Source organism: Zosterops lateralis (assembly GCF_965231275.1).
Source record: "Zosterops lateralis genome assembly, chromosome: 5".
Classification (NCBI taxonomy): Eukaryota; Metazoa; Chordata; class Aves; order Passeriformes; family Zosteropidae; genus Zosterops; species Zosterops lateralis.
The window spans coordinates 40,471,492-40,543,580 of NC_139766.1; the positions used below are offsets into that span (position 1 = coordinate 40,471,492).

Sequence of the window (72,089 nt, forward strand, 5' to 3'; positions counted from 1 at the left end):
GGCACTGTCTTGTTCTGCTGTTTGATGTTGTAGCATCCCAAGTCCAATGTTTTTTTTCTGTGGCAGTAATTGTCCTTTCAGTCTTTTCTTTATTTCAATCATTTTAGGTAGAAGATACAAGGAAGCAAGTGAGGAAATGGCTTCATTTATAAACTTCCCATTCTGAAGTTTCTCTTCCTTATCATCTGCAACTGAAATTCCTCCCTCTACTCTGACACTGAGCAAACAGGATGGTTACCTAAGAGAGCTAAAGAGCAGGGACACACAGCTGCCTTTCCTTTGTGTATGTCCATATATTTGGTATATTCCCTTTGTGAGAATAAGGAGCTAAATCATTTGCAATATAGAGGTAGACCCAGATGACTGGCAAACAAGTGAGCACCTCTAGAGTGTATTTCCTTTACTCATATTATATTTATGACTGCATATCATGGTATATTTTTTTATCTATACATATAATATATAAGGGATATTAATATCAATTGAGCTATCCAGTAGGCAAATCCAGTCTTCTCTTCTACCAGAAACAGCCATGACTGATGAAGGTTCTAGAGTGTCACTTTCTGGCCACAAGCTGAAGAAAGTCGTTCTCCCTGGTGCAATTAAGTTTGTATTATTTATCATTATAAATAGATGTATTATTATAATATTTATCATATCATTATATGTCATTATTGCTTTTATTATAATCACAGGGTTTGAAACCATATGTCCTATCTCTCTAATGTTTTGCTAATATTTTCTTCCTCTACTCCAACTTTTTTTTTTTTTTTTAATAATAGTATGGTTTTGAATCACCTTTTTCCTCACTTCTTTTTCTTCCTGCCCCCAAGGGAAACAGGGCAAAGTGGTCTAGTTTCTAACATCTGTCAAAGGATAATCTTGGAGAGGGGCAGTACACATTGGTTTGCAGTGAACACATTGCTTTTGAGTGGGAAGGACTGAATGTCTAGTGAAGTTTTGCTTCCTTTTCCACACTCACCCAGGATTATGTTTCTGATGGAAGTATGCTGGCTCATACAGAGGATTTTGTCCATAAAATAAGGTAATGATAGTACTGACATCTATGTGGAAGACAAAGTCTTAAACCCCCTACATTCACAACAGCAGCTTGATAGCAAACAGAATCTGAAGAAAAAATTGATGGCCCAACCTTCCTGCTGTAGAATTATTGCATGGTAAATGAGGATAAATCTGTTCAGTTGCAACTTTTGCAGCATATGACCTTTTTTGTTAGCTTAATCAATAAAGCAATCAATACTCCAGCTTTCTCTAATCCATTTTTTAACAGCAAAATCAATTTTCTATGGCATATCTCCAAAATTCAGAAAGCTTATCTCAGATACTAACTGACAACTGGAATTTTGAGGTAATTTAATCTAAGCAATAATTATAAAATTATTATTAAAGGATATACAATAATTCCTGAAATAAACTTAAATTCAATCTGAATGTACTGGATGATATGTCTTGTAGCACACTTTTTTTTTTCTTTCTTTTTTGGTGAGAATTATCCACTAATTATCATCATTAAAATACAATAGGGAATGAAAATGCTATATTCCTTTTATCAATAAAATTGTTTAGGGCTTTAAGTGCCATACTGTCATTGAAATTAGCCTTTTGACTAAGAAAAGTAAACCATTTCTTAAAAGGATTAATTTATTTTTATTGTTGTATAAGATTCTTGTAGGTCTCTCAGGAAAATTCTGCGCATAAAAAAGAGTAAGTACACCATGCAGCCACATGTATTATGTCTGTCTCTTAGGCAATGTCAAGCCAATTGTATACATATTAAGCTGACTAAGAAGTCTCTAATTGTGTACAATAACTCAGAGCATCCCTTCTGTATGTCACTTAGTGAAGCCAAGAAGATCACAAAGAGAATTCCTTTGCACTAGCCATGGCTTCAGGAGTCCTGTATGTCTCAGGAGAATCAGGGACTACTGCTCTGAGAGAACAAAAAAAATATCTGTTTAGACAAAAGATGCATCTAGGTGAATATCCTGTCTGCAGGAAAAGATGGCAGAACTCATCTGAAAGAAAAGCATAATTAACATTGACGCTCCTAGTCTGCCACAATCTGTGGGCCAGAAAATTTCTGCAGGCAGCAATATTATCTTTATAATTATTAAAACACTTCTGTGGGGAGAAGTTCCATAACTCAATCTTATATGCTGTGTGAAGGACCAACATCCTTTTTTTTTTTTTTTTAAATTTATTTTGACCTGCCACATGAAGGTTTTAATGCTTTAATATCATTGTTTTAAGCCTCTTGTCATTGCCAAGCGTTGCCTCTTATATTTCTCTGAAATCTCTCTGACATCTGGATTGTCTTTTTGCAGACTGAAGAAGGCTGTCTGTTTAGTACAGAATCTTCCCTGCATTTGTTTCAGTTCTACTGTACCCATTCTGACATAAGGAATTGCATACGGTATTCACGATACAGAAGCACAGTCAATTTATTCTGCAGCACAATATTTTTTTCTGTTTTGTTCTGTGTTTGTTTTTTCTCTATTTCTTTCTCCTCCTATCTTTGTCCTTCTCTTTTTCCTTTTTTTTTTTTTTTGGATTCTTACTGAGTGTTCAGCAAATGCTTTCACAGACCTATTTATTATAATTGTAAGGCATTTTTCAAGATTTGTAGTAAACATCTAAGAATCTATTTTAGTATCTGTAAAGTTAGGACTGTTGTCTCATATGTTTGATTTTATAAATTTTGTTTCTGAAATTTTCCTGCCTTCTATCACGCAACCACTCAATCTTTCAACGTTCATCTGCAATTCTTCACAGTCACCCATATGTTTACTACTTTTATTTGTGTAAAGGTTAGCAAATTTTGCCACCTTACTGCTTTCCAGATCTCTAGTGACAATAGATAAAGTTTTCATATAAAATTAGTCCATGTTCATATATGTCCTCATTCAAGCCAAGAAGCATCACAGGCAGATTAAACATGTCAGCTCTTCTACATATTCAAAATTCACTTTTAAAAATTAATCAGCAGACCAGAGATCTGACTTCAGAAGCTCTCATAGAGTTTCTGGACTCATGGTTCAGGATGAAAATAATAATTACATTGGCAATATGGATTAATTTTCACCAGCTTACATAAGTGGAGACACAATACTGGCACTGTTGATCCCACTTGCACGGTACCTCTCCTGTTGACTGGTCAAAACTGAGGCAATTTCTGTAACAAATGGCCACTCAGTGCTACAAGGAGTAAGGTTTTGATCATTCCATGAGGTCTGTTTTACTTTCTTTCTGAGGCACTGTAGTAGCATTGCTTTTCATCTTATTGTACGGTTCATCAAGCAAAAAGAAATATTTTTCCATTTTGCAATGTTGAGAGTAGATATTTTTCTAGTCCTTCTGGACCAACCATGATTCACATGATTGTCTGAGATTGCAGGAGACTGAATATAATGAGCCATATCTCTTCCACGGTTGTGTTCCTTGGTTCTCAAAAAGCCAGTCAACAACAACAAATTACTACAAAAAAAGGATTAAGAAGGAAAGGGAAGGGAAGGAACATGGCATGATAACAGAACTCATGGGACAGATGAAGAGGCAGCACGAAACGCTAATTCCCTGAATGGGAAACCAGAATGTAGGAAGAAAAGCAGAGGCAAAAAATTTAGGAAAGTCCTGTGCAATATATATTCATTTTAGTTTCTCTTTCCACTTTCTTCAGATCATTTTGGCACTTTGGGCACAACTTGTGTATGTGAAAAGTTCTTGCTTTTTCTGGTGACTGCTTTCAGAATAATCACTGAATAAGTGATCTCAACTGTGTTTGTACCTTATTGGTGATGTTATGAAAAGATTCCATCTACAAGATTGTCTGATTTTGTCTGAAGACTTTGAGCTCATAGGGACCATACTTTCTCTCCAGAATAAGATAATTTTTCATCAGGTTTTCAGAATTACTTTTTTCTACAGATACAGTTTTACTTTTGGGGTCTGGAACTGACTTGCAGCTCTCATGAGGGACAGTGTGATGTAGACCTTAGTAATCAGTGAGGAATCAGTAACAAGAGTTGAGCACCAAGGCAATGTGCTTTCAGTAGCCATTTTTGCTAGGCAGATATGCTTGCATTTCCTGAAATATTTTTTATTTCTTCTAAGTTTTAGGTGTTGGGGACTTTTTTGTTTGATTTTTTTAAGAGTACAGAGAATTATAATTAAGCCAAAAGCTTAATTGATTCTCTGTGGTTCAATCTGAATGCAATGGAAAGATGAAATAGTGTATTTTGTGGAAGGAACTCCCTGAGTACCAAATGAAATATGAAGGCCAAATGAGCATACATAAAAATCTTGAGGACATAATGATTTCCCAAAAGCCATTAAATGAGTCTAGATGTGCAACTTTCTCACCTGTTGATCTCCTGTATCTTCTTCTTACCCTATACTAGACTGCTTTGTTCAAACTCCAAAGAAGTGTCTGCTTATGGTTTTCCATGCGAACCAATTTTTGTTTCAAAGGGACTTTTTGAAATTTTAATTTTCCTTCTGTTATCCTGTTTCTTAGCACTTATCTTTTGGGAAAAAAAAATCCAATACAAACAAACTAATTCTTGCTCTTGAGTATGAGCAGGTAAAACTTTCAGTTTTACTCATGTCTGCAAGGACACAAATGCTGGCACAATGGAAGAGACAGAAAATGAGAATTGAAGAAAAGGTAAAACCACCTGTTTTACTGGCAGCGCCAGTTTATGATGCACTGAAGTTATCCAAATACAATGCAAAAAACTATAGTCTGAGATGTGAAGTGTGCAGAAATCTACAGCAAAACATCTGAATAAAGTGAGAAATATTTTAGATTCAATTATGACATAAGTGGATTAAAAATTACAATCTTTAACTTGTTTGCTGATTTCGTGCTCGGTGCCTGTCATATATGGACACTTTAATGAGTGCCTGTCTACCCAAAACATTATTGCAAGCATGGAAAGGCTGCTAGGCTGTACAGAGAAGATGAGATGGATTGGTTGAGAGCATATATCAGAACAGAAAGAGGGATCTTCCTGGCTCCGGACAGTTGGTAAAGTCCTCTGAGAGCAACAAAAACTTCACCCAGGGTTGTAGAAGACATGTCTGAACCACGATAATCAGATAAAAACCCAGGTCAGTAAAACTTCTTCTATTTCTTATCTAGAGGTCATTATAGGGAAGCAACACTCAAATTTACTTGAGTTACTCTCACCAAATGTAAGTCCCCACAAAGTCCAATGCACTGACTATGCAGACAGTTGAAATTTCTGAGCTGTTTATACATACCAGAATAAATCGTATTTTTAGATGCAGCTTGGATCCAGTTGGTTTTGTAACTAATCAAATTATGGTTATATTGGTATAATTCAAAATATTGACTGAAATAAACTAGAAAAATAAGGCAGTAGACTCCAATGATAAATAGATGTCATTGATTAATGAACTGTACAAACTCTTAGAATAATAGGAGGTGAACCTGTCCATTGTTCTGTAAAGGGATTTGGAATGCTGCTGTTGAAATTCGCTGTGGGCAGCCCAGTCACGGGAAGATTACTGGCTATACTTGGAAATATAAACTAAAATAAGAATATTGTAAATAAAATTGTACATTTTTTTACATACTTAAAAATGTATGTTTGGGAAAAAATTTCCTTAGAAGTTCTATTTTTTCTTTTCATCTAGTTATAAACTGCCCAACTCTTTATATGAAGAAAGAACTAAGAAAACTATGTAATTTAACTCTGTATAATAATTTTAAGCTTTGAAATGAGTAAAACATTCTGTACTGTAGCTATTTTAATCTCGTTTCTGTACTAGATATCTCAGCTGTGCAAGCTACAATATTGATTCATCTGGATGGAATGAAATATGACTTGCAATAGGGATACAGAAAATTCTGTTGATCTCATTTCCTTTCCCTGCCACTGTTCCTGACCATGAATACCTTAGATTCTAATATTCAGCCAAAGAGTGAAAAAAAGGGCTCTGAGATTAGAGCAATAGCTTCAAAACTGTTGAAATTTAAGCTCATGGTTTCCCTATCGTCATGACACAACTCCCTTTTCTCCTCTATGCCACTCTAAAATCTCGCAGAATCACAAAACAACCTGAGCTGGAAGGAACCCACAATGATCATCAAATCCAGGTCCTGGCCCTGCTCAGGGAAGCCCTAAGAATCCCACATATGCCCAATACCATTGTCTAAATGCTTCTGGAACTTTTTCAGGCTGTGACCACTTCCCTAGGGAGCCTGTTCCAGTGCCCAACCATCCTCTGGGTGAGTAACCTCTCCTTAATATCCAACCCAAACCTCTTCTGACACAGCTTCACGCCATTCCCTTGGGTCCTGTCACTGGTCACCAGAGAGAAGAGATCAGTACTTGCCCCTCTGCCTTCTGCCTGTGAGGAATCTGTAGACCATGATGAAATCTCCCCCTCAGTCTCCTCCAGGATGAACAGACCAAGTGACCTCAGCTGCTCCTCCTACACTTTCACCTCCAGACTCTCCACCATCTTCACTGCCCTCCTTTGTACACCCTCCAGTTGCTTTATATCCTTCCTATATTGTGGTGCCCAAAACTGTCCCCAGCACTTTAGGTGGGGCCACTCCAGTGCAGAGCAGAGTAGGACAATCCCCTCACTTGCCCAGCTGGTGATGCTGTGCCTGATGTCCCCCAGGACATGCTTGGCCTTCCTGGCTGCCAGGGCACTGCTGACTCATGTTCAACTTGCCATCGACCCAGACCACCAGGTTTGTGCCTTTTCTGTTTGTGCCTTTTCCTCCTAAGACACAATAAGCAGCCCACTGAAATCTCCAATCTATTTTCCACATTCAAGCCCAGGGTAGATATCATGATGAAACTATTTCTTTCAACAGACTCCTTTATTGCATCCAAAGAAATTCAATAAAGCATTGTAATAATAGTTTGAGTGCCATCACTATAGCTCTAAAAGTATGATGGGAACAATTATGCACACCTGTCTTAGCAGCAAGGATGAAGAAATAAATGTAGGAAACAACACCTCCAAAGAGCTTCATCAAAGACTTGGAGGCAGAAAACAGGGTTTGACAGATGATGTCAGATTCCAGTCCCAGCAGTGACATTTCTTAACTGCTCAGACCTTGAAAACATGTGTTGGAACTACTGTGATTCAAGTGTTCATCTCTGAACTGTTCCTTTTCCTAGAACATCTTTTTGCTCATACTGTTGCGTTGCAGATTATTTACCGCATGCCTTTGCTGAGTGGATGACGATGTTTACTCTGCATCAAGCCTTTCAATATCCTCATTCCAAGAGCAATGCTATCTTACATGTTAAGGGTTTAAGTGGCAGCATTCAGATGAAATAAAGTATCTTTTTTGTTTGAAAGATGCTGCCAGTTCTGCACAAACACAGAGGAAACTGTCATAACACAATCTATGTGCCAGAGTAAAGCTATAAAACACTTACTAAAATACTTTAAAAAGCAGGAAAGATATAGTTCATGAGACAGTTGAAGAATTTTACTTACATAAATGCAATATAGAGACCTTGATATCTTTTTATCAAAATAGAGATTATGAATATCTTTTTACATTTATAAAAGATGTGTGTTTAGCAAATAAAATTAATTTTCATTCAACCAATTCCACCCTACAATATGGCATTAATTATATTTTATTAGGAAAGATTTGTGCTGATACAAGGGCTTTGTCTGCTTTGGGGAAAATATTCCCTTCCAGTCACACTGATCAACTTTTTCACATAAGCTCACAGATCTTGTATTATAGTCTATTTCAGATACATCTGACAAAACATATGAAGAAATTTTTTTAAAAATCTAAAAACCCCAGACTAATAATAAACCATTCTTGCTTTGTTTTAAAATGAAACCTGGTTTTGCAGAATTGAATTTTAGCAGGATTCTGCCTCTATTCATTGTTTAATTGATACATATTGCATTTCTGTCACTTCCTTAGGGATTAAAATATATTTGCCAGTGAGATTCAATAGCCATTTTTATAATTGTTCAATATTTAATCTCCAAGCAAATGACAACTAATTGTTGTTGACATTTAATTGCATGATTTTCTAAAGATCTATTTTGTTAAAGAGCTTGCAGTACAGGTCAGTAATATTCAGAGTATGCTTCCCACGTACACTCATCTCAGAATCCCAATGCTGTCACTAAAGGTGGAGATGATTCCCACTCTAGGTGTTCTGAGTAATTGTTCAGTGAGAGTTTGCTGCTGCTGTTTACACATACAGCCTATACACGGTCCTTGCTTTTGCCAGTGCAAAACTATCAAATGCCTGTAATGTACCTGTTCTGCTTGACCTATACATAATTGTAGACAAGTGAAAAAGTACTGATGAATTAGATTATCTACAAATTTGGACATGTATGACTTTCCTACTAAATAAAGTTCCGCTGGTTGCATCTGCTGTGTCATAATGGAGAGTGGAACTACCAGAGAATGAATCTTCCGCCTTCAGATGCTCCCTTCAGCCTGTGAGGGGTGAAGCACTCTTGTGACAATGGGTTCAATGTAGCTTGGACATTCTGGAAAAGAAATGTTTTGGGTGCCATTTGAGCTGTGGGGCACACAGTTCTCTCAGAGCTGGAGGGGAAGGTTATTATACGGAAAACATAATACTCTGCTCTGCATCAGATATTCAAGTCCCAATCCTCTCTGGCACTTCCAGCATTATCACAGGCAAATTTTTCAAGTATTTATGTATTTTTATGTATTCATCTTCCTCAGACCTATGCTGTACTCTGTTGCCTGGTGATGAAGATCATTTGGAATCCTGTCCAAGGGACAGTGTGATGTGGTCAGGGACACAGTGTTGGCCCAGAACACAGGTGTCGAACTACACTTCGGAGGCTGGGTTAAAGGGATTTGTCACCCTAACAGTGACTTCCTAATGTTGTGTGGTTTTGGCACATTTTTTGGCATTTCCCACAGATAAATTGTGCTAAAGATAAAACATGGTGCTTTTTCTGCTAGTTATCCTTGTGAGGAAAAGCTTTATCTGTGTGGCACCAATCACAGAGAGGGTGGTCAGGGGGAACTTGAGTCTGTTGTCTCTCATGGGTCAGGGACAGGACGTGTACCAGATCCTGGGATCCAAGAGTCCTTCCCCCACATGCACTGAGCTGTGTGAGACAGACACCACCCCAGGCTCCAAAATCTTAAGTATTTACGGTGAACCCAAAACAAAGACATTCACATTTTGGAGAGTTTGGCATTATTATACATTATTATACAGTCACTACCATTATGGGGCCACTACGTCAGAGCACTACAAATTAGTATATTTGAGTACTAGTAAATCACAGTACCACTATTAGTATAGTAATTTGATATTGTACAGCTTTTTTTTATTATTATTTTTATTTTTAATTACATGATTCTGTGTGTTGTCAGCACATTTATAAAAAAAAAAATTATTCCCAGCAGGTCATCAGCCATGAGCTTTACCTTTGAGCTTCAATCAGGCCCCACAGACACCAAACATTCCCGAAGGGTTTAAATGATGCGAAGCTGCTAAGAGGCTGTGCCGGGCCATGCCTAACCCTAACACAAATGCTAACACTTACCCTAACTCTAAATCTATGCCTAACCCTAACCTTAACCCTAACCTAACCCTAAACCTAACCTTAATCCTAACCCTAATCTGAACACTAATCCGAAGCCTAACCCTAATCCGAACCCTAAACATAACCCTAACCCTAACCCTAACCCTAACCCTAATCCAAACACAAACCCTAACCCGAACCCTGCAATAACCCTAACACTAACATTAACCCTAATCCGAACCCTAATCCGAACCCTAACCTTAATCCAAACCCTAAACCTAACCCTAACCCGAACCATAACCCTAACGCTAACCCTAACACGAACCTTAACCCTAATCCGAAGCCTAACCCTAACTCTAACCCTAACCCTAACCCTAACACTAACCCTAATGCAAACCCTAATCCTAATTCTAAACCTAACCCTAGTCCAAACGCTAAACATAAACCTAAACTTAACCCTATCGTTAACCCTAACCCTAACTCTAACCCTAACCGTAATCCGAACCGTAACCCTAACGTTAACCCTAACACCACCCCTAACCCATAATCCGAACCCTAATCCGAAGCCTAACCCTAACGCTAATCCAAACCCTAAACATAACCCTAAACTTAACCCTATCGTTAACCCTAACCCTAACACTAACCCTAACCGTAATCCGAACCGTAACCCTAACCCTAACGCTAATCCGAAACCTAACCCTAACACTAATCCTAACCCTAATACAAACCATAACCTTAACCCTAAACTTAAGCCTAACCCTAACCCTAATCCACACCTTAAACCTAACCCTAATCCAAACCCTAAACCTAACACTAACCCTAACCCTAATCCAAACACAAACCCTAACCCGAACCCTGCAATAACCCTAACACTAACATTAACCCTAATCCGAACCCTAACCTTAATCCGAACCCTAAACCCTAACCCTAACCCGAACCATAACCCTAAGGCTAACCCTAAGGCTAACCCTAACCCTAACCCTAATCCGAACCCTTAACCCTGATTCAAACCGTAAACCTAACCCTAACACTAACACTAATGCAAACCCTAATCCTAACTCTAAACCTAACCCTAAACATAAACCTAAACCTAACCCTGGGAACATATGGGTTAAAACTAACCCTAACCCTAACCCTATCGTTAACCCTAACCCTAACTCTAACCCTAACCGTAATCCGAACCGTAACCCTAACCCTAACTCTAATCCGAAACCTAAACCTAACACTAATCCTAACCCTAACCCTAACCCTAGCCTTAAGCCTAACCCTAACCCTAATCCAAACCCTAAACCTAACCCTAATCCAAATCCTAAACCTAACCGTAACACTAACCCTAATCCAAACACAAACCCTAACCCGAACCCTGCAATAACCCTAACACTAACATTAACCCTATTCCGAACCCTAATCCGAACCCTAATCTTAATCCGAACCCTAAACCTAAACCAAACCCGAACCGTAACCCTAACGTTAACCCTAACACCAACCCTAACCCATAATCCGAACCCTAATCCGAAGCCTAACCCTAATCGGAACCAAAAACATAACCCTAAACCTAACCCTATCGTTAACCCTAACCCTAATTCTAACCCTAACCGTAATCCGAACCGTAACGCTAACCCTAACACTAATCCAAAATCTAACCCTAACACTAATCCTAACCCTAATACGAACCATAACCTTAACCCTAACCTTAAGCCTAACCCTAACCCTAATCCAAACCCTAAACCTAACCCTAACACTAACCCTAACCCTAATCCAAACACAAACACTAATCCGAACCCTGCAATAACCCTAACACTAACATTAACCCTAATCCGAACCCTAATCGGAACCCTAACCTTAATCCGAACCCTAAACCTAACCCTAACCCGAACCATAACCCTAAGGCTAACCCTAACCCTAACCCTAACCCTAACCCTAATCCGAACCTTAACCCTAATTCAAACCGTAAACCTAACCCTAACACTAACACTAATGCAAACCCTAATCCTAACTCTAAACCTAACCCTAATCCAAACCCTAAACATAAACCTAAACTTAATCCTATTGTTAACCCTAACCCTAACCCTAACCCTAACCGTAATCCGAACCGTAACCCTAACCCTAACATTAATCCGAAACCTAACCCTAACACTAATACGAACCCTAATCCAAACACAAACACTAACCCGAACCCTGGAATAACCCTAACACTAACATTAACCCTAATCTGAACCCTAATCCGAACCCTAACCTTAATCCGAACCCTAAACCTAACCCTAACCCGAACCATAACCCTAATGCTAACCCTAACACTAACCCTAACCCTAACCTGAAGCCTAACCCTAACTCTAACCCTATTCCGAACCTTAACCCTAATTCAAACCGTAACCCTAAACCTAACACTAACCCCAAGGCAAACCCTAATCCTAACTCTAAACCTAACCCTAATCCAAACCCTAAACATAAACCTAAACCTAACCCTATTGTTAACCCTAACCCTAACTCTAACCCTAACCGTAATCCGAACCGTAACCCTAACACTAATCCAAAACCTAACCCTAACACTAATCCTAACCCTAATACGAACCATAACCTTAACCCTAACCTTAAGCCTAACCCTAACCCTAATCCAAACCTTAAACCTATCCCTAACCCTAACCCTAACCCTAACACTAGCCCTAACCCTAATCCAAACACAAAACCTAACCCGAACCCTGCAATAACCCTAACACTAACATTAACCCTAATCCGAACCCTATTCTGAACCCTAACCTTAATCCGAACCCTAAACCTAACCCTAACCCGAACCATAACCCTAACACTAACCCTAACCCTAATCCGAACCTTAACCCTAACACGAACCGTAACCCTAACCCTAACACTAACCCTAATCCGAACCGTAACCCTAACCCTATCCCTACCCCTAACCCCTAACCCTATCCCAAACCCTAACCCTAACCCTAACCCTAACCCTAAACCTAGTCCTATCCCAAAACCAAACCCTAGTCCTATCCCAAACCTAAAACCTAATCCTATCCCAAACCCTAACCCTAACCCTAGTCCTACCCCAAACCCTAACCCTAACCCTAGTCCTACCCCAAACCCTAACCCTAACCCTAACCCTAGTCCTATCCCAAACCCCAACCCTAACCCTAACCTTAACCCTAACCTAACCCTAAACCTAACCTTAATCCTAACCCTAATCTGAACATTAATCCGAAGCCTAACCCTAATCCGAACCCTAAACATAACCCTAACCCTAACCCTAACCCTAACCCTAATCCAAACACAAACCCTAACCCGAACCCTGCAATAACCCTAACACTAACATTGACCCTAATCCGAACCCTAATCCGAACCCTAACCTTAATCCGAACCCTAAACCTAACCCTAACCCGAACCATAACCCTAAGGCTAACCCTAACACTAACCTTAACCCTAACCCTAACCCTAACCCTAACACTAACCCTAATGCAAACCCTAATCCTAACTCTAAACCTAACCCCAATCCAAACCCTAAACATAAACCTAAACCTAACCCTGGGAACATATGGGTTAAACCTAACCCTAACCCTAACCCTATCGTTAACCCTAATCCTAACTCTAATCCTAACCGTAATCCGAACCGTAACCCTAACCCTAACTCTAATCCGAAACATAAGCCTAACACTAATCCTAACCCTAACCCTAACCCTAATCTAAATCCTAAACCTAACCGTAACACTAACCCTAATCCAAACACAAACCCTAACCCTAACCCTAATCCTAGTCCTATCCCAAACCCTAACCCTAACCCTAACCCTAACCCTAACCCTAGTCCTATCCCAAACCCTAACCCTAACCCTAGTCCTATCCCAAACCCTAACCCTAACCCTAACCCTAACCCTAACCCTAACCCTAACCCTAGTCCTATCCCAAACCCTAACCCTAACCCTAACCCTAACCCTAACCCTAACCCTAGTCCTATCCCTAAACCTAACCCTAACCCTAACCCTAGTCCTATCCCAAACCCTATCCCAAACCCTAACCCTAACCCTAACCCTAGTCCTATCCCAAACCCTAACCCTAACCCTAACCCTAACCCTAGTCCTATCCCAAACCCTAACCCTAACCCTAACCCTAACCCTAACCCTAGTCCTATCCCAAACCCTAACCCTAACCCTAACCCTAACCTTAACCCTAACCCTAGTCCTATCCCAAACCCTAACCCTAACCCTAACCCTAACCCTAGTCCTATCCCAAACCCTAACCCTTACCCTAACCCTAACCCTAGTCCTATCCCAAACCCTAACCCTAACCCTAACCCTAACCTTAACCCTAACCCTAGTCCTATCCCAAACCCTAACCCTAACCCTAACCCTAACCCTAGTCCTATCCCAAACCCTAACCCTAACCCTAACCCTAACCCTAGTCCTATCCCAAACCCTAACCCTAACCCTAACCCTAACCCTAACCCTAACCCTAGTCCTATCCCAAACCCTAACCCTAACCCTAACCCTAACCCTAGTCCTATCCCTAACCCTAACCCTAACCCTAGTCCTATCCCAAACCCTAACCCTAACCCTAACCCTAGTCCTATCCCAAACCCTAACCCTATCCCAAACCCTAACCCTAACCCTAACCCTAGTCCTATGCCTAACCCTAACCCTAACCCTAACCCTAGTCCTATCCCAAACCCTAACCCTAACCCTAACCCTAACCCTAGTCCTATCCCTAACCCTAACCCTAACCCTAACCCTAGTCCTATCCCAAACCCTAACCCTAGTCCTATCCCAAACCCTAACCCTAACCCTAACCCTAGTCCTATCCCTAACCCTAACCCTAACCCTAACCCTAACCCTAACCCTAGTCCTATCCCTAACCCTAACCCTAACCCTAACCCTAACCCTAGTCCTATCCCAAAACCTAACCCTAACCCTAACCCTAACCCTAACCCTAACCCTAGTCCTATCCCAAACCCTAACCCTAACCCTAACCCTAACCCTAACCCTAGTCCTATCCCAAACCCTAACCCTAACCCTAACCCTAGTCCTATCCCTAACCCTAACCCTAACCCTAACCCTAACCCTAACCCTAACCCTAGTCCTATCCCAAACCCTAACCCTAGTCCTATCCCAAACCCTAACCCTAACCCTAACCCTAGTCCTATCCCAAACCCTAACCCTAACCCTAACCCTAACCCTAACCCTAACCCTAACCCTAACCCTAACCCTATCCTGTGCCCTACCCTCAGCGGCCGCCCCCCCCACTCCCGGCCCCGCCATATTTCTGCGCATGCGCCCGTGGACGGTTCGCTCCGGCAGGAAGTGGCACGTTCTGGGGGCGGTGCCGCGGGTCGCGTGGCGCGGGAATGGAGGTGCAGGGGGAGGTGGTGGACCCGGGAATAGACGTCCGGGGGAAGGTAGTGGACCCGGGAATGGAGGTGCAGGAGGTGGCGGTGGAGCCGCCGGAGAACCTGGCCGTGGGGCCGGGCGGGCAGCGGGCGGCTGAACCGGAGAGGGTGCCGGCCCCTGCCGAGGGCGGTGGGGATGCCCAGGCCCTTGTGCCCCCGGCCGCGGAACCGCCTGGCGCGGGAATGGAGGTGCAGGTGGAGGTGACGGAGCAGCCGGAGAGCCTGGCCGTGGGGCCGGGCGGGCAGCGGGCGGCTGAACCGGAGAAGGTGCCGGCCCATGCCGAGGGCAGTGGGGAATCGCAGGCCCCTGTGGCCCAAGATGCGGGACCGCCTGGCGCGGGAATGGAGGTGCAGGAGGTGGCGGTGGAGCCGCCGGAGAACCTGGTCATGGAGCCAGGCGTGCAGCCAGTAGCCGACCCGGAGAAGGTGCCGGCCCCTGCCGAGGGCGGTGGGGAAGCGCAGGCCCCTGTGCCCCAAGATGCGGGACCGCCTGGCGCGGGAATGGAGGCGCAGCGGGACGTGGTGGAACAGATGGAGAACCTGGCCGTGGGGCCGGGCGGGCAGCGGGCGGCCGACCAGGAGAAGGTGCCCGGTCATGGGGAAGGCCGGGCCCCTGTGCCCCCAGCCGCGGGAATGGAGGCGCAGCGGGACGTGGTGCAGCAGCTGCAGAACCTGGCCGTGGGGCCGGACAGGCAGCCGGCGGCCGACCAGGAGAAGGTGCCGGCCCCTGCCGAGGGCGGTGGGGAAGCCCAGGCCCCTGTGCTCCCACCCGCGGGACCGCCCCGCTCTCCGCCGCCCGCTTGGCCCGGCTCGCCCGCTACCTCCCTCTCCTCGTCGGACTCGGACTCGGACAGGTGGGTGCAGCGCCGGCGCTCCCCGCGGGTCTCCCCCTGCTCGCCGCCTCCTCCCGCCCCCGTGCTTGATCCTTTGGAGACCGCTCCTTCCCATAAAAGATGTAATTCTCAGTTACATTTTGTTAGGAGTCTGTTAAATTAGGTCTCCAGAACAGGGCCTGTAAGGGTGTAGGAGTTAACGAAAGCATGAGTTCGGTAGTGGCGGTCTGGAGAGCACGTTGGGCCACCCCCCCGGCTGGACGTGTCCTCACAGAGAGCACCTGCGGCTCTTGGGGCAGGACACCCGCGGTGCTACTGCAGAAAAACCCGAATGTAGGGTGTGCAAACTCCACACTGTACCACGTGCCCTGCTCTTGGCATCTCAGTGGAAAAGCTCATTCTGAACTTTTTTTAAAAAATATATATATTAAGGTTCCATCTAATACTTGCTGCATCTGTGCTTTGGTGTTCAGTGTAGTTGGTGAAAGGTAACTAGTTGAATGTGGGCTCTGTTGCAGTGTTAGAAGTCTGTACACTTTGGTTGTTGCAGTGTCTTGTGTTTTCTTATTGGGCCAGTACAGTAAGATGGCCATGTGCTGCTTTTGTCTAGAGGATGCTAAAATAAAGTCTGAGAATCTTCTCTTAAGGATACAAAGCTTCATTAGTTAAGTTAAGTGATTAAAGTTTGACTTTAGAAGTACTTTCATTGGTTCAAAGTTTTCCTTGAGTATCATGAAGTGATGCAGAGTGAAATTCCTGAGTTCCAGGGACTTCACCTGTGTGTAGTATTTTTTACCTCCATAATCTGTTGTGCTGGTGAACCCTAAAGATGAAATTTTAATAACTTCAACTTACCTGTCTTGCATGTATCTCAGTCTTTGAGTTTTGTTTTTTTTTTAACTCCCTCCACTGATTGGCTTTTTAGTCTGATTTTCTTTTTGTCTTTCTGCTATATTGCTGTTGTTCTGAGAAGTTAATATTTCACTTTTTCAAAAGGTTTGTTTGGAGAAGTGCTCTTATTTCTTGTCATTACTATGAGTCTTTGTTGGAATAAAGAAAGGAGTGATAGAAAGCTATCTATTTACTTGGAAAGGAGATTGTGATATTAAAAGAATCTAGAAAGGAGGTTTTCTTTTTTTTTTTTTTTTAAGATCTGAAAGGTTATTTTTTATAAGTTTGCTTGTCTCAGTGTATTTTTTCTGTAAGGTTTGTATTGTGTTTTTTCAGTTACAAGGATCTGTTGCTCCAATTTTTTTCTTCCACCAGCCCTTAAAGAACTTCTACCTTTGCTAAAACTAACATGTTGAAATGCATAAAGACTGGTTTCTTATGCCACTTTTTACTTGAAATATTAAAAATCTAAGACAATAAACATCTCTTACGCACATGACAGTGAGAAATACTGAATTACTCTGTGTGAATATTTACTGGTGGATTTGGACAGGACATGAATTACAAAATGAATCTCTTTTGTTTACAAAAATTAGAAGTTTTCCCCTTCGTTGTGCAAGATGCATTGCTGGGAATAAGTATTTTCTTAACTTTCACTCAGTGTTATGCTAATGTTGGGATTTTACAAGAGGAGTGACTGAGAAGGCAGTATTGTAACTCCTATGTTTGTTTTTTTATTCAGCGATACAGATTCAGATAGTTCATCAACTACACTCTTCTCTTCATCTTCAGCCCTGTCTGATGAGGATGATTTTCCAAATGAGAAGGATAACAGACCTTTCTGTGTTAGGACAAAGGATGAGGTGCCTATTGATGTAAGTACGATGTAGTATTTCTTAAAGCCTTTCCTACTAACCCAAATAAAAATTTATATTTTAACTCAGTCCTCCTGTGTCAAGATGGGGCTAGAATCAGAATAGTAGAAGAGAAACTCCAGGGCTGAGCTGGACACAGTTTAGTAGGTAAAGCCCTGCTTTGCAATAATAAAAACATCTGTATATTATCAGCAATGTTTCCAGCACAGATCCAAAACACAACCCTGTAAGAGCCAACATGAAGAAAATTGACTTTTCTGCAGCAAAACTCACCATAGTTAATAACATAGGAAGTAATGTTTTTCAGGTATATGTATTAAGGAGTGTGAGTGGAACTGTTTTAGAAACCTCTTGCTTTGAAGCAAGGATTGGCAGTGTGACAGATAAGTGTGATTCATGCTGATGAAATTGAAGCAGTAATCAATATTTTAAAATAGTAAAATAATAGTTAAAATGTAACTTTGAGGAGAGAGAGAGGGGGAAGGTTCCCCCCTCATCTCCAGATGTTTAAATGAGGAGCAGGAAGACAAGAAAAAGACTGAGATAAGAAAGCTATATTTGTCTGGAGGTGGGAAAGTTTTGGGGGAAATCCAGAAAAATGTTAATTAAAATAAAATTATAGTCTCTCTCTACCATGAATTTATTTGGATATCCTTATATAGTATAAGATTATATAATTTTAGCCTAATATGCATGTGTAACTCAAGAGGTCAGTATGCAGACACCAAGGAAGACTCTTTTAGCCTTCATCAGTGACCCCTTGAGATGGGGAGACCCCCGAAAAGGCGATGGCAGAGCACGCACAGTAGAGATGGAGATGGGTGGAGATAAGGCCAGTGATGTAAATTTTAAAAATTGCAAATAGGCGGAAAGGGGTATTAACATAGATTCACATAGATTATAAAAATCCAAATGAGCTATTGTTCGCTTTGTACGGGGACAGGAGATCAAGGTCCTGCTCCTTACCCCACGGTAAATATTTTGCTCTTGTATTATAAAGAACCAATATATATTATTTACTGTTTGCAAACTATTGTAACTTTTAAGCTGCTAAAATTAAAATTGCTGCTATAATTAATTTTGTTTGGGTTTTCTTTTTGGATTGGATAATTAGGCAGCACATCTGTTTATAACAGCAGATATTGTATGTGGTGTGGCAGAAGGTACCATTTTGAGATACAGGATCAGAATTTTACTTGCCTGCTGGTCTTTGGCCTTTGAATTGTTCTTCCAAAAGAGACTCAGTTAAGTGCTAGCAATGAACTTGATTTAATGTTGGAAAAATCACTGGCCAGTAGAAGGGTGTGGTGTTTTTATCTGAATTCATGTTTGTGTTTCATGGTATAAGATTTGAGAAGATCTTGGCCTTTTTGATCTTTGCATTGCTCTATAAGCCTTGGCCAAACACTTTTGTTAGAGTGAAGATTATTAAGTGAAGTATGAATGAACCAGGATAAGATTCTTCGGTGTTTGTGTGAGGTATTATTTCTAGTTGTGGCCTTTAAAAGTGCAGTTCAGTGCTAACATTTGAACTCTCAGAATTCACAGGGTGTTGAATTTGAAGATAATGCTTTCTCTAGTTTCCTTGTATTTCACAAAGTCTTTATGGAATTCACAGCAGCTTAGTGTATACATAGAAATATTAGTTTATGAGTAAATTGGAAGTAGATGGTGAACTTGGTGTTAATCAGTCTTTGATAATAGATTTTGATGCTTATATCTGAGGAAAAAGCCTAATTTGAATATTGTGTAGTACTCATTTTTTGTATGTGAAGTTTGGTTTTTTGTGTTGTTCTGGTTTGGGTTGAATTAGGGGAGAACTTCCAAGGAATCCCCTAATAACAAAACCTCTACCACCCCTCCCCCAACCCTGGGTTTGGGAAGGAATCTTTCGAACAAAAAGTGGAAAAAACCGGTTTATTAACAAATAAATAAACACCCCCCGACACAAGGGAAAAAAAAAAAGAAAAGAAAAAGCTCAGGTTACTGTGAGGGGGAGGGCGCAGAGCTTCTTTCACAAGCTCCGGAGATCTTCCTCGGACTCCTCCAGCCAGATCAGCTCCGGGTGCCGGTCCTAAATCTTAAAGGTGGGGGAGGGGAGGGAAGGGGAGAAGAGGGAAAGGAAAAAAACAAACAAACAGAGCACAGAGGCGGCAGAAAGAAAGAAAGAAAAAAAAGAACGAAAGGGCAAGAAAATAGCAGAAATTGCGAGCAGCAATGCAAGCCTAACAGCCAGGAAGCCAAGCAGCAGCGCGGAAAGAGCCAGCAGAAAAGTGCCCGCCCCACTAACAGGGAAGGGACAGCTCTTAGACATAACAAAGGAGTCCACGAAATGGGATAGAGAGCACTGTCAGCCCAGGACAGTGTTCTCTCTGATCTCTAGTTATCCTCTTACACGAAATGACAAAAATAATTGTCTTTGTTTGGGTTGTTCTGATGTTTACATCTTCTGTAATGATCCAAGTCATGATATAAATGGACAGACTCTATTTTGTTAAATCAGATGATACACATATGGTGTATTTTATACTATATTACCTCTTGCTGTGTATATTTTTCTTCTAGCATGCATTCTTGGAAGTGGTCTTATTTTTTGACTTCTGATTGTTTAATTACTGTGTTGTACGTCAGGCTTGGGTCAAATGCCTGTCAGTTGTTGGTTTTCTCCAGTTAAATAAAATCGGCTTCTGCCATAGTTGTGATGGAAATATGTAGAGGGGCATCTCGGTAGGAGAGATGTTCTCAAAGGTGGTGGTCCCACAAGATGAGTTCATTTAGGATGATTCTGAAAGAGGCAAATCAAACTAGATGTTTTTTAAAAAAAAACCTTCAAAATGCTGGGGCATTTTCCCAAATTGTCAAATTTCTGCAGTGACAAAGTGATAAGCGCCATTGTGTGATACTGTATTCTAAACACTGACTTGATGTTTGCAGAAACTGCCTCCTGTTGAAGACTTAACAATAATTCTTCCAGATAATGTTGAACTGAAGCTCTTTGGGACAGTTTCCAGCATCATTGAGCAGTTAGGTAGGCAAAATATGTTTGCTTTGCTTTTAATTATTATAATTTCTGTACATCTCTGCATGAATTGTGTTCTTAGCTGTTTTTTCAAAGTGTCAGTCCTGCAGTGTTATATTTGTGTGGGTAACAGAATTGAATTGGAATTCAAACTAACAGATGACATTTGTGTTGAACTACTTTTCATTTGGCCTATATACATGTGTTTCTATGTAATTTTAATGTTTAATTTTTTAATTAAAACCCTTTTTCTACTGTTTATTATGGTTTTTATATTGATACTGGCCACAGTTATTTTATTTTAAGTGTTTTAAGAAAATCTTCTAGTTGTATGTGCTATTTTTGAATATTTTCTGAAGATTTAGGAGCTGGATAACTGAAAGCACATATGCAGTACAATGCAGTCCCAAGTGCTTGCTTGTTAATATATGAGGATAGGAAAAAGCCTTGTTTCTTTAACAGTGCAAGTTCTTTTATTATTTATTTATTTATATCTGTATTCCTTCCACTTTCGGCACCTTGAGCAAATGAAAGCTGCCCATGTCAGTAATCAGAGGGTGGTGTGTCTAACATGATTTATAGGTGGAGGGTAAACTTAATGGGATTGAGATTTAGAATGGATGTAAGCTTAACTGCAGGCATAGAGATTTAGGGATCTTTTCAGGTCTGTTTGGGACCTCAGTATTTGGTAAATGAAATCAAAGTTTTGCTGAAGCTCATATTACTAAAACATCCCCAGCATGTTTGTATTTAAGCTATTTCAGTTGTTCCGTTCTGCTTGATCTGCATTTGAAGCAAATTGCTTATGAAAATTAAAAATTAAATTCAATTTTGAAGTTAAAGTATTTATGCTGAATGTAGTACAAAAGAAAGTAAAGAACTTTTGCTATTAATTTTTCTTTTAAAAGACTTCAGGTAATGCAGGCAATTGCTTTACATTATTTTATTGGAGTGAGATTTAATTTAATTTGCAGGAAGCTGGGTGGAGGATGTGGGAGGTAGTAATCTGGTTCTTTTCTACTTTGCCCTTTCTTGCTTATTGATAATAGTGGGGGCTTCAAGAAGGCTGCCTTCAGCAAAAAAGGTAGCTTGAAAACAAGGGTTTTTTTAAGAAATTGAGTCATACTTGCTATTATTCTTATTTTTGGTTTAAAATGTGAAGGTAAAACAAAACTGTGTTTAAAGACTGCTGTTTTGAAAACCATTCTTAATTCTAATCTTCAGTGGTGAGTATAATTTTTTCACATACCAGTTTACTGGTAGGCGAATTCTTTAGTCTGCATCCTACTTTATGTAATGTACATGTATAAAGTGTTGAATTAGGTTTGGTGCTGAAAGTTAGAAAACAAGCTAATAATCATAATGAAATAAAACCGTATGAATGGCATAAACCCCCAGGACACCTGTGATTATTTTCTTGTTTTCACTACCTTGCTTTGACTTACCTTTCTCCACATTTTAGTTTCTTTTCGGTTCTTCTGAAAACAGGCTTCAATTTCCATTGAGTTGTGGCTATATTAGGGATGCCAGCTAATTGGGGATTGTTTTTTGATTTTTGAACTAAATTGATACCTCTGTATACTAGGTTTGTGTCTAGTCTGAGGGGAGTTGATTTCTCATTTGGGAGCCACAAATACTGTTCTGACGCAACAATCAGTATTCTTTTCCTGTCCCTTTGATGTCTGTCTCTGCTGTTCTCTGTAGCAAGCTTCTAAGTTCATCAGTCTGCAGTGAGTGAGGGATATTTGTAAGTGGATATTTCATCCTGTGAGGTAAATTTGAGGCTAGAACAGTGTACGTTAATGCTTGCTGTGCAGTAGCTAAAAGCAAAATGACAGTATTTTCTGTGAACTTCTGCTCAGTGTGTATCAGAATTTAACAAAACTTCTGCTGTGTTTTGCTCCAAGGTACTTAAAGAGAAGAGAAAAATTGACTGTGTGGGTTGGGGCCTGGAAACTGAACAGCTTTGGTGTATATGAGAAACTTTCCCTGGGGCTGTACTTTGGGCCCCGCAAAAGTAGAAGCTGATAATTTAGGCTGGGTTGGGGTGGGGGAAGCTGTAAGTCAAATAGGCCGGAGGTGGTAATGTTTCTCCTAAGTTTCATGGGACTAGTGTGTTACACATTTTCAGAATGTATTTTCCTTAGCCTACTGCAGGCTGAGGGCTACATGTGGTGAATCAAGTTGAGACCATCATCTGTGAGCTTTTGGTGTGTTGTTTTTTATAGGGTTTTTTTGTTTTGATGTTTGGGGATTTTTGTCTGGGTTTTTTTTTTTTTTCCTAAGGTATATTTCTCATGAGGTTTAAACAAACACATTGAGTACTTTCCCTGTATATTTTATCTTAAAAGTAGGCACAAAAGAAATTGATTTCACAAATTCTGTTGAAAATCAGTGAACTGTTAAGCCTATAGAACTGTCATATCCTTGTTTGGCATATTAAAGTTTTTGCAGATGGCAGTAGTAGCAGTACCTTTTAGTTTGGTGACATGGTGATTGCTTAAAGTCCTTTTATGTAAATTCAGCAGTGGTGATTTTGAGCTTTTGTTGGAGTCTGAGTGACATTATGTACTTGTGACTGAGTGACACTATGACACTATGGACAGGCATTGAGAATGCTTTATTGAGCATTCTGTTGTTTTACAGGTAGAGAAGTTTAATCATCATTAGGCCCAAATGTACTATGAGGCTTCTATGGCATTAAATTGCAGAATGTATAAGAGATTGTGTATATGCATATATAAACACCATCAGTTGCTACTGTGACTGAACTACCAGACAGCTTTCATGTTCTGGTGTGATTCTTAGGGCTCTCTCTCTCTCTCTACCCCAGAGAACGATAATTCTATAAGCAATCTTAGTATTACCATTCATGCATCATTGGAGAAGGGGTGTGTGCTTTTAAGTACTTCTATATGTGTGCAAGAATATTTGGTTGCAGCTTGGTAAACTTAAGTGGTGTGGTTTGTTAAGTTTTAGTGCAATTAACTACATGTTGTTGAAGCATAAAGTTATAATTTATTTTTTTCTTTCCATTTTAGTAATAATTGAATCACTGAGAGGCCTACCTCCAGTAAATGAAGAAAGCATAATTTTTAAAGAAGATCGGCAAGCAGTAGGAAAGGTGGGTGTAAAATAAAAACTTGTTATTCTAATATAAAATTGGAAGTATTCTTTTGCATTTCAGAAAGTAGAGTTGAAGTTGATTAAATGAAAGATAATGTTTCCTTGATATAAAGTTTTTCTTTGTGCCTTTGACCCTTGCTATATTGATCCATTTTTTTAATCTCAAGAATTCATAACTTGGAATTAATTGCATCCTTACAGAATTACAATATCTAGTGAGTTTCCAATGTTTGATGAGAGTGCTTGTGAAGATGAAGAGATTGTTTTCAGATGCATGATGTCTTGGAATAACAGGCTGTGTGCTCTTTCACTGCCAGATAGGGGCAGTGGTTAGTGAAATTTTATGAAAACTGGGAATGTTTTCTTCTATACTGTGCTGTTCTGATGTAAGGCCAAGGAAGAATGTTTGCTGAGAGGGTTGTATTATTGGATTTTCTGCTTTCTGTAGAAGGGAAGCCATCATCCACAATGATTACTACTGAAATATCTTTGAATGCTAGCTGTGAGTGGAACAAACCTAGCCTGAATTGTGGATGTTCTGTGAAACATGGCAAAATTCTCTGCTCTCCATGGAATTCAGGAACAATTGGGGAACTGTTGTAAAGGCATTCTGTTAAGATGAGCTTCGAGGAAAAAATTATCTGGAGATTGTTCCAACGGTTATGAGACTTGAAAGCATAACAGACACAGAAAAATAGAGATTCGACAAAAGGAAGGATTACTAAGGATGTGAGAATTTACTTTTTCACATAATAAGAGACAGTAGTTGGGGAAATACGCTGTCAAACAAAATTTGGTAATTAAAGCATAAAAGGAACTTTTATTTGATGCTGCATTTTGAAAGTATATTTGACTTCTCAAATATCATTGTCTACAATGAAATTAGTTACTACTGATCTAGTTGTAGTTAATTTAAACATTTTAATTTTATTTCTTTCAGATATTTGAGATATTTGGTCCTGTTTCACATCCTTTTTATGTGATAAGATTTAACAACGCTGAGCATATCAAAGGGAAAGGTATTAATGTGCAAGATAGCATGTATTTTGCTCCATCAGTGGAGGACTTCACCCAGTATATATTTGCAGAGAAACTAAAACAGTGAGTCTGATTTCTTTTCTAATCTGGTTATAATGTTTTTTTTATATAGCTAAAAATGTTGGATTAAAGTTGAATCTTCAGTGAGAAACTCCAGTACTAATCTTAAGACTAAACTTTATATTTCCTTTAGATATTCTCACCTGTGTTGTAATAACAAGACTGTCGTATTTTGCCTTTGAGAGCAATAAAGAGTAGCTGTAAAGAGCAAGCTTTTAAAGTGCTGTAATTACTAAAGTTTAGTTTCTTATTCTACTTAATATACTAAGCTTGCTGTCTTTTTATGCTGCTAACTAAAATACAACCAGAAAAGTTCATTGATACTTCCTCCACATTCTCACACACAGATACATGAGTAAGACAGTTTTTCAAGCTGAATTTTCCAAATTTTATTGTTCTTCAGATTCTTGTATAGTTTCAGAACCGATAATAAACTTGTTTGCATTCTGAACAAGTTTGTAGTAATTTACTATTTTTATTTCATATTACAAGGCCGGAATCAAAATGTAATTATCAGTAAATCTATTATACATTTGGAGGATAACAATTCTAGATAAAAATTACCCTCTCAATTTGCGAGGGAGGAGGGATTCGAGTGACGATGTAGTATGATGTTCAGAAACTTCTCAGTAGTGTTCGTGTATCCCAGTCTGACTGAGGAAAGTGGCATGCATAAATAAGTAGGGCTTGATGCCATTTAGAGGGAAGTGTACTCAAAGACACAGACTAAGAAATAAAACATAATAAATGACAGCTAGATATTAATGTTCTAAATACTGATGAGCAATCATCTGAGATAACTATAGGTTAGATATCTTTTGTCATACCAATGACTTAGTTTCTGTTTATTAGGATTAGTTCTCAGGGGCTGGTTAATTACTTGCATTCATTACAGCTGTGCCAGTATTTATACTGAGTAGTTCTTTTCTTTAGTCAAAAGTGTAACCAGACCTGCAGGAGTGTTTTGGTTTTTTTTAACTTCCTCATTTCTGTGCAAGCAACAAGCATATTTTCTTCCCTTCACTGAGGACCAAAATAGATAAAACTTTCTTGCTCTGATGCTTGTTTGTTTTTCTGCAGCATTTTGATGCCAGCTGGTCTTCGATTTGTGCTATTAAACTTTGTTGCTTAGTACAGTAGCTGCACAGACTTTAATCATCTGCTTGCTGCATCAATAACCATGTGCTGTACTCAGCATCTGAGATGGGAGACTCTTGTTTTACTTTGTTTCGTGCTTTGGAAATAGTTTGAGAAACCGTTTTTCATTTGGTAGTACTTCACTGTCATGGATGATAAAAACCTGGAACCAAGGCAAGATACTTCAGACTTCCGTGGCTTACCAGCATAGCTGAACAGTGCTTCTGACCTTGTTTCTTGTCTTGATTAGGATGAGTAGTTTGACTGCAGCTACAGTACACTGAAACAATATTTTATTTCTGGGTTTTGTCAGTACAATTTCTTGCTATTGGTTGAAGCTGCCTGTTCTGGTTGAATTAGGGGAGAGCCTCCAAAGGAATCCCCTAATAACAAAACCTCTACCACCCCTCCCCCAACCCTGGGTTTGGGAAGGAATCTCTCGAACAAAAGTGGAAAAAACCAAACACCCCCCGACACAAGGGAAAAAAAAAAAAGAAAAGAAAAAGCTCAGGTTACTGTGAGGGGGAGGGCGCAGAGCTTCTTTCATGGCCCCGGAGATCCTCGGATTGTTCCGTTCAGATCGAGGTCTGGTGCCGGTCCTAAATCTTAAAGGGGGGAGGGGCGGGGCGGGGGGGAGGGGATGAGAGGGAAAGGGAAAAACAAACAAACAAAGGCACAGAGGCGGTAGAAGGAGACAGAAGGAAAAGGCAAAAAAAGAGCAGAAATTGCAAAGCAGCAAAGGCGGATCCAGCCGCCTGGAAGCCAGAAGCCAAGCAGAGAGCCCAGGGGGCAGACAGTGCCCGCCCAGCTAACAGGAAAGCAGGGACAGCTGTTAGACATAACAAGGGAGTCTACGATATGGGATAGAGAGCACTGTCAACCCAGGACACTGCCTTTTCACCAAATAGGTTTCATTAAAAACGGATGAAGAATTTCTGATTTCTGACTGGTGCTGTAATGCTATATGAAGAAACCTTAATGCTATTAGAATGTGACATGGATAGTAGAAAAGTCAAGCTTTGGCCAGTGATCCACTAGAAGACTTTTGGACCTTAGTAGATGGCAAATTTGATAACCAATAATTTTTATTTTCTGTTTTTTCTTAATTTTACTATGTGCAGACCAGATTGTGGAGTATTACAGGCTTAAAGTTTTAAAACTGAAGTTCAAAACTGTGATAATTCTTGAAAAGGAAAGGAATCAAGATTAAGATCTGAAAGAAACACTGAGTTTGAAGCTTTTCTCGAAATCTGAAATGCAATCTGCTTGCATTGTACGAAGTTGCAGTGCTATGAATAAGCCTTACACTTTATAGAAAAATAAGAGAAAGTGTAATGTAAAACTTTGAATGCAAAATAATTTGTTGCTAAAGATAGGCTTGTGTTGTATTGCCTGAAACCCAGTTCTAAAAAAGCTCATGTATTTTCATGATTCCTCTGAATTACCTTTTGTTAGACTTCAAGATCTTACAGTATGAGACTTCACAAATCAAAGAATTACTAGATTGTTCTTTGTAGAAGATATTAAATACCTCGGAGCATGAGAAGCAGTTTTTGTTTGCTGAAGTGAGGAAGGTTGCTTTAGGAGAGTGAGATAAGCTGCCTGACCTTGAAAGGTTTAAAGCTTGCAGTCAGTGAAGTTACATATTGCTGAATGACCATAGGTCTTGGGATTCTTATGTGCTTTGGTATTTCTGGTGGGCACGTGTTGCTCCAAAACAACAAGGTGAAAGAAAGAAACTGTTCAGTTCATAATAATAAAAAAAGTTTTCTGCAGCTGGGAAATTACTAGTATAGAGTCCTTATGTTTCTCCCTGTAATGTTATCTTCTAATTGAACTTTGAAATGTCTTCTTTGCATTCCTTTTTACTCATAGTCTCAAAAGAACATGTAGAGGTTGAACTCCAGTTTTATGGTTTTAGGGATTGAGGCACGATGTACTTCCAGATGGCTTGCTAGTGCTCTCAGGGGTGTGACTAAGGACCTCTGAAGTCCAGGCTGCTGATGCCAATGGTTGTGCGGTTTTTTGTAGTTACTGCTACTTGATTGTTGCTGACTTGATGAATACGTAAAAACCCCTTGGTTATTAGAGCAGTGACTGAAGCTGTTTCACACTGAACTCATTGATGTTTTTAACTGTGTGGTTCCATTTTGCAAGTAAGAATTTTCAGTATTTCTCTGTTTGATGCAGTTTTTCTGCATAGATAAGGACTGTACCTTGACATTTCAGACCAAAACAAAAAATTTGAGAGAAGCATAAAAAAACCTTCAACAGACTACTGCCATTGTAATATAAATCTATTTCAAAAATTCTTTGCTAATCAAAGAAATGACCTAATTTTTAGTGAAGGGCTTTGCAGTGGGTTAAATAAATTAGACTAATCCAAATTTATTTTGGTGCTTGTCAGGCAAGACAATTGAGTTTTTACTTCTTTAGATGTCTTTGGCCTTGCAATTTAATTTTATGTTTACGACAAAATAAAAGGTGGAACCTAGTTATCTAGCTAACACTGTCTTAATAAAATTGTAAGCCAAGCACTGAGGGTGTTTTGGTTCTGAATTTATTTTGCTGTAGTTACACTGAAAGCCTGTGTCCTACTGAATGAATTAATTGTTCTTTTTAACTGAAGATACATGTTCTGAAACCAGAAGAATAAGACTGCTTGTGATTGTAATCAACAGCATAAGGAAGTTGAAGTGGACTACTGCAGTTAGTATTAAACTGAATGTTTCACTGAAATGTTCAGTCATCATTTGAATTAGGAAGATTTTTCAAGTGTAGTGAAGCCCTGAGTTGACCTATAAGTTACTACTTGCTTATTAACAATATTAAAACCCAAGTAATTTATTGAAAAGAGGAAGCTCCTGTTCCAGGAGACCTGATACCTTATAGAAAGTGTTCGCCTTCCTTTATCTGAATTGTCTAATTTGTGTTTTGTCTTGTGTTTTGTTTTTTTTTTCTTTTAGGGAAAAAGGTTCAGATGCATCTTGGAAGAATGACCAAGAACCACCATCTGAAGTAACTATAGAGTGGTTTTTTTTTTAATTGTTTTTGATTACACAAGTCATATGTGGAAAAAAATCTGTGCAGAGAAAGTAATTAGCAAGCATATCTTTTTATGGAGACGAGACTTGAATGTACATCTTCAATGAAAGAAAGGATCATGCTTTTCTTGGAGCGGTCTCGTAGTGAGTGTAGAGAATACTACCTGTCTCTCTACTTGCTTTTTGCAGTTGGCAAAACGTTTATCTTCAGTTGCTCTTCTTCAAGAACATGTTTGACAACCTGAATGTTTAACTTTGGGTACCAGTGCTTTTACCTTCCCTAATAGTTTTGTGTCTGCCCAGAGAATTTTTGTCTGTGTCATTATTTCACTGCAGCTTTTTCTTCAATTGGCCGCAAGCAATTGCTTGTCTTAAAAGGCTTTTTAGTACTCTGCAAACTTATGCTTGGACATTTAAGCTGTCTGCTCTTCAAAATTGACTTGACATCTCTGTTGCATTCTTTGAATGACTTCTTAGTAAGCTTTCCCTACAGTTTGCTTTTATAAAACAGTAGTTCCATGAGAAGGAGGCAGGCTTCTTCCATAAAAAAGGCTGTCTTACAGGGTCATTTAGAATTAGGAGTTCCCTGTTACCATTGACATCGTTTGCTATAGGATCTGTAAATAGCTCTTCAAAGACCTTCTGTCGGTGGTCCTTAACTCCACTCTAGCTGTACATTTTGTGAATATTCAATAAGAATCACAAGGCTGGTAGATTTATTGAGGGGTTTTCATGAGATTTGTTTTACATTGCAACTATTGAGTCACTTTTCCTTGCAATTCCTACTTTAAACACATCCAAAGTAGCTAAAATTCCTAGAAGCCTTTTGTCTACCATAGCATTCTAAAGAGATCTATCTGCTTGTTTTCAATCTTCCAAATGCTTGCCTTTTTAGCATAATTCTGTGCTATGTAGTATATGCTTCTCACTCTATAATTTTGTAGGAAAGGTGTATTTAGTGGGATTTGGGGGTTTTTTTTGTAAGGGATGGTGGTGTTTGGTTTTGTTTCTCCAGTGTTATAACTGACTTTTAGGATGGAATAGAATAGACTAGAATAGAATAGACTATTTTAGTTAGAAGGAACATACAGCAGTCAGGGCTGACAAGTTCAGCACTGATGCTGAAGCATAAGCTGAAGCGTGTTGTGAAAAGCATTGTCCAAATGCCTATTAAATACTTACAGGGTCATGGTGTCAACTACTTCTTTAAAAAGTCTCTTCCTGTGCTTGACCACCCTCTTAGTAAAGAAATTCTTCATTATTTCCAGTCTGAACATCTGCTTTGGATCTTCCTACTCATCTTAATATTGCATACCAGGTAGAAGAGATCAGCCCCTCTCTCTCCCCTTCCTCAGGAAGCTATAGAGAGCAATGAGGTTGCTTCTCACCCTCCTTTCCACCAAATGAGGCAAGTCCAGAGTTCTTAGCTGCTCTTCACAGAACACACTTTCCAGTGCTGTCACCAGCTGTGTTTCTCTCCTCTGGTTGCAACATATCCAAGGACTTTGACGTTCTTGACATGAGGGGCCCAGAACTGCACAGAGCACTCAGGATGAGGCCCCCCCAAGGCTGTCCCTCTGTTGGTTGTCTGCTTGTGCTGTGCTTGATACTCCCCAGGATGGGGTTTTGCTTTCTGGGTTCTGGGGCACACCCTGCTGACCCACACTGAGCTGCTGCTGACCAGCACCCCCAGATCCCTCTTGGCAGGGCTGCTCTCCGGCCACTCCTCTCCCAATTTAGACTGGGGCTTGGTGTTACTTCTTCCTGGGTGTGCAGCACTTGGACTCATTAGACTTGATCCCATTAATCATGACCAAGGCCTCAATCTACCTCAATCCATCTGCAAGGCCTCCTGTCCCTCAAGAGAGTCAATGGCAGTTTGGTATCATCAGCAAACTTGCTCATGGTGCTTCTAAATGCTGCATCCAAATCATCAATAAATACATTGAATAGAACTGGCCCAGGATCTGAGCCCTGAGGAACTCTGCCCTTCAGGCAGTTCTTCATCCATTGCACCATGGACCTGCTCATCCCATTGCTGGACAACTTGTCCAGAAGGATGACTCTTGGGGGAACAGTATTAAATTTTTCATTCTCACTCCTTATCCCAGGATGGTTGTTCTGGCTTGAAGGAGAGATGTTGTGACATGATGTTTTCTGTGCTCAAAGATAGGTTCTGTAATGGTGTATCAGTCTGTCAACTTGGAATGTTGCTTTTTCCACTGTAGTGAGTGAGGGTGATGGATTTTCAAATACTGTTTTTGTTTCCTGTAAATAAAACTGAGCTGTGCGGTGCTAACTTCTCTCAAAGAATGCTTGTCTTCCGTTCTGACTGTAAATTGCCTTCGTTTCTTGTAGAGGCATCTCGCAGAGAATCATAATTTGAGAGTTATAAGTGTTGTATAAGAATTGGGCTGTCGGTGTGTTAGTCACAGAGCTTTGAAAGACTGTACTTTTGGTTAGTCTTAACTTGCTTTCATTCAGTAATTTTCTCTTGGTGATGATACCAAGTGGGCTTATTGGCTAATTGTGAGCTCTTCTGTTTTTTAGACATGTTTTAAAAGCTGTTCAGGAGATAAGCTTGTAGATATGTAATTCGCATTTGTAGGAACTCATGAAATTTTATCGGCCAAGTACAGTCCATAAAATCTGCAGATACAGGTTCATTGCCTTTTCCAAAGTTTGGGGTTTTTTTCTTAAAGATTTTTCTTAATTTAAGTTTGCTGTACCTCACTGTAGGAAGGAAAAAATGGAAGCTTGAAAAAAGTCAGTGATGACAAGGGTGGGCATTCTTCTGACTGTGTGATCTGTCTGTGTGCTCTCTTTGGGAAAAAAAGCACATCTAGTATCATGTAATCCTCAATTAGAATAATCTTTGGTTAGTTCTAGCAGTTAGAGTTTATACCATGCTATCCCAAGCTGTGACAGTTGATGAGCTGATAGAAAGTAGCTTTTGCTGTGAAGGTAATAGCTGTTGACAGGGGTGCAGATTAAATTTTATGCTATTGATGCTTGAAATTATCTCTTACAGCCAGACCCTTTTAGACATCTCAGATTGCAGCTCACTTCTGGCCAGCCCCTGTAGTAACCTGCAGTTTTTGGAGTCACTTCTTTGTGATTCTGTGAAGCTTCCTTTTTTTATGAATGTTAAATTAATCCATGATAGGCCTTTCTACTTGCTGCTTTTAGTTACATGGTAAGCATTCCTTTTTTGGCATGCTCTTAAGTAGCCCAGTTTATTTGTAGAGTCACTAATACAATCTCTCCTAGCTTTGTCTTTGGGGCCAGAGGATGACAAAGGGTGATCTGTGTGCTGCAAGGCTAGCAGCAGCAAATAACTGCAGTTTTTCTGTGGGGTGACTTCCATGGGATGTTACATGGAAATTCGGTAGCACTAGAAGGTACCTGTTGCTGTTTGTTATTTCTGCACTACTGGAGTATGGGGTACTGGAGTTCTTAGAAAAAGATGGAGTTGGTGAAAGATTTTACCTCATCTTGCTGTAGTTCTTGTGGCTTTTTTGAGTATGTCATCCAGGTATGTAGTTGTATTCAGAATTAACTTTCATAAAGCTTTTTAAGCACTGTTTTGGTGCAGTGTTTTTGAGATCCATGCTTTGTGTACATGATAGATACAAGTAAGCAGGAAAGCCCCTGCTTTTAGAATTGGGAAGGGGAGGGTGGGAGCAAATCCTACCCCTTTTAAGTCGTAAGAGTGAGCTGTTTCTCAGGAAATTAATTAACACTGACAGATTTCTTCCCTGTTCCTGGTAACTGATCCTCAGTCATGTAAGTTAGGATTCAAAAGGCAAGAACAACAACAAGAAATTGTTGCAGGGATGTTGAATCTGTTGTAAATGACAACATTCATCAAAGCTAAAAATTTCTTTGGAATAACATTGCTATTACAAATTGAACAGAAAGTATTATTAAATATGCTACAGAAAATTCCAGTAAAGTGACAATTCTAGAGATTTTTTAATGTAGTTTTAACTGCTAAATTATGTATTAGTTGCCAAGTTATTTTTTATTAATTTTAAAAATTAATTTTTAAATTCATTTAATCTACAGTTGTTCTTTGAAAGCTTTTTCTTGGCAGTAACCAGCCAGCTCCTTTGCTTTTCTTACTAACATCTAGGCAATCAAACATTTGTTTTCAGTACTGGAATGTTGCGCTTTTCAGGAAAATTAGAAAGGATAACTGAGTCATACATCAATTGTGTTATGATGAATTTTTGTAGTGTTAGCTTTTTTCTTGTCTTGCTGAGAAGCCAGCTGATTTTTTTTTCTTTTTTTTTTTAAACCAGGTTTTGGATTTCAGTGATGATGAAAAAGAGAGAGAAGCAAAACTGAAGAAAAAGAAGCCTCAAAGTCAAGGAAGAAAGAAAGTCAGATCAGAAACACTTCCATCAAGTGAGTGAATGCTATGTGAATGGTTTTGTCTGTTAATCTAAGTTTGGAATGCCCATTTTGGAATGCCCAAAAACTTAGTGATTAAGTTTTTATGCAGTTAATAGTAATTTTGTAGTTTTCAAACTTAAGTTTGAATTTGTGGCTACATTCCATGTTCATTATTATAGAAGAAAAATTGTGTTCTGTTGAAATGGAAACCCTGTGGAAGGGAAGTGGTACAGCAGCAGAGTGTCAAAGGGTCTCAGAACAGTATTGGTTGACACAGCGAGGATTCTGAACAGATGCCACCATTTGGATGGAATTCAGCTTCAAAGTCTTTGAATGCTGGGAAAAGACAGAGGAAGGCCATGTGCAATTTTTGGAAACCCACTTCTTTGGCAATCAAGGAAGGAGACACAGGTCTTAGATGGATAATTTACTCCTCTGTCTAAAAGGAAGCTCTTCCTCACCCATGACATACAAATACTCTAAGTAACTCTTAACTCCTACTTGTGTAGCCTGCTGAGAACCTCTCTGTTTACCTAATGCAGTCATTAGATGAACAAAGCTGTGTATGGATTTTCATAATATGAATTCTTTACTCTTCTTTCTCCTGCTGTTGTCATATCTGTTCCAGGTGCATGCTTGCAGCTGTGCTTTGTTTACCATAACCAAATTTTCACTTCTTTCATGCCTCTCTAGTGACAAGACTTAGATTTTTGATTGCCGTTTTGGTTGAATAATTCATATTGCATCCCTCTTTTTCTGTTCTCACTGATCTGCTTTGGCTACATGCTTTTTATACCCTTTAAATACAACTCTCAACCCTTACCCTCTTCTACTGCTTGCTTATCAGATTGCTTTAGCAGTCCTGCAGCATGGTGGTGCTTCCCCCATTGAATTTCTCAGAAAGACTCTTGTGAGTTTGCTGCTCTTCCTTGTAAAGCTGATATACATCATGCCCCACTGAAACCCTTTTCTCTTGATCTGGGAGATCAGTAGCTGTCCTTTCATCCTTTCTGTACAGTAAAATTCTCCCTTGTATCAGATAAAGCCACAATCTTTCTTGAAGTGGCTTCTGCTCTATGGTTTTGACTTTTTTTCCCCTTAAGAGATGGATCTGAATTGTGCTGTACTTTCTCTTCATTACTGATGGTTATTTTCTTCTGGTTTCTGTTAATCTAGCATATGTGTGTTTTCCACCACATCTTGGTTCTGCCAGCTTATTGCAGACCTGCCTTTGCCTAGGGCTTGCTGAGACTGTTACTGAACTATGTTCCATAACAGAAAACAACAGGAGGAACTGTTGCACTCTGTCAGGGAAGATAGGTTTTGATTTGCCGTGGATATTTTGTAAATAACATAGCACAAATTGGAGTTGTGTGCAATTTCTTCTGGCTGTAGAATTCAACAGCAATGGTATGTCACAGATGGAGGCACAAAATTGTCTCAGATGAGGATTTACATGAGTATATTAAAATTGTCTCTTGTTACAGTATTTGATGAAAGAAAGAACAAAAATACTCATTCAAGTATTTCAGTGCTTCCCAGAGGCCTGCTTATACCAAAGGAATCTTAACTCCTAATCCCCCATGAAAATAAGTAGGAATTCTAGTATCCAAGTACCTTTCCAGATTTGAAAGAATTTTCACCTTGGAAAAGCTATGTAGTCTAGTGCCGAGGATGAGGTTCATACAGGTTTTTAAATTTCAGCGATTTTATGTGGTGTTACATTCCGGAATACCTTGTTGCTCAGCCATAAAATCCTTCTGAGAGTTTAAGTTCTGCACCTTTTTGAGTATCTTAACAGCTCTTTGGAGCATTTTTAGTAGTAGTGCTTTTCATTTTATAGTCCTAATCCCATTAAAACTTCTATGATATTGATAACAAAGGGCCAGTACATTTATTGGGAATATGAAATATATGCTTAGAGTGAGCTGTACAGGGAAAAATTTCTTAGAAAGATGAATGCTGAAAGCTAATTGGCTAGAGGTACAGATTGTCCTTTTTCTGATAGAGTAAGTCAATGTTATTTATTTGAGCTTGAATAATTTTTGTGTCCTGTGTCTATGCTGTAATACCTATTTGGGACTGAAAGCTAGATAACCCCATTAGTGCAATGCAGTGTTGATTTATTTTTAGTTTTAAAATTTGTTGTTTTTAAATCTTGTTTTAAAATCTTCCAAAATTCTAAAAATTTGTGTCCCTGAGATCCATTTATACAAATGGAAAGTCTGGAGGGAAAGAAGATGAAATTTCTTTTTTAAAGATTGAATTTGCAACTCTCAGGATCATTCTTTTTATATTCCTCCAATCAATCAAGTTTAGTTACTAAACAGTAGATTTGTTGGTATTATTTTATTCTTTATGTATTAGTTGCCAGTATTATTTGTTGATAAGATTACTTTTCAAGTTTCCTTGACTTCAGCTTGAAAGATTTGTGAAGACTAGACTTGATCTTTCCAAAATAATACTACAGCTGTGTGTGTGGGTTCTTATATTTGTTTGTTCTTTAGGTGAGAATAAGGAACTTCATCACTCAGTGCAACAGCCTGCTTCAAGTTATTCAAGGGGATACCGTGGCAGAGGGTTCTCCTGGGGTCAGTTTCCTCCTCCATCAGGTCCTCAAGGGTTTTTCAGACCAGCAGTAAGACCGCCACCGCTGTACTCTTCAGACAGGAGGATGTATCAGGAATCACCAATGTTTCCACCACCTTATAGAAGAGAAAATCCAATGATGCAACAGTATGCTTTTCCTCCTCCGGATTTTGGTTACATCAGTAATGGGCATCAATTCCACCCTCCGCCTTCAAATATGCACATGATGTGGACAGGCCCAAACATGTACAATTCACCCTACTCATTTCTGCCACCTCCACCACCGCCGCCACCACCACCACCTCCTCCAGAGAGCTATCCTCCTCAGTTCAGGCCTTACTGAGATTCCCTGTGTGTCCATATAGAGCACTGCAGTTCACAGGGAGAAAGAACAGCCTGCTGGGCCTGCATTCCCTTGTTTTGGAGATGCTTTCTTTGACTGCAGTGGTAGAACAAATGCAGAGTTTTGTGCTTTGTGGGACATTTGTAGACAATTTTTTTTTCTACTTATGTTTTTTGTTTCAAAAAAGAAATTTATATTATAAAAGTATAACTGAATATTAAGTATAATGGTTTATTTTTATAATATCTGCTACTTTAAGATGATAAATAAAAGCCTTTTAGAGACTGGTATGTAGTGGTGGAAATCTGTTTTTAATAGATGTAAGGGTTTATGTAACTACTCTTAAGTAGCAATGAGGGTATTTCATGTAGACAATACTTTAGTATTTTTAAAATCGTGGTGTATTGCTATACTAAAACATTTTGTCTCAATTTCTGCAAATTTCGAAACCTACCTGGGAACTCAAAATCTGACATCTATGCTTTGACCTGTTTTCCACTGTATGTAAGGCATAAACCCTATCCAGCTTTCAATACTTCACTAAGTTCATATTAACTAAAAGACTACATCTTTTTTTTTAAATATCTGGAGTAGCTAGATTTGGGTTTGGACCAGCAACTGACGTGCTGTGTCACATTCAGTATTCTGCAATGGTTGTAGATGATCAGCCTATTCATAGGATGTTTTGCCTGATTTAAAACCAGTGTAATTTCTTTAGCTTCTCTAGCTCCTAATGCAGAGATGCTCATAAATACCTACTAGAGTGTGCAGTCAGCCTTTCTAGGAAGAAGTCATCAGGTCTGTCAGGGAGAGAAAGCCATTTCAGAACTCCCTTGTTTAAATTTGTACATACCGATGGCACTGGATTGCTGTTTGATTACAGTCTAAACTGTCTCTTCAGAAATTACGAGGTTCATCAATTCTCCCAGCTTGTTTCTGGGAGGGAGGTGAAGTTGTCAACCAAGAATCACTTGGAAGAACCTCCACCTGTCAAAGAGCTGGTCCTACAATTGCATTTTCCTAGTATCTATGGAAGTGATTCTGACTGACTAGGAGGGAAGACCTTTCACTGCATCATTGTTTTATAAACAGGAGGAAAAAGACCTTGTGGGACAGACATCTTAAAGATTATTTTTTGACTGAAAAGTCATTACTGCTTGTGATGATTTTTGAATCTTTACCAATAGAGTCACCTTGAACTGATAAAAGTGTTCAGTATGTATTTCTAGTCTCAAACTCATTTTGACCTTATTACTTTCAATATATAATGAAAGGCTAGGTAAACTGAGCAGGTGTTGTTTAGACTTTAATTCCAAATAGTTTTAAGAATGAAGTAAAATTTCAATGCAGAGAGGAAGAGACTGCCTTGTCAAGATGATGCAACTCAACTAGAATTTCATTTCAGACTTGAAAGTTTGCTATAATGTATTTAAGTAACAATGTTCTTTGATATATCTAGAACTACTGTTTCATCAGTGTGCAGCTGAGAAGGTTTTATAGATGTCAGTTATGGCAAGCAATACTCTACAGTGACACCAAATAGTTTCAGAAGAGCAGCATTCCAGACATTCATGTTTAACTCAATTTCTGCAGATTATTTTTTTTTTTTTGTAATAAAAAGAATGCCCAGTTCTAGAATGTTATAAATGTTTGTGTTTCAGGGGAAAGGAGAAGAGGCTGAATTTATGGCTATCTAAGCTGTAACCCAGATATGATCATTCCCAGTAATAGAGGATGGAACAGTGATACAGATGTTACAAGTGAATTACCAAATGTGAAAGTGTTTCCAAGTCAATGATAGAGTAAGGGGGACAAAGCTGTCAGCATTGCACTTGGACTTGGGATGCCAATGGCTTGCTGTATGTCCCTGGCACAGACATCATCAGCCTCGAGATCCAAAGGGGCAGGTGAAGAGTTAACAGCAAGAACAGGAGTGAGGTACTAGGCAGTGCAGGTGCAACAGTCTTAATTATTACTACTATTGCAACTGGTGGTTTTTTATTTATAGTAATGTTCATTTTTTTCTGCAATAATTGGATCTGGACTAATAAATCTTTGATTAAGCTGTTAAGATTTTTCTTTATGAAGATGTTTTCTCCTTCTCCATAAGCATATTTTTGCATGTAGTGAAACCCAGTATAAAATTGGGTTACAGAATATAGTTTGACACAAATATGCTGCAATCTAAGGCATTTTACTAATTCTTTGTTGTTAACTGCAATACTGTTTTTGTGTGCACTTGCCTGATTGCTAAGCTTTGGGCTGTGATTGGTCAAATGCAAGTATTTTCTATTAGAGAAAGTAGAGGAAGTAATATTTTCTAGTAGTTGAAAATTTCTCTATTTCTCACTCCTGTTGTCTATTTTCACATTTGGCCTAGAAAGTTGCAATTGAGCTCTGTCACTTCTGTCATATTTTTAGCTATTCTTCTTTTAGGACGCATTTCTTCATGGACTCCTTTCTAGAGAAAGCTTAAGGCATGGGATGGCAGGGAGAGACTCGAGGGAAAGAGAGGCCTAGGGCAAGATTTGCTATAATTTTTCAAGGGGCTGAGATTTACAAATAGAAGTACAGATGCAGTAAACTGTTAGACTGTATAAATTACTGTGACTGATAACATGGGCAATGGAAAATGTAATTTAACATTTGACAACATTCCTCTTAAATTTATAAACAAAAGAAGTACTTTTGCTGGCCTTTAATTTAGATGAGAGTCAGCAGCAGGAAGGGGTGAACTCATCTTGGAGGTGAACAGCAAAAGGACAAACAGGTTTCTTATAGGAAAATTCAGACAAATGGTGTGGGAAGCAGAGAAGCCCGTGCTGCCTTAGATTGCTTGGAGAGGGTGGAATCTCCAGTCTTTGAGGGATTCAGAATTTGACTTTGGACAATGGCTTGCGGGATGTAGTGTTCAAGTTAGTCTTCTTTCAAGTGGAGAGATAGACCAGATGGTCTGTGAAATCCATCCAAGCCCAAACTGTTCACAAACTGTTCTTTTCATTACTGTCATTGTTCTGGAGTTCTGTCTTCTCACCAGATAGTTTTGGGGGTTTTTTTTTGTCTCTAGATGCTGAGACATGAGTAGCCTAGTTGAATTACTGGTTTTTGAGAAGCCTAAGTTTTCATTTATGCTGTTGTAATTCTTCATTGTACCTCAGATTTTTATAAACAAAATAATCGTGCTGTTCTAGAAGTTGCACTTTCTGCAGAATATAATGAGTGCTTCTATTTCACTGGATGTAAGATGAATTGAAAAATTGTTCCTTTATTAGTTGTTTGGAAACTAATGCTAATGAGAGTCAGTTGCTGTCATTTTCCCTTAGGGGGTGAAGCATTTTGTATTGTACAATTTATTTTGAGAATGTTATCAAGTAATAACTACCCAAAACTTTTTTATTATTTTTATTTTTTAATTTTTTAATTTTTTTTATGCACCAACAAAAAGACCCCTGAGAATTATTTTTAACAAATGTTCTCTGAAGTAGGGAACTTTGCCTTAGAGGAGGCCTTTTTAATAATGCAAGGCACTCATGCTAGGATGCATATTAGTGGCATGCAGATGAAAATAAGAAATAAGCAGGTTTTTTTGTAGGTTATATTTAGATGTTTCTTTGCGACTCAAAGGTATAGTCAGTTGTTACTGTCTAGTGAATTTAGTGATGCACATAATCAGATTTAAAGGATTGATGAATCTGCACAAAACATTTGGTAATAAATTTGTTCTGGTGACAGGTGAAAAAAATGGAAAGCACTGCCAATGTTGACAAGGCTTTTACAGAACAGTTTACCTGTCAGGGCAAATACATAATTCTGGAAAGCATGAATAATGATCTTTCTTCATCTCAATCACTGTAAGGCGTACTCAGAGTTATTGAATATGGGGTAGCCATTTCTCGTCATAAATCAAATCTGTTGGAACTATGGAAGAATAATATTGATTTCTGTGAATCTGATGCTCTGCATTTTTTAGGCAATGTTTTGCGAAAATGCTTTATTAGCATTTTCTGTTTGGCTGCTGGGGTTTGAAATCAATGGAAATTGTGAATCACAGAATAGTTTGGATTGGATGGAAGAGGTCCTAAAGACCATCTAGGTCCAACCCTTCTGCAGTGGGCAGGGACACCTTCCAATAGATGAGGTTGCTCAATGTCCCATTCAGTCTGGCCTTGCTCAGAGCACAGTGCTTGCTGTTTATTAGCAGAAAGCCAGCTGCAGAGGGACAGGAGTGAGCAACTGTCATATACTCCAGCTTTGAACTTGGATGCAAAATCTCTCTGATTTTTCTGTGCCCACCTCAGTAGTTGAGAGTACATGTGTTGGGAAAGATGAGGCAGGAAAAGCTTACAAATAGGATTGCCTGGCAAGAAACACTAAAAATATAAAACCTGTGAGTGAAATAAAAATGAAAGCCAGCTTTGAGATGGCGTGGCAGGCAGGAAGACAGTGATTAGCTAGAAGATGGGCGGAGTGATAACAAACAAAGGGACACTAAGGGACCCAAGAGTGTAGCCCTTCTCCACCCCGCCAAGGTATCAGGAAAAAGGTAGATAAGAAAAGTAGTCTTTAGAGTTTAAAATATAGGAAGATATGGTAATATAGTAGTTCTCATAGGCTGTATGCAAAGTTTGTAGGTTTTGTATCTCACGCCGGTTGGGCACTGTAAATCAGAATATTCAACACAAAAGGAGATATAATGTATTGTAACAGAGTCCTCACTCTCTTACCTCTCTTAGCTGGCCCACTTATCTTACCTCGCTCACCTCCCTTACCCCTGCCACCTCACTTCTCTCTTTTACCTCTTACTCACTCTCTCTCTCCCCCTCTCTGTGGCTTCCCTTCAGCCAAGGCTGGTGGCTGAAGGCAAAGCCCTTTTTACCCATGACCCTTGCAATAAAACCACGTGTTTCTAGAATATCTCAGGTCTGCAGAGTTCCTTCTCCCCACCGTCCACGGATGCCTCCACAACATGGGCAGAAAACTTACTCCACAAAATGCTGAAACTACTGTGGGAGCAGTTACAGTTTTGAAGTGGCTGTTTACTTATATTAAATCTCAAAGACTATTTGCAGTCTAGGCAGGAAGATTTCACTCTCGGAGTTTCCTACTGTGGGAAGTAGGAAACAAAGTCTAGAAACTTCTTAATCATCAAGAATGAAACTGCTGCTTGATATCAGGATTAATAGTTACAAAGATGTGTTTTTTTGGAAGAAATGGTACAGCTAATATTTTCTTAGAAGAAGAATGTTGCCTATATCTGTTTAATACTATGTTCTGTTACTAATTTTTAATATGTAAATTAGGTGGTATCAAATGTGTTTTGGGAGCACTGCATGCATGTGAAACCTGTATAAAACCAAAAAATTTTCTTCTAAATAGACCCAGGAAAAGAAAGTATATTTTGTGAGATTCTAGTTGATTCCTTTATGTGAATGTTTAACCTCAGGGACACTTTCATTTTGCAATTGCAAATTATACCTAGACTGTAAAGACTTGTTAAACCTGTCTACTGTATCTTTACAATCTTGAGTCCATCTTTCCTGGGCTGTCCTATGTAACAGTATGCCCCTTTATATACAATCAAACCTTTATTAAATTATATTTTTGTGAGCACTTTTCACAGAAATCATGGTCTGCATTTATATTCTTGGTTATATTCTTCACTGTGATGTGCTTAATTCGTAGTTTTACATTTATTTATGATACCCTGCAGTCTCCACAGCTTGGCTTTGCCACATAATGATGAACGTGATCTTTGGTCTTGGTTAATGCTTTCTGCAGTGAGGTGAACACAGGTATATATTTTTTCCTATTTTTTGACACTGTGCAACACTCATGTCTGCCACTGTTATGTCCAAAAGAGGTACAGTACAACGTGCATTGATACTCTGCTTTTGGTGACTGCCTGTTTGACTTTCCCCTTGCAATGTATCCCATACATGCACATTGTACTCTCTTTATGGTACACTTCATTTTTGCTCTCAGTACTGTTCTGACCCTGAAATTGCTTGGACATTAACAATTTCCATCCCTCCAGCATAAGATGATGAAGTGATGATATCAGAGCTTGAGATGGAAACAGTAACTGTACCCTAGAGAAAAATACAGCCTTGGGTAAGTTATGTAGGTCATGATGCTCCTTTGTCTGGGAGCAGAGAATCACGTTTGTTGTTTTGTTTTGCAATTCCAGTCTAGTGAAAGAAGAAAGACTTACTGACCTTAGCAGGAAGAGGATTATCATACCCTTCAAAATTAAGACATGTCTGGTTGTGACAATATAGAACATTTGGATTATCTAATTGCTGCCATGAATCTCGAGAAAATCAGCCATTTCTTGCACTGGAGAAGCAGCAGGGGAAAACTAGTAGAAAAGGTATAGCATTTATAAAGACACTGATTTCTCAGCAAAGTATTTCTGACTTACTTTGAAGTAATTTTGGTGTAATATGTAGCACACTTTATGATGACTTTATTAACCATAGAGTGATTGTCCTTTTAGATAAGAGATAATTCTAGATAGGCAGAAGTTAGCTCAGTGTCTCCTGTGCTCTGTAACTGGTTCGGAGACTTTGCTTAAAAAGGGAATTTCAGGCAGAATCAATTTGTCTTGTATGGATGTCTGGAAAACACTGAACTTTGGACCCTGAGAGGAATTCAGTTTGCATTTCAGAAAGAACTCGGGATCAGACACTAGGCTTCTACCCCAGGCTCATGGGTCTAAACCAGTAAGGAAACTTTTTAAGTCCCATCTTTACACTTCTGTGTGATGCAAGGATATAATAGAAACGAGCATAAAATGTTTTTACTTTCTTGTGGTTTTATTTTTAATCTTTTTTTTCTTTCAAGCTAAACCCCTACACAAGTGGCTGCTGCCTTACAGGTTGTCAATAGCTAATCCAGTTAGGTTGTGTGTTCTTCAGTCTCAGAATAGAGGACAAGAGTAAACAGTAATCATGACTGACTCTGAGCTGCTATAATGTAATATAAGAGGAGACAGAAAATCTTTGAAGCTATGTTTTATATCTTGTTTACATTCTAATTTTAAGGAGTAATCTTGGGAAGTAAGTCTTTTAATCAAGGAAGATTTTCTTTATCGTGTCTTAATTATCATCTATTGTTTTATTTCCAGGCAGCAGTTGTAGTATCAATCTAAATAAAGTGTGCGTGTATATGCAATACAATAATTTATAGTATATGCACTTGATACATATTATCATTAATAATTATATATGTGAATATATACATGTAAGTAAGTACTTGTTAGTTATTCTGAACTACTGTAGTTTTACCTGCGTCATGCTAGCTTGGTGGCAGACAGAAAATTGTTGAGTTAGTGCTGTCTAGGCAGTTACATAAAGGCTGCTGAATCAAAGCAATTGAGTATGTTAATGCTCTTATGCCATTGCATTGTGTTAAGTAAAATGTTAATGTTTAAATTATCTCTCAGGACAGATAAAACACTAAACACGTTTTTTGTTGTTTTTTTTTTTTTTGGGGGGGGGTGGGGGTGGGGGGGTGGGGGCAGGGGCCAGGTGGGAGAGAACCTTATTTTACTTGCTTTACCTGTGATGCTAGGATGGCTGTGCCCTCTGTTTTCCCTGTGCGAATGACAGATGGAGGGATCCACTCTCCTGTCAAGTCACTTTCTGAGGTAATTCATTGTCTGCTCCATGTGATATGTTGTCACATAAGGGATTTACTGTCATACCAGAGCTCTGCCTAACTGCATTTTAATTTTATTTTTTTGTTTTCAGGCTGTGTTTAATGAGTGGTTACGTGGATGTAAAAAATGCACTGAAAAGGTGGTTGTCACCTCTCCACTATGTTACTGTATTTCTTCTAAAAATAAGTGGTCATGTTGCAATGGGATTGGTTTTGAGTCAGCTGAAAAGCAAACCTTTACAAAACAGAAGGTCTTGAGGGGATCTGGATGATAACGTAGCTTCCCATACTGTGTTGAAAAGCAAGGACGTGTTGGGAGTGGGTCCAGAGGAGAGACATAGAGATGTTTAGAGGGCTGGAGCACCTCCCCTATGAAGATATAATGAGACACTTTGAGTAGTTCAACCTGGAGAAGATGTGGTTCCAGGGTGGCCTTACTGCAGCCTTCAACCCCTAAAGGGATCTTAAAAGACTGGTATAGAGAGACTATTTAGTAGGGCCTGTAGCAATAGGACAAGGGCTAAGATTTTTAAACCAAAAGAGAGTAGATTCAGACTAAATGTAAAGATGGGATGGTTTATGATGAGGGTGCTGAAACACTGAGCTGTGTTGCCCAGACAGGCTGTGGATGCCCCATGCTTGGAAACATTCAAGGCTGGTTTGGATGGGGCTCTGAGAAACCTGATCTCATTGAAGATGTCTCTGCTCATGACCAGGTAGTTGGATCAGGTGACCTTTAGAGGTCCCTTCCAAGTCAAACCATTTTATGATTCTAGGGAACTGGATGGTGGTGGTGTTTTGGAAGTTTTCAAAGTTCACACATCTTTATGATGAAACTAGGAAGTAATTGTATTAGAATTTTTTTTCAAATTATTTGCACTGTCAGATGTCAGTGATTAAAAAAGTAATCATCTGGAGCTGTAACCTTACTGCTACACCTTTAAAGTGATCAGTTTAATTTCTCTATCATTCTCTCCTTTACTATAATCAATTATTTTGGCATGTATTAATGCATTTCAAATTCTATTAAAGTTGTGATTATAAGAGAGTTGGTTTTTTAAACTCAATAAGCAGTTTAATAACTTCCAGATGTAATTACAGTATCTCTTGATGATAAAGTAATCTTAATTTTTAAAAGCACCAGTTGTCAAGTATTTTCTTATCTTTACTTACAATGTCATGTAGAACCCAAAGACAGTATGTTAAACATATAATTTGACATGTAAGTAATACACGTCAAAATTTCAGCAAGGAAAGAGAACTACAAAAAGCTGTTCCTGATGTTGCTCATTACTTAGCATGAAATTTTGCATCCCTTAATGTTTATTAGAATTTTCTTTGTATGCAACAGAATTGGAATCAAACTTCGGTGGCTTTTTTTCTTTAAAGAAGTCCTTCCTTGCTCCTCTGAAATGGAAATAATTTTCTGAAACAATAATATATGAGATGAAGACACAAAAGAAAGGGATCTCTACTTGCATCCAGTCCAAAAGAGTTAACATATTTTCTCTACAGGTTTTCTGAAGGCCTAAAGCAGTTGAATGTGACTGAGAGATCAGATACTTGTACTACTTTGAATAAAATAAAAAGCAACTGACAACGCATACCTGTGAGTAATCTTTATTTGCTAGTACGTCTTAAATTCTTATTTGTGTAGGCTAATAAATACAAATTACAGAATACACTACAGGTTTTATGCAGATGTCTTATGTCTTGTGCAGAAGACAAGAAACTGAAAATGGACTTTGAATGGAGTGCATTAAAGAGCTTGTTAGTCATCTGTAAGCACAATAACCATCAGCCAACACTGAGGTTTTAAATTTCTGTTTACACTCACAAATTGTCCAAGTACTATTAGGATCTAGCTCTTAAGGCTTAATGCTGAGCAGTTTGGATGTGGCTAAAACAGAAAGCAATGTGATTTTTTAGAGCATAATGACAGACTACTATCTTGATAGCCTTTAAATACAATGGCTGCAGATCACTTTCATCTTTCAAAGGTGAAAATTGGAAGCATCATCATTATATTAGCATTATGAATAAATCCTTCAGAATACACTTGAGCTGAAAAATGATGCATGGAAAATTGGTCACATGGTTTACCATTCTAAAAAATACTTGTTCATTTTTCATTTATTACAGGGCTTGTATTGCTCGTAAACCCTTTCATTTATGCTTGCCCATCTCTTTTATTTGCATTTTAGTGGGCTGAATAATTATGTATGAAGCGCCTTTTGGTTCAGAATTAGAAGAAACAACCCTTTCAAAAGGGAAAAGCCTGCATAGTCTCCCTAGAGTTACACAGTGTGCTGAAAAAATCCATTTTAAATATTGTAGTATCTCAGTGTGAACCACTATTTTCCTGTAATGACAAAACTAGGAACTAGAAATAATGTCCAAGATGTGATTTTGGTAGCTAGACAGATGTTTGTACTTGGGAGGTATTTGCTTTTAGATTGATAAGCTCAGTAGTCCCATTTATGAGTTAGTACTTCTGTGGATATGAGAAGTCAAGAGTACAAGCCAGAACCAGAGAGATGGGCAAGATCATCTCAAGAATGTTTAAATACCTGACTTTTTACTAGATTTGTGTTGGGTAGCACTTAGTCATATCCACTTACATATGTGTATATGCACACAAATGTAGTTTTGATCCTTTTGCAAGGATGACAAAACTTGTTTTTAGATAAAAGAAATGTTTGTTTCCTCTATATCAAAAATATGTATATGTCTTAGATATATTTTTTAGAGATACATGTAATAAATATCTATGTATAATAATATATCTCTATATGAAATATATCTAACAAAATGTATAAAACCTTACATTTAAAATATATATTTAAAAGTGGAGATTACTGTTGTGTATCTGAAAATACTGATCTGTGAAAATAGATGCATGTATTGAAAAGGTGTCATGTGGAGAAATTCCCAAGACAGTATTCTGAAAGAGCTTGGAAGCTCTGAAAACCGTATGTACTGCTCTGATTTTGCTTTATGGCCAAGAATGGGGCAGAGGAGGTGGCAGGCCCTGAGGCAGCTGTGTGACAAAGTTACCTGGCTCCATCGAAGGCATCCTGGAACTCAATGCAGAGATTTTCAGTGTTGACACTTGGAAAACTCTGGTTGAGAAAAATTTAAAAAATCTTCTGCAGTGTTCTGCCTATTAATTTGACAGACTTTGTGTGTGCTGGATTTTTGTGAGGTTCCCTGTGTGTGTGACTGCTCTCCTCTTTGTTGCCTGCCCTGGCACTTAGTTACATGGAAGGAGGTGTTCTTCCACACTGCAAAAAGCAGCAGCAGCACTGAGGCCAGACTAATTTGGAAAAGGTCGGCACAGTCTGCTTGTGCTGGGATTAAATTCAGCTGGAGGTTCAGGAGTGGATTACAGTTGTTTGTATGAACTTTGTGAATTCCCATTTCATCCTAGGCAGAAGAAGCACTTTCATAAGGGCTTGAGACCCCTGAACAACAGATATACCCCCTCAACTCCCTGATAGTTTTGGTTGAAGTTGTTTGGTGCTGCAGAGCAATGTGATGTTGTCTTAGTTCTATTCTGAAAATTACTAAAATGTGAATTATTTTAATCCTGGAAGAAGGAAAGAGGAAAAACGCTGATAAGAAAAGTTATTAAATACTAAGAGAAAAAGCAGAGAATTAGAATTTGCTGACTTGATAAGATTGAGGATTATTCTGTTCTGAGTTGTTTTTCACTGAGTGATGACGGCCACAAGAACGGAGAGCAAATTAACTTCTGGATACTGCTTGTTACACCTTGGCATCTCTTGTGTATATTCATAAGTAAATAATTGCCGTGTTCTTCTGAACTTTGTATATCCTGATTTGTGGAGTCTCTTGGCACTTCATAGAAGTTGCTGAACGAAGTGGCCTAGAGAAAGAGGATTAAAGTGCTAACAACTGAAAAAAGACTGTAAGTATAGGTAAGCTTGAAAATCCCATAGGCAAGATTTTGGTCTGAACAAAAGCAAAGACTGAGTTAAAATAACAAATGGAAAAAAAAAAACCCTCAAAGCAACAACAACAACAACAAAAAAAATCATAAAAACAAAATAAATAAAACGACCTACCTAAAAACTGAACCAACCAAACAGAAACTACCAAAGAAACCTCAAAAATAAACACTTCAGGCATTCTTCTAGGATGAAATCCCACCTACAGCTTTTCAGGGGCAATTCCAATTTAGTATTGTGTGCTATCTTGTGTCTTTTTCAGCTTCCTTAGTGCCCCAGTCTTAACTCATGCATAAGTGTATCAATGCTTGTGCTGGCCGAGCACAGAGCAAGGAGTAAATCAGGAAAGCATTAATGCATGTAGGGTTAGAGCTAGAGAAACCACAGAGGACCAAGAGAGGAGGTAACAAGTAATGAGAACAGGCCAGATTTTTTATCTTGACATATGGCTCTCTGGAGTGGCAGCTTTGGGGATTTCTATACATAGAACTGCATCTTTGATTGTAGATATGGACTTCTGGGAAATAAGATTGAATGCATTGTTATTATTGTTATTATTCCCCATGGAAGAAGAAGGATTATGTTCTTCTTTTTATTATTATCTTATTTAGAAATAAAATTATACTGTGCAATATGCCTGATTCAACATGGAATTTTACTTTCTTCTGCAAAGGAGCTGGGTTTGCATATTAGCAATGTGTTTGATCTATGGGGAATAAAATAGATGAAAATCTACTAGGTGTAGTAGAAAAAGTGTTAACTCTACTGGTTCTACAGAAAAGACTGGGAACAGCAGCTTCAAGTGTTAGTAAGAGAAGAAAAATAGGATTAAAGAAAAAATTTCTAAAATATATATGTTGAAGTAAATTGTGCCTATTGTATTCAATAATTATATCCAAAAGCAAATATCTATGAGGGGGAACGGAATCACCAGACTTGGGAGGTAGATATTGGTATCTTGAGGAAAACAAAGAAAATAAATTACTGTTTTCAGCTTGTTTAAATACCTATTGACTTTTCATGCAATATTCAAGACTTGTTACCTTACTGTCTTATCATAGCACTCTAAGTAGTTGCAATATGTGCTGTAAGTCAGTGTCTCTTCAAAATACGCGGTTTTATTTTCTTTACTGTTACTACCCTTTGGTGAAGTCACACGGTCTTTAGCTATGAGTGCAGTCAGAACTGTGTGATGCCCGAGATGTCAGTTTGGGTTTTGTTGAGAATAGTCAGTGCTCTGATGGTTTTAAAAAGTGTGTTAGGCCAGTTTTCTTAGTCAAAGTAAAATCTGTTTGAAAAATGAGCATATTTTATGTTTAGTCACCTTTGTAAGCAAAGTGAAAGTAAAGGAATAATATTTTATGCCTAATCAGTTTGGAAATGGTATCATTTACTGCAGTGAGATGCATAGATTGGTAATCTCAGATAAGATCTTTGTCAGGTAAACCAGAGCTGAGGAAAAATCTTCCACACACACACACACACACAAAACAATCCTCCTGCCCTTGAAAGACACCTGTAGATGTAAAGCAAACAAAAGATCAAAAGGATGAAGCAGAGCAGAAGGCTGAAGACAGCTCTTAAAAAGAAAAAAATAGTAGATTTCTAACCTGAGAAGACAGGTATTTGAAATACAGAGAGTCATTGTAATTTGCTTTAGTTAAATAGACAAAAATGAAAATGTAAGAAAAAAATAATTTCATGCTTTGGACAGGTGCAAAGAGAGGTCAGAATAATTAAAAAAAAAAAAAGAGAAGCTGCCTGACAGTGAGTAAGATGCTCCTTATTTGCACAAGAGATGCTGTGGACCATTTACAAATCTGATGAAGCTGTACATGTGACAACTAAATATAATCCTGTGCATAATAATCTTAGCTACCTTTCAGAAAACAATGATACCCCAAAAATTATTAAAAAAAATATTTTAAGGACTAATCATAAATATTGTACCTATAAAATGGCTTTCATTACAGTGATCAGGTCTTGGGACTTTGCCAGAACAAAGTGGCTTTCTGATGAGATGGTATAAAAAATGCATTCCTGTTTATATGAAGTTTGAGCCATAAAGGACTTGAAAAAAGTTAATAATAATAGATTTATTTTTTCCAAGACAAATTTTTAATCCTACCGAGGTAATTCCTGCCCCACCCTTTCCAAGGTGTTATGAGCGTTTCTTCTCTGAACTTCTTAATCTGCGATTTCTGTGCCTTCTTTGTTTTAATCATGCTTGCCATGCAAATAACACCCTGCTTTGCAAGTTTATTTATAAGTTTATGAACTGAAACTTTGTGTATATATATATTTTACTGTGTTACCTCTAAGGGCCTAAATCTATGGTCATTGCCATATGTTTGGGTAGACTTCTGTAGAGAAAATCAGCAGTTATTAGACTGATGCTCTGTTGCTGAAAATAATCTCCCTCTTTATAGGTCATGCTGAGAGAATCACTATTCACCTAATCTGGGCCAAATTTACTTCTGCTTTTCTGCTCCATTGGACTGTAACTACCATGTGCTATGTTGTGCTTGTTTTCCAAAATACGTAGCTCAGTTTTCCTTTCTGAGTGTGTTTACAATATAGAAAACATCAGATTTAAGCATGAGAAATGTTCCATAATGACTGCTATGTAGATCATGAAGATCTGGCAAAAGAAGGATCCTCTACAAGATTAGTTTCTCACAGATGACTGTGAAAAAGATCTGTGAAATAATAGTGTGTCATTTATGTTCAGGAGCTCACTGTGGCTTCATGAGTATGATAAGTGCAGGAGTATCGCTCTGTCCTGTACATGTTTGAGCTGAATTCTTCCACAGCCTTGCATGGCTTCAAGATATAGATGAACTGTCAGAGGGTCAGTTTGCTTTTAAAATACGTTTTCCTTTTTGCTTAGGATGTTTTTGCCATGACTTACGGATTCCTGAAATTGTCTTCACAGAATAGATAAGGTTGGAAGAGACTACAGTGCTCAGGCGGGGTCATCTCAGAGCATGTGGCACAGGATTCCATCCAGATGGTTCTGGAATATCTCCAGTGAGGGAGAGTCCACAGCCTCTGGACAATCTGTTCCAGTGTGTGGTCACTTGCATAGTAATAAAGTTCCTCCTCATGTTCAGCTGGAACTTCCTGTGCATCAGTTTCTGCCTGCTTTTCTAGTCCTGTATCTTGGCAGCTCTAAGAAGAGCCTGGCTCTATCCTCCTTTTTGAGTCTACTATGCTTGGTCAATAGACTCTGTATTTGGTAAGATGCTATTGCTTGGCTGCTTATGTGAATTTAACATTTTTCTAAGATTGTGTGTTCCATGCTGGAAACTAAAACTGTGAATTTTGGATTACCTTTACCTGATTTTTATAGCAATTAATTTATTACCTGTTTGGGGGCTGAGATGACAGCAAATAGCTTTTTTTGGCGAGCCTCAGTGAATTTTTTTTTTAATTTCCTGCTTTTTTTCTATAATTCAGAAGGCATGTCCTCATTTCGGGATGTGCTGCCATCCAGGTGGCTAGATTTACTAGTCCTTTCATGGTTTCTATTTTTTTTTGGGGGTGATTTCTTGTTTATATCATTTGGACTCCTAAGTGGAATGAAGACAGTGTTTAAAGGACTACAACAACAATGGAAGTCCCATGTCTCTGAAGACAGAATACAGTACACTTGCCGTTGCAGTTAGATGTAATATAGCAGCAGCATTTGGGTCCATAACAGCTGCTGACTTTCATTATGTGACAAGAAGCAACCTATTCTCTTGTTAGGGCACAGCTTCAGTCTGAGAAAGGGTTCACAGTGTGGGGCTGAGAGGTGACTAAATTATTCAGGTTGCTCAGCAGGTCAGAGGGTGTGAGAAGCATCCTGATACTGCTGGAAAGATGAGCCTTTGAACAATTTACTTCCCCATAAGCCACACTACTCTGTTCTTTGATTTTTGGTGAGCTTTCATTTCAACAGGGCTAAGATTTAACGTATCATATTTACAAAAGAGGCATTATGATGTAGTTCTGAAGTGCCTGTCACTGTGATATTCTGGTTCCCACATAGCTGATTCACTGGGATTTGATCTCTGTTACAAGTGGCAATGACATTATTCATACTCTGCTTGTTCATAAGCGCTGAATTCCCAAAGGATGCTTTCTTTAAGTGGTACCAGCAAGTTGCAGTAACGACTTTCAGAGTACTTGTGAGTTGAATTCTTTCGGCTTGAGCTGGCCACTTTCTCAGTGACACCAGAATCTCTAGTTCTGTAGTAGGACAGCTGTAGCTGCCCTTTTTAAGGAGGAGGTCTTCATTTCATCATCTTTATTCTTGAGAGGCCAGCCATGGAGAAAAATTAGAGGTTTCTGCTCATGAACTGGAGGAAGTTATATGTAATTTGGAGAAAAGTGCAGAGAAAGAAACCATTCTGACCTTTCTCTCTGCTACCTCTCAGAGTTCAGTTTCTGCTCTTCTCTCTTCCCATTCTTTCTCATAAATGCCAGGTCTGGAAAAGAGGCTTTCTTTCAAGCATATGGACAGAAAAAAGTTCTTTCAGACAACTTTTACTCGCAGCTCAGCAAAAATGTGCAAGAATGTGTTGTTAGGAATCTGTAGACTGAAAAAGTATTGCTATTAAAATGAAATGTTGTTAAAAGATATAATGAAAGCAAATGCAAGTGGTAGTCATAAGGTTAAATTTATGGGCGTTTGAACATACCACTTCTGCACATGTAAGTGTAATTGCATGTAGCAATGTAGTAGTAATGCTATTCAAAATTCAGCAATAAAATTCATTGCACAATGTTATTTTTAACATTTTCCAATATGTGTGATCTCTAGAGTATTTTTACTTTCTTAACCACTTCATAGAATTCATAAATCATAGAACTCCTTGGTTGAAAGGGACCTTAAAGATTATCTGCCTTCAGTCCCCTGCCGTGGGAAGGGACACCTTCCACTGGACCAGGTTGTTCAGAGTTCCAACCAACCTGGCCTTGAATACTTCCAGGGATTGGGGCATCCATCCCTTCTCTGGATCACCCATTCCGGTGCCTCACTATCTAAAGAACTTCTTCCCAATATCTAATCTAAACCTGCTCTCTTTCAGTTTGAAGCCATTCCCTCTTGTCCTATCACTACAGGCCCTTGTAAATAGTCTCTCTCTGTCTTTCTTGTAGGCTCCCTTCAGGTACTGGAAGGCTGCAGTTAGGTCACTTCTAAGCCTTTTTTTCCAAGCTGAACAAACCAAATTCTCTCAGCCTTTCCTCACAAGAGACATGTTCCATCCTTCTAGTTAACTTTGGGCCTTCCTCTGGACTTGCTCCAACAGGTTGATGTCTTTCCTTGTCCAACTGGGGACCCCAGAGCTGGATGCAGCATTCCAGGTGGGGTCTCATCGGAGTGGGGCAGAGGGGAGAATCCCCTTCCTTTCCTAGCTGGCCACATTGCTTTGGATGCAGCCCAGGATGTGACTTGCCTTCTGAGCTGCAAGTGCACATTGCTGGTCATGTCTTTCAGGAAGCTTTCAGGAAGCAGAAATAAGGACAGGTGGCCTGGGAGGAATAAAGTGAAATTATATGGGAAACTAGGGACATGGTTAGGGAAGCCAAGGCTCAGTTAGAATTGAGTCTGGCCAGGGATATTAACAGTAACTGGAAGGGCTTTTATAGATATGTTGCAAGCAAAAGAAAGACTAGAGATGATGTCCTAAGGATAATTTCCTTCATCCCCAGAAGGAAATGGGAGACCTGGACAACAAGAAGGCTGAGGTCCTTAGTGACTTCTGTGCCTCAGTATTCAAAGGCAATTTCTCCAGCCACACCAGCCAAGTCCTTCTCAGCCCAGGTGCTCTCAATCTGTTCAACCAAAGCCTGTGCTGATGGCAGGGGCTGCCCTCACCCCGGTGCAGCACCTTACACTAGGTCTTGTTAAACCTCATGAGATTCCCATGGACCCAATTCTCGAGCTTGTCCAGGTCCTTACAGGTGGTGTTCCATCCTTCAGGAGTGTCATCTGCACCCCTCAGAGCTCGGTGCCAACTGCAGATTTTCTGACAGTGCGTTTGTACTCTTCATCTATATCATTAACGAAGATGTTAAATACCACTGGTCCCAGTTTGGACTCATGAGGGGCATCACTTGTCACTGTTGTCCAATGAGACCTGGCAAGAACTGCTGATACAGTTGACTGTGTTTATAAATGGTGATGCAGTATATCTAGCATGTTATAAACCATCCTGTTCATAGATTTATCAAAATTTTAAGTATATAAATTATTGGACTTGGAAATTAACTTTATAAATCAACAGCAAGCTGTTTTCTCTAACTGTGATTTTTGTTTGTTTTGGGTTTTTATTATTCTACTGAAATGCCAATAATTTCAAGGAAATTATAAAAGAATTGAAATCTATTTTGACCTAAGGCTCGAATTCAGCAGTATATTCCTACAGTACTAATCTCTTCCAGGGTCCTCAGGTTATTCAGTGCTAACCTTCAAATCTAATTAATCATCACAACAACAATGGAAAAGCCATCTTTTTTCATAAGTTCTCTATAGTTTTTTAACAATTCTGAATTTTTTTTATTGCATTTTTATATTGAACAGGGACTGTAAGTGCTGTGCTATCATTTTTATCACCAACCTTAGCTCACTAAGAGTTCTCTCCCTGAGGAATTAAATGGATGAAATTTTAAAGATTACTTTTACCACTGTTACCAAGGCACCTGCTCCTTTTCATTTGCTGGCTGGAACTGTAAGTGCCAGTACTTCCCTTCTTGCTGTTGCTGTGCAGGTGTTGATTCAGCATAGTTAGACATTATTGTTTGAAAGATATAACCCAATATATTAAAGTCACGGTATTATCGGGATTTGTTTTTTGATATTCACTTATGGTTTTACAGGCACTTTTGCAGGGGCAGCAAATAGAATTTTCCAGCTTTGTGGATGCATCATGCATTACCCCTTGTTAATCTCTGGGAAATAAGTCAGGGTTTAGTTTGAAATGTACATTATTGAACCTTGCTTTTTTTCGTGAAGGAATGTGTGTGATTTCTTAACTAGTCTTTAGTACTGATCAAAGTGTCTGAGAACAGCTTAACCATTGTGCCTCAACTCTAATCAATCCTGTGACAACTTTCACTACTTGTCTGGTAAATTTTATTATCTTTTTCACAGAAACTGGCATTTATTTGGTATTTATTCAGCATGTAGAATAGTGATTTACATGATATTGTGAATAGCAATAAATCCCAGTGAGTAGGAGCAATAATTCTAATATACTATCTATGTTGAGCCAGAAGGAAAAACAACTGCTCCTGTTTGAGACACTTGACCTTTTATCTAGAGTATAAGTCAAACCCCAGTAGGTTCAGTCACTCAATGCTTGGACAAGAATTTGATTTTGGAAGTGCCAACTCAATTGTTCTTATTTTTGCAGGTGAATGTGTTTGTATAGATTGTTCTGAATGTTTTCTTAACCCTGTGATCTCACAAGATCAAAAAGTAAATAGTGAAACCCAAACCTTTTTCGATTTCCTAACAAAAAGTTTCCCCTTCATTCCTGAAAAGGAGAAGCCAAGTGCTCACAAGTTTTTCAAAAAAACTTCTATCTTTCAATAAACATCACTTCAGTATTCTAAGCCTTTTGTTCATAAAGCTCCCATCAGCTTATTTCGGACAGTTTGAGATCTAGAAAAGTGAGCCTGATTTTATGAACCCTTGGACATAGGTCATGAATCATGATACAAATTTTTTTCTACACGTTTTACCTCTGATTCAGCTGCAGAGGGCAGTTCAACACTATTAAAAATAGTTAGCAGTTAAGCCATTTATAATTTGAGAGCAAAGTGAAATCATATAGAAAATAAAATGCTTTTCATATGTGAGAAGCTTTTTTTCATAGGTGATTCCATAATGTTTCCTAAGGATCTGTTTTGTGTTATGAGGTGGCTACAAACAAGCAGCAAGATTTAAGATAATCACTGTGAGATTTAAATGCCACCAAAACTCATTTTGTCTTTTTTTTTTTTTTTTTTTTTTTTTTTTAAGGAGTAGACCTGAATAGCTACAAGTGGTTCAGGAGCACATCTGAAATGATTATGCTAATACATGCAGCATGAGAAACAGGATGAACTGGCAGGTTTGGTCAGTTCCCAGAACTATGACATTATCAGCATTGGTGAGGCTCGGTGGAATGCATTCCATGATGGATTGCTGGGATGAAGGGCTGAAGGCTGGGCAGGTGAGGTGTGGAAGTGGCACTGTGTGCTGGGGAGAAGTTTGGTTGTACAGCCTTTGCAGTTAGTGATGGTGTAGGTGGATGACCTGCTTACATTCATGCTCAAAGTGTTACAAAACGCAGTCCAAGCAAATTCTTTCCTTTTTTTAGTTCAGAGCCGTGAAACAGAAGTGATGGGATTGCAGACACACTGGGTGCTTGCCATAGGAGGGCAATATCTTCTGTCACGATCCATATTTTCAAACTCCACTGCAGTGCATATCAGCACCTACACTGGCAGTGTAACCAGGAACAGTGCAGAATTATCATGTGTTTCTGGGCTTGAAAAATGTTTTAGTAGTAAAATAGAGGGCTGCTGAGAGCTAGTGCATCCTGAGCTGTCTTTCTTGTTACTCCCTTTAAGACCCTGCATCATGCTCAGCTGACACCACCTTGTTTTTTATAAGCCTTTTTGGAACCAGAGTCTGAGCAGAAATCTTTAGCAAAAATAAGGTGCTTTCATGAAGAAGCATAACTTCACATTAAAAAATTGAATTATTTGCTAAAGTTATATTCGTAGTGAAATAAATTCAGCAGCTGAGGATTCTGTTGTAACACTTGTTTGCAACTTGCAGTTGGCATCAGTAGACATGACTATATCTTTAAACTATACCTTCATGAGAGCAAAAACATAGTCCTTTAAAAAGATTACCTGAAACTGAATTGATTTTAAATGTTGTGTATGTTATACCCCTGTGGTCCTCATGGAACTAAAATCAGAACCTTCTTAAAAATGCCACACTCTTTAGAACCTCAGCACATACCTTAATTATGAGTCTGCTGTAAAGCTGTTTAAGATTAATGTAAGTTGCTTTTTCTCTTTGAAGGCTATGAATTGGCTTCTTAATCTCCTTGGTGTGATTTGAAATAACTCTTTCTGTTGGAAATACCAAAACTGAGTCTGAAGCTTTTAGGCAGTGACCATCCCATAGCTGGGGTCAAACAAAAATTCGTAAAGTGAAGCAACACTGATTTTAATACCAGTTTTTATTGTTATGTGTAGAAGAGCATTACTATGTCTTCAACATGACACCTGAGATCCTAAGCCAGCTGATGTAAATGAACTGAAAACATAACAGACACCTTTAGTGTTTCTAGTAGTCAGTGAATTTATTATAGCAAGCTAAGTGTGTTGTTGATAAACTTGAATTCAATATTTGTGTTCATCTTAAGCAGAACAATGTAGGAAGACAGAGATAGTGCTAAAGACAATCTTGCCCCTAATATATTGCAGCTGTGTTAATTACCAGCGTGGGAACAGCCTTGCCCTCACAGCTATGGGTGTGATAAGAGTGAGTTAGTTGGTAGTCAGTCAGTCCGAATCTGCTGGTTGTGCTGGGAGGAGGAAGGGACAGGGGGGTTGTGTGAGGGACAGATGAGGTAAGACACTGTATGAGGGACAGACAGGGTTAGGGCCATGCTAGGGAAAGGAAGCAGTGAGCTGAGATTGTGGAAGGAAGAGAAAAGAAGGAGAGAAAGAGCCAGAGCTGTGGGGAGCTGCCCATAGGATTGTTTCATAGAAAAGGTATGAAAGATTTCTAGATAACATGGTGCTGATGGTTGAAGCCCTCTGAAGTTTTATTGAAGCACTCTGAGTGCATGGCCATCTCTACAATGGCAGAACAAGTCAATTATTGTTTGAATTGTACCAATAGAAGAAAATCACAATACTTTCATGAAATGAGAGGGAGAAATAATTTATCTATAGAAAGTAAACAAAGCAATTTCTTGGGACTACAGGTCACTTTGGAATTTTGTCACTTAAAAAAAAAAAAGTGATGAAGTCATATTCTTTGTGTGAGAGATAATATAAATCATTGACTACCTTTCTTAAAAAAGAGCTAGTTAAGATTTTATGTTGCTCAATTAAATCAAGGTGCTTTGAAACACAAAATGCCTGTTCTTAGATCCTGCTATGATCCTAGCATCACACAGAGCAGAACAATTTTGCAAAGAATTTCCATATGCACTTATAGTGCCCATAAGCTTTGACACAGCCATATCTAATTTTGATTCAAAATTCTCAAGTAATGAAGAATTAGCTACCCCAACACTTGCTTTGGTGTTAAACTACCTTAATTTTAACAGGTGCGTTGTCCTTGCAATCCAAGTAATTTTTGGTGGGATCTTTTGGTTATTTTTAGCACATTTTTGTCAAAAGTAGGTTTGTGTTTAAAAAAAAAAGTAATAATAATAATGTAGGTTTCTGTGAGACACAAACCCAAGCTTTCGTTCCAAAGTATGGTGAGGAAAATGTAAAGTGCTCTGATGCACAAAGATTAGCTCTGTGGCAGATGTTCCCCTTGGCTGGAACCTCTACTTTCTCCATTCTCTGATTGCTCTGCCCCGCCCTGGGGATCTGCTGAAGTATCCCATGACTTCTGATTCAGGATTTCCACAAGAAATCTACTGCGTGGGGGAGAATGTTATTCCATCTGTTGTCTTCATACACTGTTCAGACATGGCAACAATGACACTTGAACCTGAGAACAGAGAAATGTCATCAGCCATGGATGCTACAGCGCAGTGTTCTGGTCTCATTCTGCTTTTCCTGAGTGTAATAGTACTCTTTCCTTGCTCAGTAAAACCTGACAAGGAAGTTGCATATTCTATTTTTAATCTAACTGCTTAACAGAGCTTGCTCACCACAAAAAAATCCATTTAAAAATTTAGACCTTTCATGCTTGCAGAAAATGATTGCATCATGCGGTACTCAGGTCAAGGGACGTTGACTGAAATAAACAGCAGAAAGGGAAGGTGCTTTTTCCTATTAGAGGGTTTGTCACTAGTGGTAGCATTTAACAGTTCTACCAATATGAGCTACTGTCCGGTAAGAGACTAAAGCTGGAATGATGTAGGAAATGAAGAATTCATCCACACTAAATCTTTCCCCTTTATTCTGCCCTTACTGTATCGACGAACAGTTGCTAAGGCTTGGGAAGAACAAAGGTGCTGCTTAAGAAAAAAGGCTTCTTTTTACTAACTGTTTCTTGGCATCAAGGAAAGCCATGTGTTAGGATGACAAAGGAAAAAAACTCAGTGATAAAAAGGGATATTTATATATTGCTTAGTTTTGCTGCACAGTTGATCTGTCGTCTTAGAGATTTTTTTTTTTCCTTTCAAGCTAGTGTTAAAATATCAGGATGGGAACATTCTAATAGTGTAGAATGGCAACATCTGATTGCTCTAGAAGTTAGAGTCTTTTTAAGCCTCTACACTTCTATTTTAAAATTCTCTGTGATCTATTTTATTAGAATTTTCCTCATAGAAAGTCTTGGGAGACTCTATGTACTGTACATTTCCAGTACCGTAAATGCATGTTTATTTGAGTCTTGGATGAAGATTGAAATGAGTGTTTATCATTTTAGTCAACTGTGGATATGCATTTCCATTTTGGAGAATGTATATAACAGAGGAGGCAAGTATTCAGGTCCAGTGCTCTGTCTCAAGGGTGTGGCATGCATTGCATACTAGTCCTTGAAGTAGTTTTATTATTGTATAGATAATCTGTGTTTCAAGAATCTGAAGAATAAATCAGGTACTTTAGAGAGGTCAGTAGCTGTAAGAATCTGATGTACATAATGCATGCTAAATATTTTTCCTACTGTATTTCTGAGTAGTAAATTAGCCAAAACTTTTATAGACATGCAGATTTTCTGCTCTGCAACACAGCTTAAGGAACATAGCAAAGTTGTATGATCATAGTATGAATCTATTGGTCAGCCCATTTAAGCCTAAAGGATTTAAATGAAAGAGATAGATTGTTGTTTTGTTCATTTTTAAAATAACAATTGGGTTCCAGAGAATTAAAAAAAACCCAACGTAAAAAAATCCAACAAACCCAAAAAAACACCCCACCCACCCAAATAATAAAATTGCATTATAAGTGAAATAGTCTAACAAATTCAGGCAATGTTCGTATGATCACTGAATAATTTTGTTTTAATATCTATCATATTTCAGTTTATATAGGAAAATATTGTGTACCAGGATGGTAAGAGCTGAAGGAAGATTTGGGCAAATGGGCTAAATGTAAATTGTCAGTTTCCATATGTAAATTCTTGTGTAGCATAGATGATTAAACATAGAAAACTCATTATCAGAGGTAGAACAGCTATATGTAAAACCCATGTACTTCCAGAAGTAGTAAAATTTGAGCCACAATTCAAATCCTGATTATAAAAAGAAGAAAAAACCCCCAAAACTAGGCTGAGAGCAGTGAATGCAGTATTAAAATCACCCATAACAAGAATGTGCTAGTCAAACATTTTGATTTAGCTAAAACTTGACAAACTTCTATTTTTTTGTGAATCATCATGGGCCCTTCCATTAACTCATGTGGCCTATTGAAGCCTGCGCAAGATGTGGCACTGAAGAAACACCCTCCCTCTTCCTATGATTTCTGAGGGATCTTTTCAAGACTAATAGTAAGTGTTAGTAATTGTTTCTTACCCTATTTCACAACTGATATTTGTTTCTTCTATTTAATTTTGTCTCACGAGAGTGCAGAGATACAGGGTAGAATCATGCCCTGTATGTGCACGATTTTTTGAGTGAGGTAATGATGGTGGTTGTTATAGAAGAATGTGTTCTGGCTCAGGCTGCATATAATGTATTTAGACTCTTCATTCTTGGACCAGATACTGTCAGTACAACCTGCAGGAGGAAAGAAACAACAAATTGATATTAGTAATATTTTTTAAATTATTATATAATAAATTATATACAATAATATAAAATGCCATAATATAGTAATTATATAATTAAATTATATTTACAAACAGTGATGCATCTGAACAGTTATCCGTTAAGTCCCATTTAATCTGCAGCATTCAAACCCAAAATTCATGGCAGAAAGTAAAAACTTGTGCTGCATTGCATTTCTGTATATAATATAAAATTAGGATTGCAGAGGTGGCATGTAAATGCTGCAGAAAAAAATATCAGTGAAAGATGTGCACATAGTCCAAGTTGATAAATGCTCAGTTTACAAAAAAAAAAAAAAAAAAAAAAAAATCATAAAATTGCAGAAATGGTACTAACACAGCAAATGGGAGTCCTGTGTGGTTAGGAGGAAAGAGATAGGAAACACCCAATATAAATAAAAGTACATTAAATTTAAACTTTATATGCTAAGAGGAAACTGTTTGGGGTCTAGAGCATATGCTTTTTCACGATAATCAGAAAACCTAGTCAGCTAATTAACTTTCGTCCTCATGCTACTTGAAAAATGTAGAAAACAAAATTTTTGTAAGCTCCAGAGTCTTAAGTAATTGAACACCATGTTAGACCTCTCTGGTACCCCTTAAAAATAAATGCATAATATTGAATTCAAGAACCTCAGATATGGATCTATTAGAGAGCAGCAGCAATGTATTTTAGGAGCATTCCTGTCAATAATTCAAGAGAATTATTAGGGTTTTTTTAAATGGCCTCTTTCCTAGTAAACTGACTCTAGATGCTGCTGGCTATCTCCTTAGCTTGTTTCCTATACTCCTAATCAGAAAAACGCATGCTACACCATTCTCTTCCTAACGTTTGATGGGTACAACATTGTGGAGATTTGACACATCATCATCCATAGAAATGAACTTTCTAATTTCAGTTCTTATACGCGCGTCTGTTCACATGACAGTATGTAACCAAATTATCTTTTTTATTGTCCCTTTTTGATTAATTTTAAAGTTATGAATATTGCTCTGTGAGATATTTACTAAAGACTCATTTATATTTTTACAAATTCAAAAGTCTGTGCTTTGGTGGACTTTTATGGTTGCATAGAAGATAAATATTTTCAAATTGCTTTGTGAGTTTGTCAGATTGTTGCTATGGTGTCTTTTTTGTTTTTCTTCAATTTAGTGCTAAATTACTTACCTTGCTACTGGTTGATTTTCTGGGTTTTATCTTTGTTAATCAGCTATTTGAACTCAGTTTCCAGGGTGTTTTTTAAGAAGCCTTAACTATTATGTCTAGGGTCTACTCATTAGATTTATGCTCTACATGTTTATGGATTGTTGATGAACCTCCTGGTACCTTTGAATAACAACCTGTAAACCAACATCTGTTTTTCATTGCCACCCTGCGAGCTGAAAGCTGTGAGGATATGCATTTGGGGTTGGGTTATAGCTCATTATTGCTTATTAGAGATGCTGAGAATCAAACTTCTCCAAAGACTTGAGAGAACAATGTTACAGCTTTGTTTTCTTTCAGGCTCTTACAAAACAATGGTCATATCTAAGCTTGAGAAGGATGTTAAAATACCATACAACCCTCAAAAAATTAAAACTAAAATGATAGTCACTGGTACTCCATGGATTTGTTCCAAAATTAATATCCCAGATTTGTTATTATTCGGTGTTGCAAAGTTTAGGAAAAATAGAAATCCAACAACTCCTACAGTTAATAGAGCCAGTTTACTATGCCCGGATGTGATAGCCACCCATCTTCTGCTGTGGCCATCACAGGAATGGAAAGTTAACAAAATAATTTTGATTTTTTCCTTCATACTCTAAAAATGAACTCTGTAGTGACAAACTCAAATTTATCTTTCTCAGTGGGTGAGAAGTGGTGATTTTAATTTTTATGTCTATTGTTGTGCTGATATATTGAAAAAGTAACAAAAAATCAAGATAATTTTTTATTCTCTGAAATCCTTATTCTCTTCCTCATCTGCAGAGCACATTTCATTGCATCTGTGTAGGATATAGTTTACACATCTATAGATGAATTATTGATACATCCTAGCATATTTTTAGAACAATTAGCTTTATGCTTCACTGAATTACTCTTTTTACCATCTTGCTATCTGTAAAGTGTTAAATTTTGATGCTAACTGTCTGCAGCACTTGGGGGCAATTCTAACACCACCATCAGTATGCTTTTCCACTTCAAGAAATTTGGAAAATGAGTATGCTTACAGAGCTATAAAATACTCAGATCTGCTCAATTTCATTTTGCTTTGACCCTAGAAGGCAGATTTTCTGTCAGAGCTCCCAGACTGCAAAGTTAAATTCCAATTAGATATGCCTATATAGTAATGTAATTATCTTGAATATTTCCAACAGTAAGTCTCAATTTCTGGAGCACACGAGGATATTTCTTGCTGTACGTGTATTGATTTTTTTTCTCAGTTTTCAGGTATATTAATGTTTAACAGGTAATGCTCCTCTAACACTTCAAAAGGAAGTCTGAACTGTCAGAAATGACTGTATTGTATGGCCAGCTAATGTAGCTCAGTTCTTTTCTGAATGGCATGAACTCATAAATATCAGTTCTGATTTAGACACACCAAGTCCTTGGTGGTGTGCTGTGGACATCATGGAACAAACCTGAACACTGAACAAACTAGAAACTGTCACATACTCTAGGAGTCCCATCTTAGGTGACTCCTTATGGTGCTGATGATTTTTTTGCAGTTGCCAGCTATTTTTAGAGAATTGGTTTTAAGAATATATTCCGTAAGTAGTTTATTAATGGTGTAGTGCAAAACTGGAATGCGGTGCATGCAGCAGTCTATGTTTACTTGACTGCTGCATAAGAGGATAATTTAAATTATGAGCAGTGTAAGCAAGGCCACGTATTTTTATACCAAGAATGATATCCCAAACAACTTCCCACATTTTACCACGTGGTGAAGAAAGGTATTCCTTTGTTATTAAGAAATCTTTAAGATACTTATGAAACTTTACTCTGTGTGTCTTAAGGATGTGAAAGATAATCCTGTTTAATTAAGGATTTGCCTTAATTTCAATTGTGTTGGACTTTGAAAATATAACAGACTTGAGAAATTATGACTGTGGACACAGAGTCTTTATGTTCAACTTAAGTAAAGATTTTTGTTTCACCTTAAAGCAGGTGCCAACTTTCTGCTTTAGAATAAGACAGATCAGACAGAATAATTTTCTTATCGTTCTCCAATAGTACCTCTCCATTCTCAACATCCTGATCTTTTAATTTCTGCCAGCTTGCTTTCCAGTCATGTGCAAGTTAAACAAACAGGAATATGGTGGCTTACTCCAAGTCCTGGAGGTGGCTGGGAGACTTCCTGGGTGATGGGAAGGCCAGTTAGGCTGTCCTGGGAGAAGGAGAAATATCTGGCCTAAAGGTAAGGCAAGAAGTGTTCTCAGGGGATCCCCATGTTGTTTCAAGAGCTGGAGTTACTGATAAAGAGTCATTGCACTCACTCCCAAGCAATGTGCAAGATCTAACATGTGGATCCTGAGGTCAGTAAGCAGCTAGATCACCTCTTAAGGGATGTTCCCCAAGTAATTAAGAGTGGAAGGAATCTATTCACCCACCATTCAAGCTTAATGAATAGTATGTATGGAAATGGGACTTTCTGCTTCCCATAGTGCAGAATTTAAAAATTGTTGGAAATCTAGCTCTAAAAAAAAAGGAGAGAAAACTAAAATGGGGTCAGATCTCTACAGATCTGAACTAAACATCATTGCAATTAGATCTTAAAACAATAAAAGAGGGAGGTCAGGTCTTTACTGTTCTTATTTTAGAAAAGAAATGTAGGAAAAAATTGCTGGCTAAACAGGGTCATTAATAGAAATAGGAAGGGAAGAAGGCACTTAAGTGCCATTTCTCGGTGGTATTTAAGTATCCAGTTCTCACTAAAATTCTGTGAGTGTTGTGCACCAATATAAAATACTGAAGAGGATATGGATAATATTTTTCAAATCAATCATTTTATGTTCCTTTTTCCTGAGACTTTCTGTAGAATGTACACTTTTTTAATTTTATCCTCAGTCTGTAGCACCCAGAAGACTAATATTTTCTCATGCTTTTATATGCTTCTGGACAAACAAAAAATCACTTCAAAATTATGCTCAAACTTCTTTTTTCAGCTAGAAAACTGTGCCATGTTGCAGATTATTTTTCAACTACAGAAAAATATCCACACAAATTCAATCCTTTTATAGTAACTAGTACAGGTGAATACCTGTAAATTATTTTCTTTTATCTGTTTTTACACTCCCTCCATAATGTAACTTATTTTTAAAAGTATTTGGTTTTTTGAGAGAGGCAAAAAAAGAAGTACACCAATGCATTTTCTCAAAACACATAAATAAATAAAATACAATAAACACATAAATAAATAAAATAAAAATAAAAATACATTCACATTTTTCTTCTTGAAATAAGTGATTCTGAAACCCTTTCACAGCAGATTTAAGGTATGATTTTGTCTTGAACCTCCATTCTTTGTGGAGTATTCTGGAATCAGAAAAATAATAAGGTAACAGGTTGTGAGAGCCTGTAATCAACAGGTCAGAAAGCCACCTGTAATAACAAGATTTAAAGTTGACATAAACATTGTTTTGTCAGACAAACAGGGAACTTTCTGACAGGAGAATCCAGCTTGAATATTTTTATTATTACTGATCTTTGAGTAACCCATAGGAAGAGTTCTTACAATTTTAAAAGCTGAAAGAAACAGCAAATAATTTTTTGTTGTACTTGAATGGACTGCCTATAATAACCAAATTACCCTAAGCAAATTTCACTAATTTCACCTTACTATTCATTTGATCAGCAAAAGATAAGGTGTGGTACAGACTTGGCTAATTGTTGACAGTGCTTTTCTTGATTTTTTTTTTTACTGTATTCTTCTGTTCCTATATATTGCACACTTGATTAGAGCAAAGGCTCAGATTATGAATCATTAAAAGTTGCTCTGGATTGTCACCTTCCAGTAGCACCTTGCTGGAGTTGAACAGGGGAAATAAAGGGCTGTATAAGGTGGCTTTTATTTATTTGCTTGATAAACCATAATCTGTATTTGGATGAACCAGTCAGTTTGTAGCAGAATGAGCAATGAATGTAAGAGTTCTTAGTGGAGATGAAGCTGAAATTATGGGGCTAAGGAATTTCCATCCATGCAGATAAATGACATTGATATGTGTAATGTTTAATCACACATGACATTAAATTGCACAAGATAAAAATCTGAAGATATCAAAAGGTCTCTCCTATATTCAGTACTGTTGCCACAAATGGATCATTTCTCTGCACATACAAAGTCTTCCATTGCATTTTCTGGCCAGTAGTAGATCAGGAAAGGGAACGTCAGGGAAACAGACTTCAAGCTGATTACAGCTGATTATAGGGTGTTGAGAAGGGCACTGAGGAAGTTCTTTTGAATTCTCAGGAGTGTCCTGCATCTTTTAATCACTCTCTGTCCCTCTCTGACATACATTCATACTCACTGTTCATACCCAGAATTCACTGTCTGATATAACTGAATTTTTAATTAGTCTTTTGCCCATTTTCCATGGCTGTCTGTCTTTAGGGAAGATTTCCTCTAGTCAGGATAGAAGCTTCTTTTAGTCAGGATAGAAGACTAGATATGTACATGTCCAAGTAATAGAGACAAAGAAAGAGCACTTATCAAATATATTGGTTAATTTAGCTTGATTTTGTTTATGTAAGAGAAATTAATGTCTGACCCTAAATTCTATGAATACATTTCTATGCAGAGTTGAGTTATAGTATGTATTTAATGACAAAATAAATGTTGGTTTGTTTTATTCTCCAGAACAAAACAGTTGTGGTAGTTATAATTCTTAAAGAGGCATCAGTTTGTTGTACTGTGTTTATTCTCTGACAGAAACTAATGACAATGAAGTCATCAAGCCCACATAAAATCCCTCAGGCACAGTCATTGTCATTTGTTATTATTTCTTCTAATGCTTTGCAATGAGTGATGAAATGGTTTGAAACTACACAGAAGAGGACTCTGAATTATCTATAACTGTCAAATACAGTCGTGGCTTAGTATTTAAAATTACTTCTTGAATCACTGGAGGTATTAAATGGGGTGGAAATGCATTTTATGTGCCTATAATTCTCAAAAAGAAAATGTTAGGAGTAAAGCAGAGATGGTTTGGTAACTACTTGGGATCCTGAAGGATTAAGGAGAAGATAATTTCTTGCATTATTTATCAAGTATGAAATTGGGGAGAAAATCTTACTCTGCAAGAAGGAATTGCATAAAGTATTTTTAAATTGCAGTAAGAAAGCAGTTTTGGAATGAAATGTTGATGCTCCTCAGGAGATTCTTTTTTAATGGAAAGAGCATATTTTTACAAATCTGTTTTGATTTTATTCTTAATTGATTTAATTACATCTAGATTTTACATTCTCTTCCACTGAGTAGATTTCTCAAGGCCTCTAATTGCTGAGCGGAATGACTACTATGTGGCATGAAGAAATGGGTATGTAAAATTTTCAGACTGTTGATTTACAAGTAAGATCATGAGAGAAATTGATGCTTTTAGCACTATGCTTTTTAAAATCTGGGTTCTCTCGCTGTACTTTGCAAGTGCATGTTATCAATTTCTTTTTTAGTTGAATATTCCCTGCCCTCAAGCAAAAGCAAGTGAACCAGCTAACCTCAATTGCTCTACCAGTTGCACCCCAGTTTCTTCTAGAATTTGCCAAAGTGTCTGCAGCATGGGTCACAGTTGATGTGACTGTTGTGTCATGCTGCTTCTCAGCAGGAAGTCATGATGTTGTTTAAAGTTGTAGAAACACTCAGATTTCCACTTTGCTGAATCCGAAAATCAAAGAGGTGGAATGTATACACAAAAGAAAATAGTGGAAAAACAGGGCTAAACTTCTGAGGGTGCTTTCTTGTACACAGCCCTCGTTAACAGGTGATTTTTTTTCAAATATAGTATTTAATTTTAGATAATAAAAATAAAGATGAGTTGATTTGATCTATTTATTTTGCTAACACTCTCTGAACATTATGACCAATATGTAATTCATACATCACAAAAAATAGGCTGCAACAAAAAAATAGAAATCAAGAATTTGCTTGCATTATCTTGTCAAATCTCTTCTTCATCCTGAAGAAAAAAACCAAAAAAACCAGAAAAGCCTTATGATTTTGATCTTGGCATTCTACTTCCTGTATCTTCTCACACTTTGTTGTTTCTGGAAGGTAGTATGTTATATATGCATTGAGGAATGTTTCAGGGTGACTCATATTTTCATGTGTTACTGAATTTTTTTTTTTTTTGTCTAGTGCTATCTAGTGTTTTCACTGGGAAATACATAGTTTTAGTAGGCTTAGTGTTGATTTATTATTTGTAACCAGAATTTTTTAACAATTAATGTTGGTCTCCTAATTCCCAAGCAGTAATTTCTGTTGTTGGGAGAATCTATTGAAGCCTAGTTTCTAATTTCAGCAACAGTTGTAAAAATGGTGTCATAACATAGAGCTAAAGCAAGGAAGCTGAAGGATGGAAGTTTAAGGTGTGATATATTATAAAAATTGGAATAGCACCTTTCATACATGTCACAGCACGGTGCTTCTTTCTCTTTTTCTGTGCTGTCACCTCTAAAAAAAGTGACATTTAGTACTGAGCAGCACAGCTTAGGAAATAGCATAGTTCTTGGAGGGGGTGGGGGGGTGGCGGGTAGGGCGGGAGTGTGTTTGTATTTTTTTTCTTAATTTTTATTGAAGTAATTTACTTTTGCTGGCCTATGAAACTTGCACATGTCCAAGTAACAGAGGCAAAACAAAAGTATGTATTTGTACTGTGACAAACTCTGTGTCTAAAGAGACCTCCCTTACCCAAAGAAGTGACAAGAGATTGGATCTTTTTGGATGGCAAAGCAATCTGTTGAGAAAATTGTGGGATAATATTTACACTGGCAACTTGCTTCCTGAAGAGCCACAGGACTGCAAAATCCCTCGTGTACTCAGGTGTCATGTATTTCCCAGCTTAAGAACATATTTTGCTGGATTTAAAAATGACTGTTGACAGAGATGTGAAGGAATTTGTTTGGGCAAGACACAGCAGTCACCAATTTATTTACTACTGGAGCTAATAAATGTAAATTTATTTTATGGTAAGAAAAGGAGCCCTCTAGCTAAAAAAATTGTTTTCTAACTGAGGGAAGAAATAGTTTTGCAATGTGTTTTTGCAATTATTTTGAATTATTTTCAAACTTTCAAACATTTTGGAAAATATGGACTATTACAAAAGAAAGTTGGGACATTTTTAAAATGAGATGTTATCTTCCAGGTAGCATGGCACAATAGAATTCTGTACAGAGAAGGGAATTTTAAGGAATTGATAGGAAAGTTTATTTTTTTTTTATTTTATTTATTTATTTTTTATTTTCTGCCTGCTGTTTTGATGTTTTTGCCATTGCAGTCTGTATCCAGAAGGAGTTCATATTAAATATGATGTTTAAAAAATTACTTAGAAGTTGCACTTTTTATAAGCCCTTAATGAAACTGTAAACACAGATATGTGGATCCATGGAAATATGGACAAGTACCTGAATTCTCACTAGGTTGAAGTAGCAAAGTGTGATCATAGGAAGTATTATATGGATTTTGTTTTTGTGTTTTTGTCAGATAATATTTCCCGGTCACTGTCTATGTGTACAATATTGTCAGTTATGCCTTATTTTCTTAGTGAAAAATAATCTTAATTTGTCATCTAGTAGTGCTGTTCAGAAAAACTTTCCAAGAGAAAAAGTTTTAAATGACTTTATAACTTACTTGTTCATTTTAGATACTAAGGTTATTTACTCCCCTTCTCAAGCTATTGGATTCAATGTTTGTAAGGTTTAGACAACCCTTGGAAAAGACTGCATATTCTTCATGAAAATGTATGCTGTGAACTTTATTACTGCTTAATTAGATGATGATTTGTTCATAGAAGAAAATTATTAATGCTTTCTCAGAGAACTGAAAATGTGCTCTAGTCACTTATTCTGAATTTAGTCACTATAGGTGATGTCGGAATAAAAATCAGCACTCCTAAATGGATTTTTATTAATTGCACAAAATTCAGAAGCAGTAATTATGCGTTTTGGTTTTTTTAAATACAACATAAATATGTGAATTATAAGATAAGAAAAATATTTGTAAACCTTGGATATCTTATCCAGAACCATGCCAAAAAAAATGAAGGGGAAAATGGGTCTTTTTAAAGCAACAATATCGGAACATCTTTCCATTTACTTCCTACTTAGATTTAAGCTCAGAGTGGTGACAACTCAGATCCATACACTCCAAGTAGCATCCTAAGACTCATCAGGTTGTGTTTGTTTGTGAAAGGTTGCCTTACCTCTGGAGGAGAACTTACCTTGGGAACAAAGCAGCTTTAGTGGCCTTTTGGTTTTGAAAGTTCCATTTCTACTGGGAAAACTTTTTGAGTTGTATAGGAAGTGGCCCCCACGCAATGATTGTGTAGGATTTCACTATGTCCTCCCCTATGGTGCTGCCCACTAACATAGACACATTTGCTGTCTGTGTGTCCATCCTCCACAGGCAGTAAATTGCCTTGTCTAGGAATAGACACAAGCATACGCCAAGTCAGGCATGCTGTCGTGGAAGGTCTTGAAGGCAGGCCAGAAGAGCCTCTAGTCTGTTGTTTTAGGATGGTGGTATTTGAAGCAGCATTTCTTAAATTCAGCTTTGCTGGGCCACTGAGGAATCTTCCCACTCAGATTCAATCTGACCTATAAAATATATTAAATATGATCATATGGCAAAGTATTGTGGTACTGGCTTACTTTCCTTACTTTAAATACTTAGCCTAGTGTTTTAGTATGAATACAGCCTAAGTCAGGGTATAGCCCAAAACCCCGTAGGCTATATTGAAAGAAAGACTTTCCTTTCAGGAAAAAATATATCGTTCGTTGGACCATGCTGTCATGTTGGTTGAATAATTTTATAACCTTGCATAGTAGGGTGATATTTATGAAATGTAGCTCATCGAATCTTGTGCATGTCATGGTTGTAGAAATTCTTAATATATTTGATTAATTTTTTACGTAGTTATGAATTCTCATTAAAGGGAGCTAGATAAGTAAGAAGGAGAGAACCCCAAAGAATAAATGCTGCATTTTGAATTTTCACTTTTTTTTTTGAGAACAGCTAAGTTGTGAAATATGAAGAAGGGTGAGAATTTTGGTAAATACTAATTAATTATATAATCTTTTTTTATGACCCAGAAGTGCTCTGAGGAACCTTAATTTGGTTGAGACTGATGACTTGCTTTTTTAATTACATTTCACAAGATACTAAAATGATAATCATGTTGGGTTTTATAACTAAAATATTGAAGACAAAATATTGTAAAAAAAACAACTCAAGTGTGATTTCTCTTTTTAAAAATCAAACTATGTACCAAAAGTGTGGAAAAAAATAAGAAGGGAGGAAAGTGATAATATTTGCTTTATTAAAAGTGAAAAATGGAAGGAAGAGAATTAAAAAACTATAATGATGGATTACAATAGATACAACAAAGCAAGTTAAATGTTATCTTGTTCCTTGATCTGGGAACCTCTCCAGCTTTACAGATTAAATTTGGGTTTTGATACTGAAGTAGTTCCGTCTTGTATAATTTTTTTTCTCCACCATTATATTATGATGTCTATTTGTCATATTTCTGTTGTGCGTTATTTATTCTTTCATTTTTTTTCTGATTTCTGCTTATGGTTTCATTTTATACAGAAATATGATTTTATATATATTTCTAGATCTCTTATATGTATTTCTGTAAATATTTTCTAAATGCCCAGTATTTCTGTACATTGTCCATATCCAGACAACATATATTTTTCCATATACAATTTCTCTGTAGATTTTAATGTAATATTGTATATGGAAATTAAATGCGATTTTGTGTATAGTTACGATTCTTCTATATAGGTTACTTATAGAAATATTTTGGCTGCAATTAGCAGTCATTTAACCATTTATATTTTACCTTAATCTGGTGCTTTTGTCCTTGTTCTGGGACCTTTCCTGGGCTACCATTTCCAGTGAGTTACAATAAAACTGATCTTTAGCTAGATTGTTGTAGATTTTTCTTAACCAAGTAGACATTATGATGTTTTTGTAGATATCAAGTATGTAATGGTTGTTGTTATAGGCACGTTAAAGTTT

The 72,089-nt window shown here is 38.0% G+C and overlaps 1 protein-coding gene across 1 annotated transcript; it reads left to right on the forward strand.

Moving 5' to 3' along the window:
• Nucleotides 1-14,852: 14,852 nt before the first annotated feature.
• Nucleotides 14,853-38,519, forward strand: NAF1 (nuclear assembly factor 1 ribonucleoprotein). The gene is made up of 8 exons (XM_083861662.1): nt 14,853-15,792; nt 17,405-17,537; nt 20,472-20,565; nt 23,598-23,680; nt 24,623-24,783; nt 28,884-28,935; nt 33,266-33,371; nt 35,867-38,519. Exons 1-8 carry the CDS (start codon nt 14,897-14,899, stop codon nt 36,289-36,291), a joined length of 1,950 nt encoding a protein of 649 aa, XP_083717788.1. The 5' UTR covers nt 14,853-14,896; the 3' UTR covers nt 36,292-38,519.
• The last annotated feature ends 33,570 nt before the right edge of the window (nt 38,520-72,089 follow it).

What these genes read in the sequence shown, in the direction of transcription:
- NAF1 (XM_083861662.1), top strand. Translation starts at nt 14,897, where the DNA reads ATGGAGGTGCAGGGGGAGGTGGTGGACCCGGGAATAGACGTCCGGGGG. An exon ending in TCGGACTCGGACTCGGACAG is followed by an intron (nt 15,793 to 17,404) that starts GTGGGTGCAGCG and finishes TTTTTTATTCAG; the next exon opens with CGATACAGATTCAGATAGTT. An exon ending in ATCAGAAACACTTCCATCAA is followed by an intron (nt 33,372 to 35,866) that starts GTGAGTGAATGC and finishes TTTGTTCTTTAG; the next exon opens with GTGAGAATAAGGAACTTCAT.